Consider the following 72,089-nt stretch of genomic DNA (forward strand, 5'->3'; position numbering starts at 1 on the left):
TGGTTGTACCTACGGTACGGCTATCTGTATCGCTGAGGCACGCAAGCCTCCCCACCAACGGCAAGGTCCATGGTTCATGGGGGAGGGGGGGGGGGGGGTCACAATAATTACATTACGTAAATAAATTGTTTTACGTAGTGCCATAGCATGGAGTCCTGAATACTGAAGAATAGTTCTGCATATTCTTTTCTGTTATCACTTCACTATGATGTTCTCCATCGGAGTAGGATTCTGACCTAGGTATTAAGTTCCTGTCATTCCCTTCTCTGTCGTATCTTCCTGGGGGGGGGGGGGAGGGGAGATATGTTTGATACATTCCTTTTTGAAGAAAATCATGTAAATACACACAAGCGACGGTCATAACTGTACCCTTTTGTGGATCAGCAGCATTTTTTTTCTCAAAACTCTGCAAACAGAGCGTTCCACGCCAAACGTATTTTCAGTAACCCTTCTTACTCTACGCAAGGGGTCGTGCTGTAGGGATTTTCTCTGCCTCGTGATGGCTTGGTGTTGTGTGCCGTCCTTAAGTTAGTTAGGTTTAAGTAGTTCTAAGTTCTAGGGGACTGATGACCATAGATGTTAAGTCCCATAGTGCTCAGAGCCATTTGAACCATCTACGCAAGGTATAATTATAAACACGTTGCCAACTATTTTTTTGATGCGGACCTGCAAATGGCCGAACGACATTTTCTTCCACCCCAAAGGCTTCGCCTCATACTAAAACATATGGCACAGGCCTGTTCCTACCAGAAAGTGCAACCGATGGTAATATTTGTAGAGTTTTGTTTTCAAACAAAGTGTAAAATGTGGTGTCATTAACTACACCATTATCGTAAATGGGCCCTTGTGTGCCAACAGCAGCATACATTATTTTACAATTAGCATCAGCAATTGGCAGCAAAACAATGCTGAAGGGCTGTTTGTAATTAAAATAAAATGTTTCACTATTGGGTGGTGCCAAAATGACAATGTGCCTCCCATCTATAGCTCCCAAACACCTTGAGAAATTTTATTTTTCTTCATAGCCATTGGCAGTTTCCAGCCATTCATTTTCATTCGCAGGAAGCTAGAAAGAAAATAGTTGTTTTAATTTCATTTACAATTGGACCCTCCCAACAAAAGCTTTCAAATACATTAAGATATCTCGAATATAATGTATAGCTCACTTCGCCTATATTTCTTAAAGCTCGACGAAGCCCCGCACCCAGAAGGAGAAAATATTTTTATTTGGAGGACCACGTGGTGCATGACCTTACTTTCGATATGTCTCCACAAGAAGTTGAGGAAAGCGAAACAACTCCTCCTAACGGCGAAGAGCACAAAGAATTTGCAGTTGCAAGTGGCACTGCATGTGCGAGTTCAAGCAAATGTGGTAATTTAAATAGTCAGAAAACAAGTGGAGCAAGACAGTAGGCAATGTTTTATAAAAACATTAAAGGAAGTGGGAGAGAATTTAGCAAACAGGCAATCGACCCAGTTTTACCCATGTAGGTGAAATAGTTGTCAGCAAATTAAGATATTCGTTTGGTCAAGTTCGAAAATGTAATTTATGATTATTTGTGAAAGGTAAATAATTCGACTATTGTACTGAAGGAAAGTAATGTATAAGAATGAATAACATAAAATACAAATTAATATTGTCAGATATGTTCTTTATTACTGGCTGAAACAAGCCAATTACTCCACAGCACTAAGGAGTATCTCATTTTTAGCAAATTTTGGGAAATTTATTTCCTTTGCAGAGCTTGTGAATTATAATTAGAAAATTATGTTACTTTTCTCCTCATCGATAATGTTAACAGCTTTGCAGAAAAGAAAAGATAATTGTTGTAGCTGAAAAATTGCTTTTATCATCAGATATTTCAGTTTCATGCAAACAATATTGATCATATACATGCAAATCAAGATGAAATTTAATGATGGTTTTAGAGTTCTCAATTAGTGAAAGTATTTTTGGTTATATACCAAAAGAAAATGTAATAGCTCAGACTATAAAATATCAAAAAGAACAGTAAGTGCTCATTGTCGGTATAAACAATAAAAATTACAAAACAGATTTTTTTTTCTCAAATAATATTCTATACCTCTGCTCTGCGCAAAAATGAGGACGAAATTATAGGGCAAGGTATATCTGGTAGCGTCACAACAATGAGTAAGAATAGTTTAAAGAACTTCATAGTATATTGTATTGTTACTATATTATATGTCCTTACAACTATGGAATTGTACTAACTTCCATCCTACCTTCACTTCTTGGGCTAAAATTTGTACAGTGGCCTTACGTATTGAGCTTTTTGATATCTTATGCAAGTACATTAAAGTTGGAAAGGAATCCCACTGCCAATGGATCCTCTAGTGGAATCGCTTCCTGAATGTTTAGTAGTAATAGTAGCAGCTTTCTTCAAACTTATATCTCTTTTTACATGCCAAAGTATTTACAAGTTTAGACCAATTTAAAACAAGGTAATTCGTAGACACATGTATTCACAGACTTCTAGTAAGGGACAATTATTCGATTTACTCCTGGTATACAATACAATTTTTTTAACAAATAACTTATTAAATAATGTAATGCCACACTGTTCACTCTTATCTCGATATCAGTCACTGCACACACTATACGCACATTGTTTCATAACGCTTCACTCACTACACACACACACACACACACACACACAAACACACACACACACACACATACACACACACACTGGTGATCTCTGGGCCATTTTCTGTACCGCAACTTCCCATTTGCTACCCTGAAAAACTGAGTCAGCATCCCTCCATAATGAGTGAGATGTTGAGCTCAGAAAGTGGAAGAGTTGTTAGTATTGTGTTTTGCATGGTTTGGGGGTAAGTATTTCTAGAAAGGAAAAAAGAAGGAAACAACTGTAAAGTGAAGGTGTTTATTTTTCTTGGTAAATGTAAGTTGAGTCTATCTCTTGTTGCATGGTCATGGACAGAGCTGTTTGTGCAGTAATTACAAATGTTGTTTTTGATATGTACAATTGGCTGGTGAATGTACTGATATGGGACGGTTCAAATCCCCGGTGATTTGAACAGATGTTTACAATGAGCTCGACTAGTATTTTTGGGTATTTTTCTTTTGGCTCTTTTTTGGAGTTTGATAACTGTGTTCATATTTCGTGCCTTTGTTCCCCAAAACAGAATGTCGTAGCTAATAATTGAGTGTACATACGAGTAATATGTAACTAAAAGACACTGCATGTTACACACTGATGATAAAATTCTAAGGGCATAACATGCTGATGACATTCTGTTTGCAAGTACCTTTGTGTGTTCACACCACTTCAACTGAGAATCAATATTTATTCCTAGAAATTTTGCATTCTATAGGGGTGCCACCTACATTTTAATTTAACACTGCCTTTTTTAAACGAATTTTGCACTATCAAGAAAACTTGAATACAATTTTTTGTGTTTATGTCACGCAAAATTTCGGGTTATGTCACGATTATCGGGACTTCAACTAAGTAACAAGTTATTTCAGGAACAAGCTCTTCTGGGACGCTAATATTCAGTTGTGTGACAAGAACGGACACTACAGCAAGCATACAAAACAAGGAAAACTTAAATTTAACACTATTTCCTCTTAAATAAGTTCTTTTGGCGGACGAAGAAAATATCTTTAATCTCAATTGGCGGCCATATTTGTGTTTTCTCTGAACATAAGGGAAGCCACAAGAAATAGCAAACTACCGAAATCCTCCATGCTCATGCCCACGTCATTTTTTAAATGAGCACCATTCCCGACCGTTGATTCTCGAACGAGCACTGATTTAGCTCAATGTGCAGCCCATTTGCGAAGGAGTTCTCGTCGCCACCATCTCCGCTTCTGACTTTCTTTCCTTTCTTCACCTAAAAGGGCAGACGCACTAGCACATAAAAGTATGAAGTCTTTCACATAGGTCTGGGAAGCCATCGCCAATTCCAGACAGTGTAAACGTATCTTTATATCTACAAATCCTCTCTACTGATTACCCTATCTGTAAGTATTGGGACAGGGGGGACCCAAGTGCAGTCTGCGTTGTTGCCAGCTGTATCCAATTTTGCAGCGATGACATCATTCAAGATGGTGGCGTGTAGACTTGGCAACAGTGCATGACGTCATCCAAGATGGTTGCTGTAATGTTATCCAAGACGGCGGATTTTGGTGGGAAAGTGCCACACCTCCCTCCCCCAGAAAAATGGCGTGAAGTTCAAATTCCAACAGGATAAAGCATCACACCACCGTTATCTCGACTAAGCTAAGAAAATCACGAGAAGATAGGACACTTGGGCTACCCACAATAACCTATGAACTGGTGCCAAGGGTGAATTTGTGTGGTAAACAAAGGTCACTTGGCGTTTCGCTACCAACCTAAGAAAATTGCCGGAAAGAAAGCACACTTGTACTAACCTCAGTCACCCGACTGCCACCTCGAAGAACATAATGGCGTGTAGTTCAAATTCCAATACGATAATACATCACACCACTGTTATCTCTACTAAGCTAAGAAAATAGTGGGAAGATAGCCCACTTGGGCTACTTCCAGTAACCTAAGCCACCCGACCACCACTTCCTCCTATGAACTCGCACCAAGTTTGAATTTTGGCGGTAAACAAAGGTCACCTGGCGTTTCGCTACCAACCTAAGAAAATTGCGTTAAAGGAAGTACACTTGTACTAACCTCAGTCACCTGACTGCCACCTCCTCCAGAAAAGAAGTTCAAAATCCAACAGGATAATGCATCACACCACACTTATCTCTACTATGCTAAGAAAATCGTGCAAACATAGCTCACTTGCCCTACCTCCACTAACCTAAGTCACCTGACCGCCACTTCCTCCTATGAACTGGTGCCGAGTTTGAATTTTGGCGGTAAACAAAGGTCACTTGGGGTTTCACTACCAACCTAAGAAAACTGCCGGAAAGAAAGCACACTTGTACTAACCTCAATCACCCGACCGCCACCTCCCCCAGAAAAACGGCAGGAATTTCAAATTCCAACATAATAATGCATCACACCACCGTTCTCTCTACTAAGCCAATAAATAGTGGGAAGATAGAACTAATGATTGCCGCACGGGATTAGCCGAGCGGTCTAGGGCGCTGCAGTCATGGACTGTGCGGCTGATCCCGGTGTAGTTCGAGGCCTCCCTCGGGCATGGGTGTGTGTGTTTGTCCTTAGGATAATTTAGATTAGATAGTGTGTAAGCTTACGGACTGATGACGTTAGCAGTTAAGTCTCATAAGATTTCACACACATTTGAACATTTTGAACTAATGATTTGTATGAAGAGAGTGCGAGAACGTTGAAAAACTTGCTTGACGCGTATACGCTGCAGCTTACGTAGTGTTTGTAGGCCAATTTGAGCTAGCATATTGAGGTACGAAGTTGAGACGAACAGTTTGATATGGGACACTTGTGGTCTATCAAGTCGGGAAACTACCTCAAATTGGCCTACAAAAATTGCTTACGGAATCAGGTGTGGCTTGCCGAATGTTTTATACCATCCAGCACTGTTACAGGACCTCCACTATAATAAAACATTTAATTACTCACTGAAGAAGAGGAGGAATTTTGCAACCATTGTAGGGCATCTACAAAATACTAATTATTCCTCTACATCTCAACAGTAAGTACCGAAGTCATTGCTAAAACAAACAAAAGCAAATTCATGGATTACTGTGGGCATAGTGTGTTGGCGTTATTCTGTTGTAAACACACGCACGGTACAGTTACCCCATTTAATGTGTTGGCTTCCCCACAGGGGTACCCACCCCCTACCTCCACCAACACCGGAGGTGGCTGCGGTGCCGACATTGATGTTGAATCTAATACAGGAAGATTCACTTTGGTAGATCAATACCCAACATCATCCAAGAATTATTGCACAGATGGGTCCACCTAGACTTTATGGGTCCACCCAGACTTTGGGTAGGTAGCTTATAAAAGCACATTAAGGGATTTGCTCGTCTGTCAGAGACCCATACTGGGTTGCATTAATACATGTGGAATATCATTATCGTGCACACTATCTTAAATGTATGACCTACAACCAAACTGCCCAGCCGACTGCTATAAGTGGAAAACGTCACATGAAAGGCTTACGGTCCTCAGCTACTGTTTCTTAACGGTTACTGAGAGGCCTCTGGACATTGCTATAGCTTGGAGAGAGGTATTTATTGATCATTAATTCGACTGACATGCAGATCGTAGTTTCCCTCGATTTTCTCAACACGCGTAGGATGGTTTCCAACGGGTACATAGAGTCAATGAAATGGCTCTCCCCCGGGGCTGGTGGGAGATGTGTTGGATGACCGAAGTATGGTCATTCTCTCAGGGCTGTCTGCTGACTCATGGTGTCTGCGTCAGCGACCATGCCCTTAGTCAGGAACGCAAACAGTGGCACAGCATTTCGTCATGAACATGGTGGTGATTTTACTGTTGTCAGTTATGTGCAGCCAGTTTTTGCCAGCAGTCATTGTGATTGCGTTGTTCGCAATTTGAATCCACGTGATAGTAGGCTAACTGTAACTAAGTCCTTGAAGAATTGGTCTATCGCCACAGGATGCGTGAACTCTGCACCTGTCTGAGATCGTATTTTAAGAGTTTATTTTTGCTGCACAGCAGCCAGTGCACGGCAGTGCAGTGGTTCGGATGGTAGAGATGTGTATATATTGCAAGAGTTACATGTCGTTTTATTCTGCCTGGGAGTCCTGTCAAAACTCGGTCACAGTCAGTCTTCTTGCTGGATTGTATTTACGTGTCTTAAAACATCGCCACAAACCAATAATATCACAGGTATTTTCCATAATATCGTTTTCTGGTAGCTCAGGAGTAATCTTTCAGCTTTCCACCATTACAACACATACACATGCGATGTCACTCATTATTAATGCACAGATAAGTTTTTGTAGCAATATTTAAAAACAGTACTACAATGTGCTAGCTGTGCAGCGTGTGTCTTTGGAATTCTATGGATCAGTCGAAATTATGTCAATATGCTAGTCATGCTGGGATTTTCCTGTAGTTAGTAGACGACACGTTTTAGTAATGTCACATGTCTTCTGGGAGTGCTGTCCGGCTGAAAAAACGGGTCGCCCTCGCATAAGCGCAAGTTTCAATAGCGTGATGGTTATCTAGAGAGAGGAGGTTAGTGCTTTGACCTTAAACTGTTAGCAACGCTTATCTGCAAAGGCGTCAGAGAGTTACGACTAGTTTACTGAGATGGAAATTTCCGTCCCTAAATACCAGATTTTCCTATCAGTACAAAATTGTTAAGGCTTTCGTGGCCAGTTGTTGACAAACTGCCTATTTGCATCTGTCTCGGGTTCTTCGGCTGACGTTCATCTGATGATTTTACTGACGTTTCGCCAGCACGAGTGGCTGGCATTGTCAAAGCTTCACCCTCCATTGCCGGTGGTGCACTGGAGGCGAGCTCGCGGCCGCAGACTATATGTACCTGGCGCGCCAACGTCCGAGGGCTTCACCGAGCTCATTTCCGGTGCGGCTCTCCTCTTGCTACCTGCGACGGTCGTTCGCTGCAGTACGGGAAGCCAGGATCCGTTTACCTTAAGGCTTTCCTCTTTCTTGTTGAAGCCCTGCTTCTCTAAACAAGCGGGTGTGATAGTGCTTCTCTACAGCCAGAACTTCCGTGTCGGAGAATTTTATGACATGGTCGGCCTCACCCAGCGCGTGCTCTGCCACGGCCGGTTTCTCCACCTGCCCCAACCTGCAATGTCACTTATGTTCTTTGATTCTGGTGTTGATTGATAGTCCAGTCATTCCGACGTAAACTTTTGAGGTGCTTTATTACCATGGGCGGAGATTCCACCTCCCCGTTGCAAAGATAGGGGTAAATTAAAACCACACCGATGAAATGTCGCCCATGCTACAGTGGAACGTGAATGGGTTCAGTACTCATGTGGAGGAACTGAAACTCCTTATACAGCCACTCCCCTTGTGCTTGTGTTTACAAGAAACACAGTTTAAAGATGCGGTCGTCCCTGTGCTACAGGGCTATGCGCCACACAGCAAGGATGACCTATCGGGGGAGGTGTCGCACTGTTTGTTAAAAATGCACACCACTCCTTTGCTCTACCCCTGGATTTTGACCTGAAAGCAATTGCAGTTGAAATTCACGTCCATCAGAGGATTACAATTTGCTTGCTGTACTTACTTCCGCTAGATGCAGTAGCCTCTCATGCTCTCACACGCCTTCTGGAACAACTCCCCTGACCATATCTTCTTCTGGGACACATCAATGCCCATCATATCTTGTGGGTTGGGTCGGGTCGGGTTTTGAGGAACCTCATGACGTGTCACGAGCTGTTTATAATCAACACAGGTACTCCACTCATTTCTGTAGTACTAACTAGGTCATTCTCAGCCAACGACTCCTCTTTCTGCTCTCCCGCCCCCGCAGACTCTGTTCAGTTGGAGGTCACTGACGACCTCCATTCCAGAGACCACCTCCTACTCTGCATTCAGCTACTGAAGAGAGCAGGGCTAACTGGACGCTGTTCAGACAGCTAGCTGTGTTCGAATATCGCGAAAAAGTCCAGCGATGGGTGGACCACATGACACGAGTGTCAAAGTCCTCAACTCATCTGAGGAGGCGACCTGTACCCTGGTGGACATATGAGTGCCATTCAACAATCCGGGACAGGCGTGAATGTATCTGACATTTTAAATGCTGACTTATAGCAGACAACCTCAGGACTTTATGAGTCACGAGGGCCAAGGCTCAACGCCTTGAGAGTAAGAAAAGCTCATGGCATGCGTTCCTGGATTCACATTTATGGAATACACACATGTAAAGATAAGAGGACAAACAGATTAAGCTGACACGTATGATAACATGTTGAAAATTACGGTACATATGTGAATCAATTTATTTAAATCAATATTTAGTACAAAACAACGAATCATAAGAACATGGAAAAACCCAGCAAAACTTACAGAACTGTTTCATGGTAATATAATTATTATTTCTTATTTTTTCCTTTATTTGGCAAGGAGCCAATTTTAGTTTGTAGAAGAAGACATTTTAAATCACCAGAAGATAACTTGTCATCTATCTGAAGACGGATATCACTTGTTATACAAACGTGGCACTATTCTTTTAGTTACGGCAAAGGGGAAAAATACAAGACAAAAAAGAAAATTTCTGTTTCACAACCATCCAGGAGAAGACTATTCTGTGAACAAAGGCAGGGTATTGTTTGAAATTTAACAGCTCCTGTCTCTACCATTACAAATACCAACATCCTTTGTTTATATCCAAGACTAATGTAACTTTCAAAAAGAATGATGAATATTTGAGAACTAACCAGCCAGATGGGAACCCAGTTCTAAGCAAAGAAGGCAAAGCAGAAAGGTGGAAGCAGTATATAGAGGGTCTATACAAGGGCGATGCACTTGAGGACAATATTATGGAAATGGAAGAGGATGTAGATGAAGATGAAATGGGAGATACGATACTGCGAGAAGAGTTTGACAGAGCACTGAAAGACCTCAGTCGAAACAAGGCCCCCGGAGTTGACAACATTCCATTGGAACTACTGACGGCCTTGGGAGAGCCAGTCCTGACAAAACTCTACCATCTGGTGAGCAAGATGTATGAAACAGGCGAAATACCGTCAGACTTCAAGAAGAATATCAAATTCTAAAGGCGGCAGGGGTAAAATACAGGGAGGGAAAGGCTATTTACAATTTGTATAGAAACCAGATGGCAGTTATAAGAGTCGAGGGGCATGAAAGGGAAGCAGTGGTTGGGAAGGGAGTAAGACAGGGTTGTAGCCTCTCCCCGATGCTATTCAATCTGTATATTGATCAAGCAGTAAAGGAAACAAAAGAAGAATTCGGAGTAGGTATTAAAATCCATGGAGAAGAAATAAAAACGTTGAGGTTTGCCAATGACATTGTAATTCTGTCAGAGACAGCAAAGGACTTGGAAGAGCAGTTGAACGGAATGGATGGTGTCTTGAAGGGAGGATATAAGATGAACATCAACAAAAGCAAAACGAGGATAATGGAATGTAGTCGAATTAAGTCGGGTGATGTTGAGGGTATTAGATTAGGAAATGAGACACTTAAAGTAGTAAAGGAGTTTTGCTATTTGGGGAGCAAAATAACTGATGATGGTCGAAGTAGAGAGGACATAAAATGTAGACTGGCAATGGCAAGGAAAGCGTTTCTGAAGAAGAGAAATTTGTTAACATCGAGTATAGATTTAAGTGCCAGGAAGTCATTTCTGAAAGTATTTGTATGGAGTGTAGCCATGTATGGAAGTGAAACATGGACGGTAAATAGTTTGGACAAGAAGAGAATAGAAGCTTTCGAAATGTGGTGCTACAGAAGAATGCTGAACATTAGATGGGTAGATCACATAACTAACGAGGAGATATTGAATAGGATTGGGGAGAAGAGAAGTTTGTGGCACAACTTGACCAGAAGAAGGGATCGGTTGGAAGGACATGTTCTGAGACATCAAGGGATCACCAATTTAGTATTGGAGGGTAGCGTGGAGGGTAAAAATCGTAGGGGGACACCAAGAGATGAATACACTAAGCAGATTCAGAAGGATGTAGGTTGCAGTAGGTACTGGGAGATGAAGAAGCTTGCACAGGATAGAGTAGCATGGAGAGCTGCATCAAACCAGTCTCAGGACTGAAGACCACAACAACAACAACAACAACCAGCCAATTGTGGTTTAGTGCATTGGTGTAAGAAATATTAAAGATTGTAAAAGGCTATTTCATAAGATCTATGTTTTTCCATCTGCGTACAAGTGATCAATTTATCCTGTGATTCAGTGATGGAAATGGAACAATTTACTACAAGGGAAGAAATTCTTCACTTGGATACAGTGCAAAAAATAATTTTGGCGAAGAAGGCTTTGAAACCGATGACCCCACTTGTTGGACGATGTCGACCGTCGGATGTCATTATTCGATCAGGTTTTCGGCTTAGGGAACCACACGTGACGAACTGTTTTCCCCTCGCCTGTCTGTCGTTTCTGCTCTGTTTGGTTACTTCAGACCATGGCGTCATATTGCAGCTTGTAACTCCGGCGTATCTACCACCCAGACCAACAAAGATGGGTTCAAGGTTAATCTAGACGTCCAGCTGTTCAAACCGGAGGAAATGACGGTAAAGGTGGTGGGCGAGAGCACGGTGGTAGAGGCAAAACATGAAGAGCGTCAAGATGAGCACGGTTACATATCGCGCCACATGCAGCGTCACTATTTGCTGCCGAAGGACGTAGTGACTTAACAGGTGCAAACGCAACTGGCATCGGACGGTGTCCTCACAATCACGGCACCAAAGAAGGCAGAGGACGGTGAGCGAGCTGTACAAGTTGTGCAGTTACCAACCAGCAACAGCAGGGTGGAGAGGAAATGGAGCAGTGAATAATCCATTGCTTATTTACAACCGAAGTTTTGTATTGATTGATTATTTATTTGTATTGTCATTGTTCGTTCGTACAAGAAATTCAACACTTCATATTTCTGCTTTCTATCATGAAAGCCTGCGTTTGATGATTTTTGAATCACTTTCATTTTCTGTAAGTGTAAAACAATGTTTCATACACAGCTGTTTGAAGAATGCATTTTTTGTACTGTTGTAGTGATGCATAATTCTTACATTGTAAGACTGGTAGTATTTGTATTGATGTTCAATAAACACTTTGTACGGAAGAAGCGAGCGAGATAATAACTACGAAACAGTCGCGAGTGGTGTTCGAAGGCAAGATTTAACATTGCGGGTTGCATAAAACGACAGCGGAGGGGCTGCTCGATCACCCTTTATAGATGCTGTACAAGTATAGAAAGGGGAAACGTTGTCAGTAAACATCTCTAACAGTTCCTGACCGCTTTACTTTAGATTTTTGAACGCCAGTCTAGTAGACTTCAGTCAAATATACGCTACATATTTTTTTAAGAACAATGTACACATCTTCTATTAATATTGACTCACAGAAAGAAAATACTGCGCTTTGCTTTGAGAATGTGAGGTTTGCTGTGGTGAGTTTTAATTACGAGGCAGGGCATTTAAACCATGACATAAATTGTTTATCTCATATATACTCATGCTCATAAATTAAGGATAATGCTGATACATGGTGAAACAACCCCCTGGTGGGCGGTTTGTGGGTTTAAACCACCTCGGGGTATGACCGTGCGGTGCATTTGGCCTGCGGTCGTCGCACGGTGGCGCTGGCAGCAGTCCACATACGTAGACGTGTGTTGGTGCCTGTCAGAGTACCGCGCAGCGAGTAAGTGTGCAGACGTTTTCAGACGTGCTAATGGTGACTGTGTGTTGAAAATGCCTCAAAGAACACATATTGATGACGTTATGAGGGGTAGAATACTAGGGCCCTTCGTGTGCCACAAAGTGTAATCTCAAGATTATGGCAATGATTCCAGCAGACAGGAAACGTGTCCAGGCGATAAAACAGCACAAGAAGACCGATATCTCACCATCAGTGCCCGCAGACGGCCACGGAGTTTTGCAGGTAGCCTTGCTCGAGACCTTACCGCAGCCACCGGAACAGTTGTCTCCAGACACACCGTCTACAGACGACTGAACAGACATGGTTTATTCGCCCAGATACCTGCAAGGTGCATTCCACTGACCCCTGCTCACAGGAGAGCCTGTAAAGCCTGGTGTCAAGGACACAGTACATGGTCGTTGGAACTGTGGTCTCAGGTTATGTTCACGGACGAGGCCAGGTATAGTCTGAACAGTGATCCTTTCCGGGTTTTCATCTGGCATGAACCAGGAAGCAGGTACCAACCCCTTAATGTTCTTGAAAGGGAAAAGGGAGGTCGAGATTTGATGGTGTGGGTGGGATTATGACTGGTGCACGTACACCCCTGCATTTCTTTGACAGAGGAACTGTAGCAGGACAGGTGTATCGGGACGTCATTTTGCACCAGTATGTCCTCCTTTTCAGGAGTGCAGTGGGTCCCACCTCCTGATGGATGATAACGCACAGCCCCATCAGGCTATCGTGGAAGAGCACCTTGAAACAGCAGATATCAGGCGAATAGAGTGGCCTGCCTGTTCTTCAGACCTAAACCCCCTCGAGCACGTCTGGGATGCTCGCGGTCGACGTATCGCTGCACGTCTTCAAACCTCTAGGACACTTCAGGAGCTCTGACAGGCACTGGTGCAGTGCAAGAATGGGACGCACGGTTATCGACAGTTATAATTCCAAGACACTGAGCTTTCAAGAACTTTCAAGTTTTTTTCTCGTGCGTGATGCGGATTCTGACGAATTGTTTCTCCCGTACTGTAAGAAATTATTAGGATTAAGTGCATATGCACGTGATAGATCTCGTATTGGATCGTGCAGCTGTTACCTAGCTGGAGTAGAGATAGGTTTGGCATGGTTGTATTAAAGTGGAGAGCATGTAGTTGTTTGCGTGGACACTAGAGCTTGAACTTTTATCCTCTTTCGCATTCCGGATATTCGTGAAAAAATTATCAGCAACATGTTTGTTATACCTGCTGCACTGAGTGTTAGCAGTGTGGTTTCCCAGTACAGTTGTCGGACCTGAGAATATTTGCTAATGTTAGAAGCAGTGCCGACTATTTCAAATTTCAGACTGATTTACTTAAAAGGATTTTTTTCCTAATTAGAACAATGGGTAGGTCAGGAGTAAAGTTATGAAAGCAGGTCATGAATCGTATCTTCACAGCTCACTCCGTAATAGCATTGCTCGTGAAACACAAGCTTATGACTTCGAGTCCTGGTCTGACTTACCACAGTTTGGATCTGCTAGAAACTTATTTTAACCTTGCCACACGAACAATGCGAGGTTGATGGACCCTACACTTTTTTTTTTTTTTTCCAGGAGTGGCAGTGCTAAGGACAAAAGTACCGACAAAGGTTTCCTGAACTGATGAGTGGTTTGAAACGTCCCGTAATTGGGCACGCCACACACCTCGGCAAGAGCGTACTGATTCACGCGTCAAAGCACTGTGTGTCATACATCGCGATGGTAGACAAGGAACGTCTCAACTGCAGCACGTTTTTGTTCATTTCTAACGAAGCGTGTTGCTGTACATTCGGAAGTTTAAAGAAGGCTGTAGCACGGTTTTCAGTGTTGTCACTTAACAAAAAGCTGCAAAACTTTGCTCAAATCTGTCGCAATTTCAGACCGATGCCCTTGCACTCTGTTAAAGCTGCAGTACTGTTCCAGCGTTCCAGTACGCTTTTAACAGCATCTCAGGTTCTTAATGGGAAATGAGCGTTGGCGCGGGGCGACGTCACGGCGTGCACGCAGGGTGTGTGTGTGTGTGGCCATGCCGTAGCAGCGAGAGCGGCCGGGAGGTGCGGGGCAGGCCGCCAGCAGACCCGGAAACAAAAGAGGACCGCCGGGGCTCTCGCCCGGGAGCGTAGCTGCGCTGCGCTGCGCTGCTCTCTGGAGTTCCGGAGGCGGCAGTTGCTGCGGCGTGCGCCAGGTGGCGGGCCCGTCGGCTGCCCGAGTACTTCAAACTCGGGGAGCTGCGAACAGCAGCGTAAGGCAGCGAGCGCAACCGGATCTGCGATTTTTCCGAACTGGAGAAAAAACTTGGTCGTGGAACCCCGTCCCCTCGAGCATTTCAGATACAGGATTAAAATAAATGAACCTCAAAATCATATACTGGTTGAGGTGAAAGTCTCGCTTCTGCTAACGATATTGCAGTAATTTCTGAGGACAACACGGACCAAAAGGTAACGACAGAAGTACTCCCTGAAATCGCAGATGAAACCGCATATGAGAAAGGAAATACATTGAACATAAACACAACAGAGAAAAATATATACAAATACAAGAAGGTAACATCAAAAGAGTTAGTAAGTTAAGTACTTGGGAGAATGGATACTATCAAATGGGTTGGATAACACCACAAGTAGGGGAAGATCGAAGAAAATGGAATTACTATACAAGCTCACCCAAAACCGATATAATAAAAGATCAGTATCATTCCAACACTACACAATAATAATTAAACCGAGAGCACTTTGAGGATCTGAATGCCTAACACGGAACAAAAGAAGTGAACAAGAGCAACTGGATAAGAAAAAAAAAAAAGAAAATACTGAGAAAAATTTTAGGGCCACAAAATGACAAATATAATTATTGGACGAAGAGGAAAAATGAAGATCTGCACAGAAACATCACAGACGGGAAAGAGGCGATTAAAGTTTTACTGTCGTATTTACAGAATTAATGACAATAGATTAACGAAGAACATTTTTTTTTATCATTTTCAAGTTAGAAAACTCTGCGGAATGGCCGGAAAAGACAAGAAACGACTTGAGAGAACTTAACGTCGCAGAAGACACCTTACACAACAGGAAAAGATTTAGGTTACTGGTCAGTACTGCAAAATTTCCTGTCCAACAACGGAATTCACAGCCTAGGATGGTGATTTAAAACGAACAGAGGCAGGCTATCGGCCGACGCATGAAGAAGTTCTGGAAAGATAAAAAAAAAAGATTGTACCTTTATCTTTGATTCTAAGTGATCTATAATTAGTCAAATCCCATAATTAACACACACACACACACACACACACATATATATATATATATATATATATATATATATATATATATATATATATACTGGCTGGGACTTTTATGCTGCGGAGAGTAAGAACCCATCACCAGATCCGCACTCTTTATTGAAAAGGAAGAGAAGGAAACGTAGTAGGTAAATACGGAAGGGGGGCAATAAATAAAAGAGGAAGCCGCCTGGAAGAATTTCGCACAGAGCATAACTTAATCATAGCTCACACTTGGTTCGAGAATCATAAAAGAAAATTGTATACATGGAAGAAGCCTAGAGATACTGATAGGTTTCAGATAGATCATATAATGGTAAGACAGAGATTTAAGAACTAGGATTTAAATTGTAAGACATATCCAGGGGCAGATGTGGACTCTGACCACAATCTATTGGTTATGAACTGTAGATTAAAACTGAAGAAACTGCAAAAAGGTGGAAATCTAAGGAGATGGGATCTGGAGTTTGTACAAAGTTTCAGGGAGAGCATAGGGGAACAGCTGACAAGAATGTGGGAAAGAAATACAGTAGAAGAAGAATGGGTAGCTGTGATGGATGAAGTACTGAAAACAGCAGAGGATGAAGTAGGTAGAAACACGAGGGCTAGTAGAATCCTTGCATGACAGAAGAAATTTTGAATTTAACTGATGAAAGAAGAAAATATAAAAATGCAGTAAATGAAGCGGACAAAAAGGAATACAAACGTCTCAAAAATGAGATCGACAGGAAGTGCAAAATGGCTAAGCAGGGATGGCTAGAGGACAAATGTAAGGATGTAGAGGCTTATCTCATGAGGGGTAAGATAGATACTGCCTACAGGAAAATTAAAGAGACCTTTGGAGAAAAGAGAACCACTTGTATGAATATCAAGAGTTCACATGGAAACTCAGTTCTAAGAATAGAAGGAAAAGCAGATAGGTGGAAGGTGTATATAGAGGGTCTATACAAGGGCGATGTACTTGAGGACAATATTATGGAAATGGAAGAGGATGTAGATGAAGATGAAATGGGAGATACGATACTGCGTGAAGAGTTTGACAGAGCACTGAAAGACCTACGTCGAAAGAAGGCCCTGGGAGTAGACAACATTCCATTAGAACTGCTGATAGCCTTGGGAAAGGCATTCCAGACAAAACTCTACCATCTGGTGAGCAAAATGTATGGACAGGCGAAACACCCTCAGACTTCAAGAAGAATATAATAATTCCAATCCCAAAGAAAACAGGTGTTGACAGATGTGAAAATTACCGAACTATCAGTTTAATAAGTCACGGCTGCAAAATACTAACGCGAATTCTTTACAGACGAATGGAAAAACTGGTAGAAGCCGACCTCGGGGAAGATCAGTTGGATTCCGTAGAAATGTCAGAGCACGTGAGTGCAATACTGACCCTACGACTCATCTTAGAAGCTAGATTAAGGAAAGCCAAACCTACGTTTATAGCAATTGTAGACTTAGAGAAAGCTTTTGACAATGTTGACTGGAACACTCTCTTTCAAATTCTGAAGGTGGCAGCGGTGAAATACAGGGAGCGAAAGGCTATTTACAATTTGTACAGAAACCAGATGGCAATTATAAGAGTCAAGGGGCATGAAAGGGAAGCAGTGGTTGGGAAGGGACTGAGACAGGGTTGTAGTCTGTCCCCGAATGTTATTCAATCTGTATATTGAGCAAGCAGTAAAGAAAACAATAGAAAAAGACGGAGTAGGCATTAAAATCCAGGTAGGAGAAATAAAAACTTTGAGGTTCGCCGATGACATTGTAATTCTGTCAGAGACAGAAAAGGACTTGGAAGTGCAGTTGAACGGAATGGACAATGTCTTGAAAGGAGGGTATAAGATGAACATTAACAAAAGCAAAAGAGGATAATGGAATGTAGCCGAATTAAATCGCGTGTTGCTGAGGGAATTAAATTAGGAAATGAAACACTTAAAGTAGTAAAGGATTTTTGCTATTTGGGGAGCAAAATAACTAATGATGGTCGAATTAGAGAGGATATAAAATGTAGACTGGCAATGGCAAGGAAAGCGTTTCTGAAGAAGAGAAATTTGTTAACATCGAGAATAGATTTAAGTGTCAGGAAGTCGTTTCTGAAAGTATTTGTATGGAGTGTAGCCATGTATGGAAGTGAAACATGAACGATAAATAGTTTGGACAAGAAGAGAATAGAAGCTGTCGAAATGTGGTGCTACAGAAGAATGATGAAGATTAGATGGGTAGATCACATAACTAATGAGGAGGTATTGAATAGGATTGGGGAGGAGTTTGTTGCACAACTTGACTAGAAGAAGGGATCGGTTTGTAGGACACGTTCTGAGGCATCAAGGGATCACCAATTTAGTAAAGGAGTTCAGCGTGGAGGGTAAAAATCGTAGAGGGAGGCCTAGAGATGTATACACTAAGGAGATTACGTACTGGGAGATGAAGCAGCTTGCACAGGATAGAATAGCGTGGAGAGCTGCATCAAACCAGTCTCAGGACTGAAGAACACAACAACAACAACATTACATATTAGCTAATAACTTCCTCTTTAGTGCGACATAAAATTAAATATAGGAAGCATACAAACAACAGACAAGAAAACAATATTTAGGCCCCAGCTTCTTTTTGTCTCTAATCTTGTTACAGTTTTATACAGCGTGCTTTTCCTTCTGTGAAACTATCTATCAGTTCATCAGAGTTCGTCCTCATAGGCAGTATTATTTTCAATGGCTAGGATCGCAAGGTCAGATAGACATTCCTGCAGTTTTTAGGACTTGAATTGGCGACACGCTGTGAGACCGTTTTAAGCAGGTGAATGGTGTCCCTCTGGGCAGTATTTTGTGAGTTACCCTTCTTTCCATAAGAAAGAGGAGTGCTATACAATGTTCGTTATTTGTGGACAATTTTGCTCTTTTCTGTTCTTGCTCCAGTGTTGTATCAGCGACTCGTCAGTTACAACTTACTTTTTTTCCTGGTAAGTGTAGGTGTGTAAACTTTAGTCTCGTCGCATTATTAATTTACCTTCCATGTGAGGACGACCATTCTACACTTTGGAGACTCAGTGAGGTTTCTGGGGCTCATTTTTGAGTCAAAGCTATCGTGTTTATCACACCGGAGATACCTGAAGGCCTCAGCCCTGCAGGCACTGAACATCACTGAGTGCCTCTGCCACGGGACTCGGGGGGCAGACTGGGCACCTCGCTGTTGAGGTACAGGGACATGGCGTAGATGGGAAAACGACTGGCTGGAAGTCAGATCTGCCGAGATATCTGTTACCCTCGAATGCAGATTTAACTGTGACAGCGTTTGTGCTTAAGGGGAGACATAAGGCCGTTTTTATTCCTTTTCTCCCAATGCTGTTTCAACCTTTGAACAGGTACACTTTACAAAAGAACTGTAAGTGTTGAAAGAGGGAAATTTTTACTGAATGTATATAACACGTATGCCAGCATTAACGAGTAAAATGAACAGAATACCTCTAATGGATTTGAAGAAACATTTTTTACTGTTTCACTAATAAAATTTCACATTTTTAATACATTAATTATTATAAAAATATTTCTGTTGGGTTATCAATTTCCTTGTGGTAACTTTTTATCATCCTGAGTACAAACTGACCGAGTTTTATATTTCTAACCAAGTTAGTTCAGAAAATGATGATATCTGAAAGTGAAGTCAAAAAATGTTGTTTTGAGAAAAATCAATTTTAATTTAGTTTTGCAATCTTAGTATAGTTATTGATGAGAATTATTTACCACTAATATTTTACTGCACTATACTCAGCATCATCTGAATCATACTGATCTTTTCTTCTATTGGTCCCTCTTCTTTTCTGTCTAGCTTCTTTTGTGAATGTTAAATTAGTAATTTCCGATTTGCAGATTCTCTCTTTATCTATTTTCACCAAGGATTTTGCAATATTTAGACAGATTTTATGTCCAATATTTCAAAAATATCCAGTTTTCTTGTTACACGGTCACTGAAGTATAAAATAGCATCATAAAACATAAAATAGCACCATAACGACCAAATTTTTGCGTTGTAATCTGAACACATACAGCTTCTGGTAACCAGCTCCAAGTGACAGAGTTCACACTTTCATTTACATTTTGCGTTTTCCCATTGAGACATCTCTTCAACAAAGTACCTTTACAAAGACTTCTGAATATATATTTAATTTCATTCATTATTGCTGCAAGTAAAGAATGTTTGTGGTGACATGTTGCACTTCTCCTGTACTTGCATCAATTGTCAGGATCATTTACGCAAAGACAGTGCTGAGGATTTTCATTTATGAAAAGATTATGGAAACAGATAGCCCATTCAGCTCTTTTCATATTTTCTACATTTTTTCTTACGACCAAGCCACAATAATTCTGTAATCTGTCTGTTTCAACATTTTTCACGCGGCCTTTACCATCTACCTCCTTACCATCTTCCAGTACTATTTTCTACTCTTCCTTTAATAATCCTCTCAACCTGAACGCCATTCTCTTCCGAACATGCCCAATGCATTCTAATTCAGAAATTGTGACATTAGGACCATAGGGTTGTTCTGCACATATCCGGTCATACATCCCTAAATACTGTGTGTGTCTGAGATCCCTGTTTACCCCTGAACGATTAAAACTATTCGGAACTCCTGCTACTTCCATCCCGCCACTAGGACCAACTTAATTCATCTGACGGTTATGTTGATCCTCTTACTCAGTTTACCTGCGTTAAATTTTAAAGTATTTGCTGAGAATCTGTACATCAATTACATTTCCTATATCAAATGACGTGGCTGTCACGACAACATTTAGTGAAGTGTGCCCATTTTTCGGCCAGCTGCCATCAAAACATGCATTAATATCATCCCTTTCACTGTTATCATTTTCCTTGAGTGCTTCTTCAGCTGCTTCCTTCATAGAGATGTAACAAACATCAGCAATAGCGGTTCCAATAATTTTGTTGCAAGTCAAAAATTTTGCAGGTGGATTGCGAATGTAAACTAACCCACATAAGAGTTCGCCTGCCTCGATCCCTTTACCAATAGATCTGAGACCATAAACTACCGTTGTGTTATTCTCACACAAATTATTATATTTGCCATTTCTGATGTCATTGTTGTAGGAACTGCACCGCATTTTGTACAAATCAGCGTCAGGTTTAAGACAGTACTTTTGCGAAGCCACTGATTCTTTCCCAAGGATACGTCACCACCACATATTTTGCACACAGTATTTTTGGATATGAAATCCCAAATCATGCTAAGGTTCATCAAAATATTTCCAAACGCGTATTCATCTCCACAAACTGACTGACTCCTAGAAGATACTGCAGTTTCTTTCTTGAGGTGCCGATTATCATTCTTGATTAGTCCGACCCACTAACCTCATTTACCTTTACGTATGTATTTCCTCTGAATTTTAATTTATACAAGAATTGGTTTATTCGCGACATTTTTATGAAAACGTGTGAAACCAGAGAAAACGTAAATCGACACACTTCACTCGCATCGAACTTCACAAAGTACAACCAACAGCTCTCGAAAAGAATAACAAACAGTATCGTAGCGATGAGTATCGATAGCAGATACAGGATAGTAAACCTAGACACGAAAAACAGTGGAAGCAGGAAGTAATGTACAAGGAATAAATGGAACCTGTGCATTATCTCTGCATGGTGCAAAAAAGAAGGCGCGGCATTTAAATGCCAGATCGCAGACAGTGTCAGGAAACGCATCATTACTCACGAAAAAATTGTCGTATTTATATGAAACAAAAACTGTTTTACGCAGGAAATAGCGGGTATTTCAATTACGCGTAAATCTAACACTTGATTTCTTCAACCCGTTTGCCTTCCGTCTCCCCTTAAGGTACGAGTCTGGAGTGTAGCTCTGTGTAAAAGCAGAACGTGGACGACAAACAATCCATACAAGAAGAGAATACTGAGTAAAAGTGAGGAGAAATTAAAACTGCCCCACAACTTGACTTAATGAAATGATCGGTTGATAGGGGACATCAACGATCAGCATTGATTTAGTATTGGATGGAAGTCTGGGGAGGTGAATATTCTAGAGGGACACCATTAGAGTAACGCAGGTTGCAATAGTTACTCGGAGCACAAGAGCCTTACACAGGAGTGTGGAGGACTGTATCAAACCAGTCTTCGGAGTGAAGACCACGACAACAACTGTATCTGATGACTTCCGACCAATACTGCAAACAATCTTGCCAGCCCGCTCGGTTAGTTTTGCGGTCTAACGCACGGCTTCCCGAATTGGTAAGGAGCGCCTCGTTTCCGGCACGAATCCGCCCGGCGGACTTCTGTCGGGGTCCGGTGAGCCGGCCAGTCTGTGGCGAAGGCGAAGGCGGGCTGGTTCTCCTTATTCCGCCTCAGCTACACTACGTCGGCGATTGCTGCGCAAACAAGGTCTCCACGTACGCCGACTCTACCACGCAAACGTAGGGGTTACACTCGTCTGGTGGGTCCACCTGGGGCCGAACCGCAAAAGAGTGGTTCGGTGTGGGGCGGCGGAGGGATGAAGTGGACTGCGGTAGTCGTCGTGGGGTTGTGGACCACTGCGGCTGCGCCGGGGATGGAACCTCTCCGTCGTTTCTAGGCCCACAGTTAATACACAATACAAATACAATACAACTGATCGTGTCGCCTGTTTGTGCACAGTGCGTGACATTTACTAACGTACAGTGTCTGCTGCCTATCCCTGTGGCGACAGTGCATCATTTCCAGGTCTTACAGCATTTCGCTACAGTGAAACTTGTGGCAAATCAAAACTATGCGCTGGGCCGTGAGTTTGGCGAAGTTTGGAAGGCAGGAGATGAAATACTCGCGGAGATAAAGCCGTTGGGGCTAGTCGTGCATCATGCCTGGGTATCTCGTTCTGTGATATCATTGCCTGCGAAAGGCAAGTTTCTAGGTTCGAGTCCCGCACCAGCATCAGTTTTAATCCTGTCAGGAAGACAGAGAAAGCTCCGTACATCATGGGCAAACAGTGCGAGCTGATATTCACAATAACTGTCATTACTTAATCCCTGTTTCTTTTATAGATTTTCGTTGTCCAGAAACATCACAATACTGGAATAATGAAATAAGCTTCCAGATTCTACAACGGACAGACATCAACTATTTGATACTGTCACTATTTGCATTTTCCCGCCAACACTTCTAGAAGATGGGAACGACATTTGCTTTTTAGCTATCGCTTGCTAGCACCAGTTGTTCAAGCTACATATGGTAAACCGCTGCTGAAAGGGACATTATTCTCGATAATTGTAGTAGAATCTCTGAGTTATCTAAGTATGCCGAAAGTACACAGACCAGAGGTCCTCCTGACATTTACTGCAGGTGCTACAGGGTCTTCCACCCTTGCACTGCTGTGAATGGAATGCAGGGCCGATGACTACCGAGCTGCCTTATATGTGAGAAACGGGAAATCAATTCTGTAGTGGAATTTGCGGAATAAGTATGTGGAAGAGGGTGTAGACATGTGGGTATATCCTTGCTCCACAAAATCAAAAATGACACGGTGGTGCCTGAAATAACCGTCTGGGCTTAAAAAAAAAAACGAATACTCTGCGAATTAATTGAAAATATAACATCCTCAATTTCGCTTTTTTAATTTTCTAAAGGAAACAATTAACTACTGACTTAACACTACATTAGACATTCTTCCAGCAACATTTTAGACACTCCAGAATGAGATATTCACTCTGCAGCGGAGTGTGCGCTGATATGAAACTTCCTGGCAGATTAAAACTGTGTGCCGGACCGAGACTCCAACTCGGGAACTTTGCCTTTCCCGGGCAAGTGCTCTACCATCTGAGCTACCCAAGCACGACTCACGCCCCGTCCTCACAGCTTTACTTCTGCCAGTACCTCGTCTCCTACCTTCCAAACTTTACAGAAGCTCTCCTGCGAAACTTGCAGAACTAGCACTCCTGAAAGAAATGATATTGCGGAAACATGGATTAGCCACAGCGGTCCGGCACGCAGTTTTAATCTGCCAGGAAGTTTCATTATAGACACTGCAGCTAATAGTAATAACTTCCTAAGCGACTTTATAAGTGCAATAGCTCTGGCACGAATATGTGTAAGCCATTGCAAGATAAATACAAAGCAATAACTGATTGACTCATTTCATTATTCTCTTGTTTCTCCACGACAATAGCAGGCTGTCGATTTTGGGACTGCATTATTGCTTGCCTTCACTGAGCTTCTCCCACATTCTCTGTGGGTTACATGAAAAAAATTTTCGCAAGCCTCATCAGTAAAAGGTTTTACTCCACCTATCGTCCATCTCCCATCTTTCAGCAAATGTTAGAAATTAAAATTTTCCTGGCTTTATACACTAGTGTCCACAACTTAAGAAGGAAAGTAAGTTTGATTTGTTGTGTCACTGCCGTATGACATAGCTCGATGAAACTCAGACCATATGTAAAAAGAAGTGCTAGAGTTTAGTACAGAAGGGAACTGAGAGAAATGCACAATGGGGCAAACAATAATGACACTTTTATTCAATCAAAGTGAATAATTGCACTGAAGCCACTGCATTTCGCGATGATGGGCTGGACATTACAAAAGGCGGGACACGGTTGTTAGCTGGTTGTGTGACTGCCACGGGCGGCAGCGCAGGCTCTGCAACGCGCCTACCACGCCGGCCACAAGGTCAGTGAGGAGTTGTTGGGGCGGGGCGATCCATCACTCCACCTGCGCCGTTGACGACTGCTAGGTGGTCGCTGGTACACGTGGACGACCGCTCAACACATCCCACGTATGCCCGATACCATTTAACTCGGGGGAACAGTGAGGCCAGTCCATTCGCCAGATATTCTCTCCTTCCAGGAGCTCCTCAAGCTGCGCAGCTGAATGCGGCTGTGCGTGGTTAGCCATACCAGAGGGTGTAGCGCGTTCAGAGATTTGAAAATCAGTACGTCCATCTACATTGTACTTTCCCACACCGTAACACCTCAACCTGTTGGACAACGTCCCTGAGTGCATTACGCGTTCCCACCTCTCCCCATATAATTGTGCGCCCAGCAGTGTCCAGCATGATCCTTTTTGTAGTCCAGCTGTTACGGTTTATTTATTTAATCGTATGGCGATTTTATACAATATACAGTTGATATAAGGGAAATGATTTTATACAATATACATATGATATAAGACAAGATTAAGCCTTAAAGTCCGTGTTTTTCAACCAAGCTGGGTGTGAGAGTGTACAAGTCATCGGGAATTCCAGGGTACGAATGAAGTGGACAGCGTTGGACTAAATGTTCAATTGTCTGCTCTTCTTGATTAAATTGACACATTGGCGAACTGATCCAGCCCCATTTGTATCTGAAGAGGCTACAACAACCATGTCCAGTTCTTAATCTTTTGAGGCGGCACCAAAGTTTCCTCAGTAGGTCAAAACCTTTTGGCTTCTTTGTGGGTTCAAGGTGATGGGCTCTTGTTCCCAATGTTTTTGTTGACCATTCGTGCTTCCAGCTATCACTTAGATCAAAACCATCCGCGATGAGTTGTCCTGCAGTAATACTTGCTGGTCTTCTTGATCGCAGTCGTTGCTGTGGCGCATGATGATGTGGGGAGCCGTAATTTTGCATTAGCTCAGCGACCTCCAAATTTTTGAACACGGTACAGACATCTGTCAACGTCACTGTGACACGGTACTGCTTCCCCGTATGCATCTTTTCAGGGGTGCATTTCGCCCTGACTACATTTTCAGGAATGACGATGCATGACCGCAACGAACAGCTCATGTGGAGGAGCGCATGGAACGAGTGGATATTCCGAGAATGGACTGGCCTGTCCGCTCCCCCGCCTTAAATCCCGTCGATCACGACTGGGATCCACTGGGGACAGGTACTGCATGAAACGACGACTACCAAACAGCTGTCAGCCGAGCTCATTCAGGAATGGAACGTCCAACCTGGACAACGCCTTACGAACCTTGTCGTCAACATCGGAGCACGTTGCAGAGCACGCAAGGAAGTTTGTGTTGGTACACACCCTATGAAGAACTGCGTCCCACTTTTTGCAGTGTCCAGAGGTGTTTATTTAAGGGTGATTATTGTCTTCGATGTAATTATTGTCACTGCATTACGTTCTACACTATACTGCTGCTATTCTTTCCACATATCGCTCAAGTTTCATCGAGCTTTGTTATTTGGCAGTGACACATCGTGCTGATGCTACTTTCGGCTTTAAGGTTTGAAAACCAGTGTACTGGAAACTGATATTTCATCAGGGAGTAAACAATTGTATGTAACAGGACACTTAAAATCTGCAATGTCTGCTGGAAATGCCAAGGACCAGGCAGACATCACCCAGGTCAACACACGTATTCAGAGACTATATTGTTGTAAATATCGCATGGTTTGTTTGTTTCAGTCAGTTCCCTTATTGTAGACTAGCCCGATGTCTTGCCTCTACCAAGTAACAGGAAAGTACTAGAGGAGGTAATCAATAATTGAAAACTATTATGGCAGCGCGATGCGGTCGTTGCAGGAACACACAAAACAGCAAATTAAAAGCTTAACTTTTTTTTTTTTGCCTTTAACGAAGCCTTCTCTCACACTGGCAAGTCACCAGTAGAGTGGCTGTTGTGCACGGTGACATAACACGGACTGTGAGCACAGGGAGGGAGCTGTCGACTGTCTCCCGTCCACGTGGTTCTCTTATTTCGAGAGAATGGTGCTGAGAGTCTCGAGATGAAACAATGTGAACAATATTAGTAATAATAATAATATTGATTGATTGGCGACTCCATGTTGTCTTGTGCACTACGACCAGGTAACAGGTATACTTGAAAAAAGAGACAGCATTGGTCGTATATTTTTACTATCGCAAAATCGATTTTCTGTCACTGAGTGACCATCTTCAGTGCTATATTGTATAACTTAAATTAGGATGCACTGTTGTCACTAAGCTTTACGGCAATCACATAGTCTATGTGATTGCCGTAAAGCTTAGTGACAACAGTGCATCCTAATTTAAGTTATACAATATAGCACTGAAGATGGTCACTCAGTGACAGAAAATCGATTTTGCGATAGTAAAAATATACGACCAATGCTGTCTCTTTTTTCAAGAATAATACTGATGGTCAGTTACACAGATCTGCATGAATTATGCCCTTTTACATAACTCAATGCTGGATGCTTAGGATCTGTGCGTCTAGTGACAAAATACTGAAAGCAGCACAGTGAACTTATTTGTCGTATTTACTGTTATAATAATAATAATAATAATAATAATAATGCTAACAGAGATATGCAATCTAAATAAACGTTTTACGTTGAAGGGTCAGCTAGCAAGTAAATAAGAGAGAAGTGCAAGTGAACATTGGTGCACCTCACATTTCGGAATTCTCTGTGCTGTATGGGAACTGAAAACAAACCAGAGATTAAAATTAAACTTTGTTTGCTCTCTCAATGAGCGAAAACATTGCACAGCGCTTATCTAGTGGCACGGTGCTCGGATAAAATACGGATTATCTGTTGCCACTCAGGAGTGTATGTAAACACGGATGCACAGCACTTTTGCTCGAAAAACTGTTTTCGAGAAGGGGCTGCGCAGTACTTCGCCTCTGAGCAGCCCTTAGCCTGGTGCACAGCATTTGTTTTCCCTAGATATTAAGATCACTTTTTCCCATAATATAACACTTGCAGCAACAAATCGCGAAAGAGCGGGGACGTATAATTTTACTATGGCATAATTACTCTGTTCTTGCATAAAGTCGTTCTGTTAAAAGACGGCGAGACGAAACGCAGTAGCTTTTTGAGCGGTGACTACATCACTGCCGGCCGGCCGGTGTGGGCGAACGGTTCTGGGAGCTGCAGTCCGGAAACGCGCGACCGCTACGGTCGCAGGTTCGAATCCTGCCTCGGGGATGGATGTGTGTGATGTCCTTAGGTTCACAAACTATAGTGGCAGATGTTACAAGAGAGGCGTTGTGCATCACGCAGATGTTTACTACTGAATTTTCGAGTGAGCATTTTCCGGGAAGAGTCGGGCACTATACAACTTCCTCTCACATACATCTCACGAACTGACTTCAACGAGAAAATCTGAGAAATTAGAAGTAATAAAGAGGTTTACCGACAATCATTCCACCCAAGCACCATGAATGACTGGGAAATCAGCTAGTGCTACCAGAAGTATTCTCCGCCCCTTACCGTTACGTCGGTTGCAGATTATGACGTAGAGGTAGATGTTAATGATTTCTAGGGGGCTGATGACCTCAGAAGTTAAGTCCCATAGTGCTGAGAGCCATTTGAACCATTTTTCCATCACTGCCGTCAGTCACAGACGCATGACGTCAGTCACCACAAGTGGTCAGTATTGGAACAAGGGCGGCATGAGTACAAAGTACCGTTATCCAAGATGGCGACGATGACGTCAATCGACACGGCAACGATAACGTCAATCAAGATCGCAGATTTTGGCGGGAAAGTGTCACGCCCCCCTCCCCCTCCCCCCATAAAATTGGCGCGAAGTTCAAATTCCAGCAGGATAATGCACCACACCCCAGCAAAGAAAATGGCGGGAAAAAAGTACTTGTCTTTATTATTTAACCAATTTCAAGCAGGTGTGTTCTCCACTGGGTCTGGACTCCAACTGGCTTAGTTCATATCGTCGGCACCAGAAGAAACCACCGCGATGTCAGGTGATGATGCAAGTAGCGTTATTCGAGATGGCCGTATCCAGTGTCTTCACCACGACCTCCAGAGCCAAAGTGGCTTAGTTCATATCGATGACACCAGAGGAAGCTCTCCTGACATCAGATCATGACGCAAGCACCGGTATTCAAGTTGACGGCACCCAGTGTATTCACCACGAGCTCCAGAGCCCAACTGACTTAGATCATATCATGGCCACCAGAGGGCGCATCCGTGAAGTCGGCTGATGACACCAGATCGTCTGCTCTCTCTCTCATGCGCGTTACAACTGGACACGCGCCGTGTCAGCGACCGCTTGCATCACAGCCTCAAGCCCGCACCTTTTAACTCGCGCTGGGCGTAGTCTTCTGTAAATACGCTAACGAATTTAAGTGAATGCAAGTGACACCAACATCGCACATCTAACCTATCAATTACCTAAGTACTTAATTCCATTTCAAATTTAATCATATTCAATATTCAATATTCAATGATCAAATTAGGAGTTCCACATTTTTCCCATTATCAGCACAGTGTTCATTCATAACCTAGCACCCTACACCCCTAGAATGCTGCACTCCAATTGGCTACTGCATTAGTCACATTACTCGACTTCATAGAACCCAGGAATCAGTTTTCATCAGTGCCAAACCCACCTTGACTTCGCATCAAATAGTTAGTCTCCACCATGATCCTCAACCCAGCAAGTGCCCCCTTACCGACCCATGTTGGCGGGCTCACGTGTACTGACGTGCACCAGCGAGCAGTAACGTGCAGTAACCTGTACTAACGTGCACAGTGCATGACATCATCCAAGATGGCGGGAAAACAGATCTGAACACAAGTCTTTATCTTGCAGGTGGTGTCTCCACTACGATGTTTACTGTCCAACTGGCATTGTACACATTACTGCCGTCAGATCGTACTGTCATCCCTCCTATGACCTAATCCCAGATGGTGGTCTGTAGGGGAGAGAATTATGCTACAATTACTCAGGCTGCGCTAGCCTATTTACTTTTGAACATTTTATTTAGAGATCGAATATATTTATCACACTGAGGCAAAACACTCTCCATATTATACTTGCGCTCACAATACACAGTCTGCAGACACGCAAAAAACTCCTAATTTACGCAAATTATTTAATTACAGACATTCACACTCTTCCTAAATAATTCAGCACAGTTATGTCTAGACAAGCTCAGTACTTGTAAACTCTCCAAATAACTCGTAGCACTGCCTACACACCTGCTCGCAAAATAATTCAATCAATGCCCGCAAGCACCCTCCACCAACTCCAGTCCGGTAGAGCACACAGGCAGCCCCAACGAAGTGGCGCATCCGTCAGCTGTCAAACCACGTACAGGCCCCTGCCTGGGTCCCGCAAGCGGCGACATCTCATTCGTACTTCATTTCTGAGAAATTCCTATCCAAATACGTGTTCACCTAGACACACATGCTGACGTGATCGGACGGGAGCGCAGCCGCGAGCTGCCCCCGAACGCAGGCGGAAGTTGCGTCTAGACAGTTTCACTTATAACCACGTCACAGAAGTCCAAAGCGCAGCCCCATACTCTAGACACCTAAGGCCAGCATTGTCGTTACCGCGGATGGCAGAATAGCGCAGCCCGTTTCCATCCAATGGAACATATGTGACGTGTTCAGCTGTGCGTACCCGCCACAGCATGCCTCACGCCACGTCTCCCGGCGAAACGCCTGCATCCCGGCTCACCATGTAACAACATTCCCAATGTTATTCTTACGTCACATGGCTTTGTAAAAAGAAAAAAAAAATAATAGCCAACTCCACCTCTCTGGAATTGTATATTCTCCCAGAAATAGTTAACTCTAGCTTTCTATATGTCCCAACTTGTATGCAAGGAAATTCCTACTCTAACAGAACCTCCTTACGAAAATAACATGGAATGCACTCATCCCAGCGCTCCTAACGTCTTTCCACTACAGATTTCAACATACGCAAACGTTTACTCCGCTATGTACAGACCCCTATATCCCAGCAGAAATCGAGCATTCTGATTTGCTCTTATCGAATTTACACACCGAATTACTTATGCCGCCGGTATCGAAACACCACCCACGTATTCGTTCTGGTGCTTTCAGCCATTATATTACACAGATCGCTAAATTGCGTTCACATTTAGACCCGCAAAATTGTCTCCACATTATCAAATACATACCAGACTCACAAGCCAGGAACATATTTACCAATGTAACTACAATTAAATATTACTATTGCTGCTACAGTCTGACAACAATCTCTCCTCTTGATGACTGTATTTATAGCGAATATAATTACTTAAAATTTCTTATTCATACACTCGTCATTATCAATCTGCTCAAGCTATATGTGCATCATGATAGGACACAGTCATTCTCTCTAGTCATGCCATAACATAAACCATACTAACTTTACAATGCAATATATAGACATTTTATACAATGTAATCCACACTAACTTTACAATACAATGTATACACATATTAGACAAACAGTGCAGATATCTCTTATATCTGTACAGCACCCGAAAAAATTATCATAGACCTACACTCACACCCACTATATGTTATGACGCTCCCCAGTCCTAGCGAAGCACCATCAGCCTTTTCTTTCTTTCTACAGATGCAGCATTCAGATGTAACAAACTACTTTACATTGAACAGCGCTTCGCACTGACAACTAAACCTCGCAAAGTGACACACATATCGTCAAATACGTAAACACACCTACTCATTTACACTCTCCTTCCACTGCGGCCAGGAGCTTGAATGTTAGTGAGTGAAACCGATCTCCAAGTCAGCAATATATCACCACATACCGTATCGATCTAGTAAACATGCAATTCATATCCTACGCCTTACAAAATTACCCATTTTACATCTGAATCGAAGCCACTCTCAGAACTGATGTACAAAGAGACACTCGGTTCCCCCTCAGTAAAAACATGCTGCTCTTTCATGTCCAGACCCGCCTGCTTGCATGCGTTTCTACAGATATCTCCAGACATTGGGATTACACGAAAATACCTATTTTCACAATAATATTATATGGTTTTCACTGTAATTCTCGATATCAAGCACACAGCAGTAGCCTACCGACCGCTAGCGCATCATAATTCCAAAGATATACACTGGAAATTATTTCCTTACAAACCCGAAACTTCACCAACGTGCAGCATTTTGTAAACCAGTAAATCACCCATATAATTCACGAGCCAACTAACGTCTTTCCCACACATCACAATCGATCTTACCTCAACTAAATAAATGAGCCAAATGTGCAGAAGCAATCAACCCAACAATTTACACGGGAGGCACAACACTCCACTGCAAATACACAATCTTCTCAAATTTCCACTTGATCACGAAAGCTGCCCAACACATGCTAAGTATTAGTTCGCCATTCAGTCGTGTAGAGGACTGCAAAGTTAACTCTTGTACACTACGTGGGATAGAATAACACTCTAACAGGCCTCTACGTCCGGAAGAATGCTGCCATTAACGGCGAACGTGATTCAATACCACCACAGACTTTGCTTACACCAAACATTCTAGAAAACTGGCCACATATATCTTCTATCATTATACTTACAATTAAATGTTATGATCGCGGTCTCAATTGAATGGCATTTGGCAATGAGCAAACTGTCCCAAACACAGTCCCACTGAGCACTGTTGCTCTGAAAATGGAAATACATGTACCTTCCTTACGACTGGACATACTCTTCCCTTTGCCATCACAGTACTCCAAGTCAAATCCATACCCACCTTACGACTGGACATGGCTTCGTAAAGAAAAAAAAAAAGAAAAAGAAAGCCAACTCGAATTCTATGGGAATCGTATATTCTCCCGGAATTTACACAAAAAAATTTACAGAATTTACACAAAAACAAACCTCATGCTCAAATTCGAACATATATTCGAACGCATCCAGCACTAATACTATGTATAATACTTCATAAATAACTGTTTACCTACGATAATAAATAATACTGACCAAAAATCAACGATCTGTGTGCATGTCTCTTACGTTCTTCCTGCGATTCCTACCACCCTGTCATAGACGTAATCGACCAGATGTTAAAGAAAAAACACGATCGCAACAACTACTGCATGTTACTGTCACAAGCGGTCTTTCTTCTACAGGTGCGCACAAGTATCCATGTTAAATGCTATAAACTCTTTACAAAACGAGGTACGACGTTACCTCCGAATGAGGCCGTGTTTTCCTGACAAATATTGTGACGGTGGTCGTACGAATACGTATTATCAGCCAACGATGCAACCTCGTCAAAAAATCAATGAACTTTGAAGGTAATTCTGCTAAGGAACGTGGTATGTAAGAGGTACGACGTTACCTCTGAATGAGGCCGTGTTTTCCTGACAAATACTGTGAAGTCGAAGTAGATACTCCGTGCGAATTGGTATGGGTGGAGGTTATACTTAAGAGCCGAACTAAGTTAATAATTGGATCCTTCTACCGACCTCCAGACTCCGATGATATAGTTGCTGAACAGTTCAGAGAAAATTTGAGTCTCGTAACAAATAAATACCCCACTCATACGGTTATAGTTGGTGGGGACTTCAACCTTCCCTCGATATGTTGGCAAAACTACTTGTTCAAAACCGGTGGTAGGCAGAAAACATCTTCCGAGATTGTCCTAAATGCTTTCTCCGAAAATTATTTCGAGCAGTTAGTCCACGAACCCACGCGAATTGTAAATGGTTGCGAAAACACACTTGACCTCTTAGCCACAAACAATCCAGAGCTGATAGAGAGCATCATGACTGATACAGGGATTAGTGATCACAAGGTCGTTGTAGCGAGGCTCAATACCGTTTCTTCCAAATCCACCAGAAACAAACGCAAAATAATTTTATTTAAAAAAGCGGATAAAGTGTCACTAGAAGCCTTCCTAAGAGACAATCTCCATTCCTTCCGAACTGACTATGCAAATGTAGACGAGATGTGGCTCAAATTCAAAGATATAGTAGCAACAGCAATTGAAAGATTCATACCTCATAAATCGGTAAGAGATGGAACTGATCCCCCGTGCTACACAAAACAGGTCCGAACGCTGTTGCAGAGGCAACGGAAAAAGCATGCTAAGTTCAGAAGAACGCGAAATCCCGAAGATTGGCTAAAATTTACAGACGCGCGAAATTTGGCACGGACTTCAATGCGAGATGCCTTTAATAGGTTCCACAACGAAACATTGCCTCGAAATTTGGTAGAAAATCCGAAGAAATTCTGGTCGTATGTGAAGTACACAAGCGGCAAGACGCAGTCAATACCTTCGCTGCGCAGTGCCGATAGTACTGTTACCGACGACTGTGCCGCTAAAGCGAAGTTATTGAACGCAGTTTTCCGAAATTCCTTCACCAGGGAAGACGAATGGGATATTCCAGAATTTGAAACACGAACAGCTGCTAGCATGAGTTTCTTAGAAGTAGATACCTTAGGGGTTGCGAAACAACTCAAATCGCTTGATACGGGCAAGTCTTCAGGTCCAGATTGAATACCGATTAGGTTCCTTTCAGATTACGCTGATACAATAGCTCCCTACTTAGCAATCATATACAACCGCTCGCTCACCGATAGATCTGTACCTACAGATTGGAAAATTGCGCAGGTCGCACCAGTGTTCAAGAAGGGTATTAGGAGTAATCCATCGAACTACAGACCTATATCATTGACGTCGGTTTGCAGTAGGGTTTTGGAGCATATACTCTATTCAAACATTATGAATCACCTCGAAGGGAACGATCTATTGATACGTAATCAGCATGGTTTCAGAAAACATCGTTCTTGTGCAACGCAGTTAGCTCTTTATTCGCACGAAGCAATGGCCGCTATCGACAGGGGATCTCAAGTTGATTCCGTATTTCTAGATTTCCGGAAAGCTTTTGACACCGTTCCTTACAAGCAACTTCTAATCAAGCTGTGGGGCCTATGGGGTATCGTCTCAGTTGTGCGACTGGATTCGTGATTTCCTGTCAGGAAGGTCGCACTTCGTAGTAATAGACGGCAAATCATCGAGTAAAACTGAAGTGATATCAGGTGTTCCCCAGGGAAGCGTCCTGGGACCTCTGCTGTTCCTGATCTATATAAATGACCTGGGTGACAATTTGAGCAGTTCTCTTAGGTTGTTCGCAGATGATGCTGTAATTTACCGTCTAGTAAGGTCATTCGAAGACCAGTATCAGTTGCAAAGCGATTTAGGAAAGATTGCTGTATGGTGTGGCAGGTGGCAGTTGACGCTAAATAACGAAAAGTGTGAGGTGATCCACATGAGTTCCAAAAGAAATCCGTTGGAATTCAATTACTCGATAAATAGTACAATTCTCAAGGCTGTCAATTCAACTAAGTACCTGGGTGTTAAAATTACGAACAACTTCAGTTGGAAGACCACATAGATAATATTGTGGGGAAGGCGAGCCAAAGATTGCGTTTCATTGGCAGGACACTTAGAAGATGCAACAAGTCCACTAAAGAGACAGCTTACACAACACTCGTTCGTCCTCTGTTAGAATATTGCTGCGCGGTGTGGGATCCTTACCAGGTGGGATTGACGGAGGACATCGAAAGGGTGCAAAAAAGGGCAGCTCGTTTTGTATTATCACGTAATAGGGGAGAGAGCGTGTCAGATATGATACGCAAGTTGGGATGGAAGTCATTAAAGCAAAGACGTTTTTCGTCGCGGCGAGATCTATTTACGAAATTTCAGTCACCAACATTCTCTTCCGAATGCGAAAATATTTTGTTGAGCCCAACCTACATAGGTAGGAATGATCATCAAAATAAAATAAGAGAAATCAGAGCTCGAACAGAAAGGTTAGGTGTTCGTTTTTCCCGCGTGCTGTTCGGGAGTGGAATGGTAGAGAGATAGTATGATTGTGGTTCGATGAACCCTCCGCCAAGCACTTAAATGTGAATTGCAGAGTGGTCATGTAGATGTAGATGTAGAGGTATTTGCAAATCCCTCACATCGCCCCAACTAGAAATTTCTTTAGTATTTGCAAGAAGTTCTGCCTCGAGACCATATCACAGGTTCCACGATATATCCACCGAGTTATAGGCGATTGTTCATTGAGAAGGAGCACAAACGGTAGTAGTAGTAGTGGATGATGTGCCGATTGAGGTCCTAAGGAGAAAACTGTACACTAGCTTCCCAGATCTCTAGTGTTACGCTATAAATTACAACCTGGTTTTAGACACATCCTAAACAACTTGCAGTCCCAAACATTTCTACAGCTTTCCACAAGTGTTCGTTCCAGTTTAAGTCGGAACTGAGCAGAAGTTGGAGAAAGACATATACACCATTTTTGCAACCCGTGCAGAAACAGAACGACGTGAGTTACTGCAACAGAATCGTGTTTTGAGCATTCGGAGAAAATCCACCTCATGTGGTACGTCCATAAACTAGATACAAGTACTACAGATACCTGTCTATTCAAATCAATCAGCCCAACATGATGTCATCGTTATTCTCTACCCTCCCAACATAGAAAAATTACGCACTATAAAAGCTCATACGATTTACAAGTCATCTACGCATCGATGCGGATGCAATGACGAATATCTGTAGCGGACTTCCAGTGCGGAGAAACAGGTTGCACAATACTTCCCCAGAATAGCGCAGAGTGCAGCCATCCAAGCATTCCTAATGGCGTTCGCATTCTCTCACCTCAAACTGCTACTGCTACTGCAGATGCCTATGTGGACACGATCCTATTAAATATATGCAGGCAATGCAGAGACCACTTTCCACATCTACATCTACATCCACACTCCGCAAGCCACCTGACGGTGTGTGGCGGAGGGTACCCTGAGTACCTCTATCGGTTCTCCCTTCTATTCCAGTCTCGTATTGTTCGTGGAAAGAAGGATTGTCGGTATGCTTCTGTGTAGGCTCTAATCGCTCTGATTTTATCCTCATGGTCTCTTCGCGAGATATACGTAGGAGGGAGCAATATACTGCTTGACTCTTCGGTGAAGGCATGTTCCCGAAACTTTAACAAAAGCACGTACCGAGCTACTGAGCGTCTCTCCTGCAAAGTCTTCCACTGGAGTTTATCTATCATCTCCTTAACGCTTTCGCGATTACTAAATGATCCTGTAACGAAGCGCTCTGCTCTCCGTTGGATCTTCTCTATCTCTTCTATCAACCCTATCTGGTACGGATCCCACACTGCTGAGCAGTATTCAAGCAGTGGGCGAACAAGCGTACTGTAACCTACTTCCTTTGTTTTCGGATTGCATTTCCTTAGGATTCTTCCAATGAATCTGCTTTACTGACGATCAACTTTATATGATCATTCCATTTTAAATCACTCCTAATGCGCACTCCCAGATAATTTATGGAATTAACTGCTTCCAGTTACTGACCTGCTATATTGTAGCTAAATGATAAGCGATCTATCTTTCTACGTATTCGCAACACATTACACCTGTCTACATTGAGATTGAATTGCCATTCCCTGCACCATGCGTCAATTCGCTGCAGATCCTCCTGCATTTCAGTACAATTTTCCACTGTTACAACCTCTCGATACAGCACAGCATCACCTATACTCTAGGGGAATGATCGTATGAGATGCTCCCTCTTGCCCTGTTTAGTTGTATCAAACACTGTTTTCTAACACGCATCTGTACAATGCCAAACATTTCTCTTTTTGTTCTGTCACGACTTCCAAGCCTGTGTCAGGTTCCAGACTGTCATTAAGATGCTGTGATCCATGGCCTCTCACAGAAGACTAGACATCGCACGGTGTAAATCATATTCTTATGGCCGATAGCGTAGCATTGGATGATTTTAAAAAGAAGAGAATTACTAGATAAGGAAATTAGAACAGTTTGACTGCGTTGTGGAGAGCTTCCAAACTACCGTCCAAAAGGGATTCACGACCTCTACATTGAAACTCATATATCACAGTGACGGAATAGATGACGGCTCCGTGTTCAATTTCTGGTGATTCCACATTTTGCACCCATGCACGCGATCACTGTTTCACTCGCCTTCCACCAGTATGTGTGGGTACTTCATATTGCAAGTGTCTGCGCCTGCCACGGCATCTTGACTTATTCGCCAGTATGTTGAGCAAGTCGGTCGTTGTGGTATTCTTATGATGCCCCCTGTCATATTGTTGCACAGTTTATTTTATTTTTGTGGCGCTGTTGGTCTTCCCCTTTTTTTAAAAAAAGAAAGAAAGAAAATAGGAGGGGGATAAATGCCGATAACGACTTGAAAGAGGAAAACTCAGTGTTTTTAAATGAAAAAAATCAAAGGTGCCATATAGGACTAGCTCCGAGTTTGTGTTATTCTTGTCTGAGTGCCAAGTGTAATTTGGGTCAACAAAGAGCGCGGATCAAATCTTGGTCAGACTACGGAAAATTTCAGTTTGCTTTTGATCCGCCTTCACCTCTCGAAGATATGTGGTATCGCTGGGAACGACATGTGATTTGGGATCTAAGTTAATTTTATAAGTCCCCTACCCCAGATGGATATCTGGGGTAGATGACGTACAGGTAGAAGTTGTGTACAACTGAAAAGCTTGCAGCAGGCCATTGCCTCACACAAAATTGTTACTGTTATACTGCCGACATTCAGTCGGCAATGAAAATTACTAAGAGGACACGCTAAGCACTAGGCTATTGGCCGTAGACACATCCATAACACAGAGCGACACTTTTCCTGTGAACTCCTTACAGTTTTCCGGCATAATGGTAATTTTTTTTATTGATTACTAAGATGTGACTATCTCCGTTGTGACGATGCGGAAACTCGACCATCTCCTAGGATTACATAGTATATCAGATACGACTCGATGAACGCCACAGTAAGAGGAAAACTCTTGGAAAAATACATCTACATCTACATGATTACTCTGCAATTCACATTTAAGTGCTTGGCAGAGGGTTCATCGAACCACAATCATACTATCACTCTACCATTCCACTCCCGAACAGCGCGCGGGAAGAAGGAACACCGAAACCTTTCTGTTCGAGCTCTGATTTCTCTTATTTTATTTTGATGATCATTCCTACCTATGTAGGTTGGGCTCAACAAAATATTTTCGCATTTGGAAGAGAAAGTTTCGTAAATAGATCTCGCCGCGACGAAAAACGTCTTTGCTTTAATAACTTGATGATTAAGGATTGCTTTACGTGAAGAAAGATTTATCTTGCTACAATATTATAGCTGAATCTGAAGTTTAAAACTCTTCCCTTTCAACATGTTTTCATAGGATAATCTTGAAATTCCAACACAGACAACTGCGACACGATAAGATGTCTTTCCCACTGCGTGTTTGTCCGGCCACCCACGATGGTGGTAAACGTTGCCAGACCAGTCTAATTCGGATCGCAAGTGCTGGAGCACCATTCAAATATATGTTATGCAGCCATATAGAGGCGACTCCTTTCGTATTACATTTTCTTACATCCTAATATCAGCGCAGCCAGCTTGCGCTAGCAACTCCTGATCTGCCTTATACTTCAATTTATGTTACCCGAAGTTATTTGTGATTCATTAGAAGAATAGCCCAAACCCACTTCGAGTAAGCTGAAGAAATGATACCTTTTTGTGCACTTAAGCCACTTGTCATCAGCCTGGGTTTCTCGAGGTGACTATAATTTCCGTGTCTGCACTGTAGATAACTGTGTTAGAACGGCCTAAATGCGACCAGAATCGTTCCACTACCCAGCAGCACACACGAGCCCATATTATTGTTGTGTCTGAGTATCTGTTCGTTGAAGATATCTGCTTTGACCACAAGGAGTACTACAGCAGTGATCTGACACAGAATCTAGAATGATCACGACAGCACTCGTCTGACGTGCCCTCAGCCGCTCAGCATTCAGTTGTTGGGCACGGGCTTGGCGACCAGGGGACTTCTGAGCTGGAGACTGGTAAGCGCCGCCAGTCCCCTATCACTTTAAGCTCTGGGCATGCTTCAGCAACCATCGTGCAGCGCTGCGGTGGGACCTTGTGTGTCACAGGGAATGGGGACGTTGGTGTGATGGCCCGAGCCGCGGGGATGGTGAAAACCTCTATAAGACAAACCGTCTGTGTTAACCTTGATGCGCTCGCGCTAGAAATAGTCACGGGAGCGCTCGCGCGGCCGGTCAGAGTTTTCATCAATCTCTTGAGATTTTTCGTTTTTAAAGGTCATATTCCCATAGAATATCGACATAGGATATCTCACACAAAATTGCAAACACATTTTTAATCAAAATTATTTATTTAACAATAAAATATACGATGGAATACAAAAAGGAAGCCCAATACCCAAATGAAATATAAGAACATTTTTTTAATTGTAATGTTTTGGGACTATATAATGTAATACTCAAGACTAGAATTATTCACTGTCTTAACTCGTCACAAGAAAAGATAATTTTGCTTTGAAAAAAGAATTTTTGATTCAAAACGTCACAAACACTTCTGTGAGATGAAAAATGCTGATCAGTCTGCATCCATTTCATTTTCGTTTTGACGCTGACAACAATTATTGCACGTAACTGTCGTGGTTGAATGTCGTAGACAGACGTTTCTTCTACATTCATCGCTTTCTCGCTTTGTTTTTATATTCTTTTTTGAGACACACAAATAACATATTCCCTCCTTGTACGGGTTGATACAGCTGGATAAACTACGTTACTCTCTCTGTATTTTTCCAAAAATACTAACAAATCTTTTGGTAAATGCTTCAATTTAGCTCTTTCTTTCAGGTTTTCGCTCATCGCTTGCAAAGACAACGCATGTAAGAGTTGTCTTCTCGTTTTTTCTTTAATATTACCTGTGTTGAATTGAAAAATGCGTTACAAATTTATTCCTGCCAAGTAAGCGGAAAAATATACATGCAGGCCACCTTTGTGTTCTTCTTCATGTTGACATTCTGGAGCACATGAGGTCTACAGTATCAACTTCACCTTTGGTTGAATTATAGTCTGTGCTCTGTACAGGTTTTTTGGTATCTTCATCAATGATGTCGGTATCGAGCATTGTGGAGAGCACTACTACAGCTTTCCTTTTTTTTTTTTTTTGTAATCTAGAAATCAAAGTTTGGTCATCTTGACAACCGAACATGTAGTCTCCTGCCACTGCATTTCCATTTACTGTCACAAATTCTGGGGGAATTTCTTTTTTATTTTTTCCCATTGTACCTAAGAAGGTGAGGCCTTTGCTAAGGAGGTATTCAGCCAACGGGTAACTTGAAAAATAATTATCAGTAGTCACATTTCTATTTGTTCCTTCTATGCATTCAACCAATCTAGCGACCAAGTCGTATGGTTTGTTGGAGGGTACGTTTAGGGCCTGGCACCTGTTTTCCGCAGTACACTTCTAAATTATATGTATAAAAAGTGCGTGCATCACACAATGCATACATTTTAACCCGGTATTTGGTTGGTTTTTGAGACATGTACTGGATGAATGAACATCGTCCTCTAAACGCAACCAACATCTCATCAACAGTGACAAATTTCCCTAAACCGAATGATTTTTGGCTGTTAGCAATGAAAGAAGACAAAATTTTCTCGTATAGGAGCAAGTTTGTCCGTTGCTTGACGTTCCAATCTCGTGTTTAGGTCATCAAATCTTATAGCTCGTAGCAAAAATCTAAATCTATTTAGGCTGAAATTGGCTCGCAAAATTTTCAGACCTGTTCCATTGCTATTGAAATATTCAGAGAAATTTGCACGGTTTCCTCTTTTGACCGCAATCAAAAACAGAGCACCAAACAATGCTAGCATTTCAGCCGTTGTTGTCGGCTTATAATCCCTTTCACGTACTTCAGAGTTACTGCTTCCTTCTGCCAGTGCTTGACGTGCAAATTTTTTCCTTTCAATATAAATATTCGTGTACCTTACGATCCCTTCTACCATTTCTGGAGTTATTATACACTGAAAACTTTCCAGTCGAGTTTCACATTGTCTGGCTTGTCCTCTAGGATCTGGTAGAGTTTTGATTAATTTTTTTTTTACTTTGAATTTGTGCTGGTAATATTGGCACTACTAGTCCAAATAGTTTCCATGTCCTTACCTATGTAAAATCTGATGTCATTTGTTGGTAGCTCCTGTTGGTATATGTCATTTTCTCCCCCGTTTTCCAAATCAATTTCCGACTCACTTTGATGTATATCATCTTCAATCCCTTCTTGTTCATAATCTGGGTCATCGGAAACGTCATCTTCTAGTGATTCCTCATGGCCTTTCCCCTCTGCTTCCTCTCTCTCCAATGTATGTCATCAGACGTAAGGTTTCGTCGTTCCCTTTAAAAAATAAAAATAATTGTTACTTTTGCCAACAGACATTTCTTAGAATGACGAAGTGCTAAAGTAGAAAGAAAAACATAATTTGTGAATGGCAAAATTTATAGAAAGTAATGCACATTCACTAGAGAATTGGAAGAGTCTATAAAATTGAGGAATTATAGGGGAATTACAAAAAGAAATACTTACATTCCGAAGCAGACGAGTAGAACAAAGTCTCGTAAGCGCTCGCAAGGCGGTAACTGACCGCCGAACGTGTTCGGACCTATTTGAACTTGTCCTGAGAGGCAGAGAGGTGTGACTTGGACGAACTTTGAGCAGCATCTGTCGGAAAAAGGTGCAACTAGAGAATACATGTCCCTCCCACCGCCTCGTTACCTCTGTGGAGCAAGTATGGCGCGAAATTGCAAAAAGGCGGTCACTTCAGCGCCCGTGCGAGCGCGTGAAGGTCAAGGTGCACTGTAAGACGATGAGATGCATGGTTGTTGAGGTGAAACAGTGAGCAGCGGGCAACCTCTGGGGAACCCGCCACATCTTGTTCTATAAGGCTTACCTACGCAGGCACGGCTCTATCTGTGGGGACTTTTATTCCCCCAGATGCTCGTGGGACAGAAATGTAACAGTCGAAGTTTGCTCTTTGTCCTCCCAGCAGAACGTGTGGGCCACAGGTAAGTACGAACACCGAATAAAATAGGAGGGCTCATGTGGCCAGTCCTCCAGACTCAGGTCTTACACAGAGATCTTCATTCGTTGGCAACAGAATGTTGCTGGTGGTCAGAACGTGTTTTTGATCGTTAAATGTAATGAGGTCAGTTTTGAGTAGGTATCGCCTTATTACATTCACAAAGGATTAGAGGGAATCCATGTACACTAAAATCAGTCAAGCAATTCCGTAATGGAACACTACTGGTTGAAATTGCTAGATCCCAAACAGCGACAACCCTCCAGTAAGGTAAATGCCATGGCGGACGTGCCATGCAAACGGAGCTCCAAAACACCTTGAATTACGGCAAAGGTGTTGTCTCATGTAGGGATATGGTCGAATTTCCCATGAAAGAAATGAAAGATGTGTGCTCAAGAAGGGATCGCTGAGGTGCAGAATATAATGAAAAGATGTAAGGAGTGTGTCATAACTCTTCATTATATAAAACAAAAAAATCCAACAACGCCATTCTTTGCATTGTGTAAGCACTCAGATATCGATAGTAACAATCTGAGGGCGAAACATGGGAGGGCGATTCTAAGCATTGTTGTGAGACGAGGTCTGTCTGCAAGAGCGAAAGAGTAGTGTCGGTCGAGAGCTCGAAGACAGAAGACGTGTCATGCTGCCGTCACGTCGGTGATGGCACCACACTCAAGGCCTGATTTCATCTACATAGCCAGGAGAGATTTAGATGGCTTAATTACGCTTGAAGATGGAACTCAAGGTAAAATTCGCAAGCATGGCGCAAAAGCAATTGCAGGGTTAGGCTAGAGAAAGTTAGTCTGAGTTTGCAATAATCCCATGTTTTGCTTGTCAGTTAAAGAACCCTCCTTATCCTCCAACTAATAATAATTATTCTCCACATCTCATTGATATATAACTGATGTGGTTAGTAAATGTTAATGTGACTTTGAAACTGAAATAATTTGTTAATCTGGGTCTCAGCTATTATTGACACATATGTCATTGTCATTGTCATTATTAATACTTGTTCATGATGATTCCGAAGCTTTAAATAGAATTAATTAAAGAAATCCCTTCTAAAAAGTTATTTAGTAGTGAACAGGACCCAAACAAACACCTTTTTATTAAATTCATTATTAGTAACAATAAGTTTTAGCCGCTGCTGCTGCATGCTGCTGCGCATTGCTGCAAACCACATGGAAAAAGGCAGCCATCTAAAGAGGTGAGTTGTAAACTTCGGGCCAAAACAGAGACACTAACACACCACAACATGTCATGTATTCTAGTCCAGTAAATTCCGTTGCACAAGTCAGATTCAGTATCACTTATAAATTCTTATTCAAAACTGCAGTCAGATAGCTTATCCAAATATTAGTTTTAATATTAGTTAGACCGTGTAACGATCCGTTGAGGCCTTAAATGACAGTGAAACTGACACTCATACAACACGCACACAGCCTTATGCAGGTGAGATTCTGTTTACTGATAGCTCAGGTTGCTTATCGAGTCCAGTTTCACAGACGAACATAGGCAATATTGGCTGTAGCTACGTTATTTGTTGCATATCCGTTACATAGTTACATATGGCAAACTGTTCCTAGACGACACCATTGGACATTATAAAAACACAGTCAGAACAACATTACGCACACAATGGCTACAGCTGCGCTGCCTTGTTATTAATTATGATCTTTGTTTTTCAGCAATAATAGTGTATTATTGTCTGTCTACGTTAATTATAAGTGTTGTGCGTGACATATTTCACTACTCATTGTCGAGGACTGTGAGGGTTACGAACATAATTTTTTTTCCCGTATGACAAGACTGATGCTAAACGGCAGGCTGAAGGTTAGTAGAAATCATAATCTCTGTTTTGTAAGTGATTCCGTAACGAGACAGATTCGTTGGTGAGACATTATTTTCTGTCTACTTTTCTTACGATGGCTCACCACAGGAGATCGCCTAGTCGCATTAGGGACCTAAGGGAACTTCCAAATGCAGACAACACTAACGTCGAGATCTTCTCTCCAGAACATTCCCAACCTTCAGAGAGAAACGGAAAATGTTCACACAGATATGGAGACACGAGATTCTAATGCCTCATTACAAGGGTCAAACAATGTAACGGATGACCTCAGCGGTAATGCAGAAAACATTACCGATTTAACAAATAGTGAAGTATCACAACACAGTGACAAATCACAACAAATCTATTCAGATACAGTAAATTCAGGTTCCGTAAGTCGTTCTGAGGTACAAGCAGCATGCCAGACGGCTTCTCATACCAGCAATGTTCAATTTGTTACGAATGACTCATTGCAAACTCTGTTAGAAACCATGTTTAACAGGTTCCAACAAGACACTCAAATGTCCCAACAAATCATGCTTACAAAATCCCAACAGGACACACAAAAAATGATAGAAGGCTTGAGAACTCAAACCACGACGTCGCAAACAGAAAATAGAACAATTATGAATGAACTGACCAAAAGTGCACTCTTCAGAAACTAAAATTAACACCGTTGAGACTGTGCAAACTTAACAAACACAACGAATCTCAAGGATTGAGACAGGTTTCCGAAAGAACAAACAGGGTGTGTTAACTGGCGTGGAAGCAGCAATACCCAGCAATTTGATCACGGATCTCAAACAGCACTGCGATCAGAATGCCTGTAAATTTACAGAAATTGGCGCCAAAACAGACTCGTAGAAGAAACAGTTCATTCTATTGTAGGGCAGTTAGGCACAAATTCTCAGAAAACTGACGACCTAACGACAAAAGTTACATGTTTGTCCAGCAATGTAGACGCAAGCTCTGACCTCACTGCCCCTGTACGCTTCTCCCAAACGAAAGAGTATGTAAAAATGAAACGCGAAAGTAAAAGATAGGTTAAATTCTTTAGAACGAAAAATTCTGAACGATGAAAAAATACCAGCTCCTACTGAAGCGCAGCAGTTGGATTGCGTTACCGGTCAGATACCCATGTATCATATAGGCGACAATATTAGACGACAGCCTCATTCAGAACGCATTTGTACTAGTGTCCATCAACCTGAATATTACAATAGGCAACAACCAGAACAATCGATGAGATTCTGTCCCCACGATTTTGAACCAAGAAGAGAGGATATGATTGATTACAAACACTTTCTTCAGGTCGCAAATTTAAAACAGTTCGTAATGCTAGTAAAGACCTGGCTTGATCAATTTCATTATTCTTTATCCCCCCCTGAACGGTCCATTTCAAAAAGTTGGAATTCGTGTGATCTTATTTGGAAAATGAGCTGATTTCTAGAATGCGTTCAACAGTGCAGCAATGCCGATCATTGGCAGAATTTCAGCACGCCTTTTTGACGGCATACTGGTCTCTCACAACGCAGTCACGCGTAAAAACCAACATATTAAACTAGAAACCGTTCGAAAGATCGGAATTTACCACTCCAACTTTGTATTTTGAGGACATGACTATTAGCAATCAGTGTTTGGACAATCCGCACAATCCAGCAGAATTTATCGGTATTTGCATAACAAAACTGCCCAATTACATAAAACATGTCATTGTAGCTAGTAGATGCAAAGACGATATTGACGAGTTCACAGGTCTTTTGCAGTCACAATTTTTAGCCACCGACCTGCTCAATACGCCACGCGGAATATATGTCTTTTCTCGTCAAAAAATTCACTTAAAAGTTTCGAAATTTCTACACGCCCATTGGAATAATTATGCCGTCATTTTACCACACTTTTGATGTATGAAACACTGCTAGATCCGGCAACTTACAGTTTCCATCGGAACTACTACTACACACGTCCGAACTGTTTCATGGCTAGCTTCCCACTCCTCTTTAGCAAACTCTAAGTCTTCTCTACTAGCCGAGAAACTCGTGCGAGGAATATTGCTTTACCATTGTTCAGTTAACTCAATAGCCAATAGCAAAACAACATTCTCCCGCGTCAATCCGCGCTTTTCATCAATAACCTATCGCAAAATAGTAAACCTAACAACTGCACTTTTTACCGACTTAATTATCTAATACGCTGACGTTTTGCTTATGCATAAAGTTATTTACCATTGTTATTTATACCTGAATTAACGTTCCCTTTACCATAAACTTACTTTACAAATCTGTTGTTGTTGTTGTTGTTGTTGTGGTCTTCAGTCCTGAGACTGGTTTGATGCAGCTCTCCATGCTACTCTATCCTGTGCAAGCTTCTTCATCTCCCAGTACCTACTGCAACCTACATCCTTCGGAATCTGCTTAGTGTATTCATCTCTTGGTCTCTATATACTCCTTCCACCTTTTTGCTTTCCCTTCTTTGCTTAGAACTTGGTTTCCATCTGAGCTCTTGATGTTCTGGTTCTCTTATCTCCAAAGGTCTCTTTAATTTTCCTGTAGGCAGTATCTATCTTACCCCTAGTGAGATAAGCCTCTACATCCTTACATTTGTCCTCTAGCCATCCCTGCTTAGCCGTTTTGCACTTCCTGTCGATCTCATTTTTGAGACGTTTGTATTCCTTTTTGCCTGCTTCATTTACTGCATTTTTATATTTTCTCCTTTCATCAATTAAATTCAATATTTCTTCTGTTACCCAAGGATTTCTACTAGCCCTCGTCTTTTTACCTACTTGATCCTCTGCTGCCTTCACTACTTCATCCCTCAAAGCTACCCATTCCTCTTCTACTGTATTTCTTTCCCCCATTCCTGCCAATTGTTCCCTTATGCTCTCCCTGAAACTCTGTACAACCTCTGGTTCTTTCAGTTTATCCAGGTGCCATCTCCTTAAATTCCCACCTTTTTGCAGTTTCTTCAGTTTTAATCTACAGGTCATAACCAATAGATTGTGGTCAGAGTCCACATCTGCCCCTGGAAATGTCTTACAATTTAAAAGGTGGTTCCTAAATCTCTGTCTTACCATTATATAATCTATATGATACCTTTTAGTATCTCCAGGGTTCTTCCATGTATACAACCTTCTATCATGATTCTTAAACCAAGTGTTAGCTATGATTAAGTTGTGCTCTGTGCAAAATTCTACCAGGCGGCTTCCTCTTTCATTTCTTAGCCCCAATCCATATTCACCTACTACGTTTCCTTCTCTCCCTTTTCCTACACTCGAATTCCAGTCACCCATGACTATTAAATTTTCGTCTCCCTTCACAATCTGAATAATTTCTTTTATTTCATCATACATTTCTTCAATTTCTTCGTCATCTGCAGAGCTAGTTGGCATATAAACTTGTACTACTGTAGTAGGTGTGGGCTTCGTATCTATCTTGGCCACAATAATGCGTTCACTATGCTGTTTGTAGTAGCTTTCACGCATTCCTATTTTCCTATTCATTATTGAACCTACTCCTGCATTACCCCTATTTGACTTTGTGTTTATAACCCTGTAGTCACCTGACCAGAAGTCTTGTTCCTCCTGCCACCGAACTTCACTAATTCCCACTATATCTAACTTTAATCTATCCATTTCCCTTTTTAAATTTTCTAACCTACCTGCCCGATTAAGGGATCTGACATTCCACGCTCCGATCCGTAGAACGCCAGTTTTCTTTCTCCTGATAACGACATCCTCTTGAGTAGTCCCCGCCCGGAGATCCGAATGGGGGACTATTTTACCTCCGGAATATTTTACCCAAGAGGACGCCATCATCATTTAATCATACAGTAAAGCTGCATGCCCTCGGGAAAAATTACGGCCGTAGTTTCCCCTTGCTTTCAGCCGTTCGCAGTACCAGCACAGCAAGGCCGTTTTGGTTATTGTTACAAGGCCAGATCAGTCAATCATCCAGACTGTTGCCCTTGGAACTACTGAAAAGGCTGCTGCCCCTCTTCAGGAACCACATGTTTGTCTGGCCTCTCAACAGATACCCGTCCGTTGTGGTTGTACCTACGGTACGGCTATCTGTATCGCTGAGGCACGCAAGCCTCCCCACCAACGGCAAGGTCCATGGTTCATGGGGGGGTTTTCAAATCTATTCTACAAAAATCCCCTTTGTCCATATCCATATTTCTTCGAAATGTTCCCACACTAAGTCCTACTACACAACTCGTTAAACAATTATCTTCATATTAACCTTAAACAACACTCAAGCATCATTCATACTGCCATACTGCTAAAACACATTTATAACATTTTACATACACAAAAAGTCATAATAACACTTTATGAAAAAAACTAGAACAGTTTATGAAAAAGATTCTATTACTTTAGTGCACTCTAGTGGGCACAATCGAAACTAAAATCACAGTCCCCCCTATCCAATATTGTTCTCTATCGGCTGATACATAAACTACGTGCGCATCGAGTCTCGCGTCACCATCTGTCACTATCCAGCTCTGAGACACATCTACCACTTAACCGCCTCCAAGGCAGAATCGTTATACGGCGCTACGCCTCAAAGTACTTCCATAAACTTCGCGCAACATGCTATTTTAATAATATGGCGAAGAGAAAAATGTCTTAAGCAAATATAAGCTTTACCAAAAAGCAACGCCCCATTGTTTTCTATTATCCCTATAAAACTGAGGCATTTAGCTGCAGTTGCTTTATTACGACCTCTTGTAAGTTCAGAAAATGGGTATGATTACATTTTTGTAGCAGTTGAATTGACATCAAAATACATTTCTCCCACTCCCTTGAGAAAAGCTAGCGCAAGGACAGTTGCTGCATCTTTCTTAAAAAATTTCCTGAAAGAAGTAGGCCACGTTGACAAGGTTATATACGGTAATGCCTCCCAGTTCCATTCACATACTTGAAAATAAAACCTGTTTTTATTTCCCTGTACTGGCCAGCATCTAATCCAGCGGAAGCCAGTATGAAAGAGATCAATAAATTGTGCACACTGTACTGTCACAGAACATGGGACACACATATATTAAGATATTTCAGGGCATAATAAACGAGTTACCACATGACTCCACATCATTGCCTTCCATCCTATTCCTCAAAAATGAACAGCCACCAGATAGGATCATGGAAATAGTACCCTTCCCAGCAACAAGGAAGTTAATGCACAGAGAAGTTGGAAATCTTGCACTCCACAAAATGAGAGAGGTGCCAGAGCGAAGAATTAAATATCTGTCTAAAAGGACCAGAGTAATAAAATTTGCCGTTAATCGGAAGGTATTGGTTAAGAGCCACCTTCTCTCCAATAGAGGTAAGAGTTTTAGTAAGAAATGTTTCCTCATGTGCAACGGCCTACATCGAATTCGTCGCATTGTGCACGACAAATCGGTGTTATTGGAATCTTCATGTACTCACAAGAGTAAGCATCTACATCATATTTTACACATAAAGCTGTTTATTGAATAAGCTGTGTGTTTTCAAGTGTATTCATGTATATTTTTTGTAGTGTGGGTTAATTTTAAGATGTATTTTCTTCATTATGTTAACAACAAGTGTCCACTCGAGGTAACAAAATCCGACGTGATAATAAGCTTTCGAAAGGCAGCGAGACGAGAGTGGAGCCTTTCCTTTTTTTTCCGTTAACTTGGCGCAACTGGCCACAAGGCAGCTCACGGCCAAGGCCATTAGCAGGAGTTCGTCGCCCAGTTTAGGACGCTGTTAACAAGTTCACTTTGTGTGTGTGTGTGTAAGTCCAGTCGATGGGTTGTAAATACGTCACAGCCTTCGCTGAAGTGTTCCTTTTAAGAGAGAAGCAGATTTAGTGCCTTGTGGAAGAAAGTGGTCGCTGTTGTCTCCACGGAAACTATTCCTCTGTCCTTACACTTTTAAATAATAAACAATACTCATTGTTATATCATTAGCTTCATAAAACAATAAAGCGCCTACTAAGTGATGAAATGATTATTCTCATAGATTACTATGAGATATGTTACGTATAGAAACTTCCACTTGCTAAAGCATAATGTTAGTTTTCAGAAGACTCCAAAAGTTGATGCATAATACCAGTTATCAACTGTATGAGCTGCCAAAAGGAACAGATGCGGAAAGAACGACTACAACAAGATGACACCAGTCCAAGAGCAGGATTAGTATTAAATAATATAAGAGGATTCAAAGGAATTATTTCATATTCAAGTAAATAAATGAAGGTAAGATGCGTTGAGGGTCCACTGTAGAAGCCTCCATACTAAATATTTTGTAATAAGGTCTGTGGAAGACACTTGGATTGTTATATTATTAATAAATCGTAATTGTTATGACTATTCTAGGTTAAGCAAACTTTTCTAAGAAATCAAGGGAATCTCACGGTTCAGGACACAGCTCGAAAAATAAGGCAGAAATGGTAACAATTCAAATTATGGAGGAAGGTAAAACCAAAATCGTGGAACAAGGTAACGTTCAGGTTTTAGTTTTTTCACTGCCATAAGCACACGTAGATTAAGTAACACAGAGCTGTAGAATTTATAAAGCATATACACTCCTGGAAATTGAAATAAGAACACCGTGAATTCATTGTCCCAGGAAGGGGAAACTTTATTGACACATTCCTGGGGTCAGATACATCACATGATCACACTGACAGAACCACAGGCACATAGACACAGGCAACAGAGCATGCACAATGCCGGCACTAGTACAGTGTATATCCACCTTTCGCAGCAATGCAGGCTGCTATTCTCCCATGGAGACGATCGTAGAGATGCTGGATGTAGTCCTGTGGAACGGCTTGCCATGCCATTTCCACCTGGCGCCTCAGTTGGACCAGCGTTCGTGCTGGACGTGCAGACCGCGTGAGACGACGCTTCATCCAGTCCCAAACATGCTCAATGGGGGACAGATCCGGAGATCTTGCTGGCCAGGGTAGTTGACTTACACCTTCTAGAGCACGTTGGGTGGCACGGGATACATGCGGACGTGCATTGTCCTGTTGGAACAGCAAGTTCCCTTGCCGGTCTAGGAATGGTAGAACGATGGGTTCGATGACGGTTTGGATGTACCGTGCACTATTCAGTGTCCCCTCGACGATCACCAGTGGTGTACGGCCAGTGTAGGAGATCGCTCCCCACACCATGATGCCGGGTGTTGGCCCTGTGTGCCTCGGTCGTATGCAGTCCTGATTGTGGCGCTCACCTGCACGGCGCCAAACACGCATACGACCATCATTGGCACCAAGGCAGAAGCGACTCTCATCGCTGAAGACGACACGTCTCCATTCGTCCCTCCATTCACGCCTGTCGCGACACCACTGGAGGCGGGCTGCACGATGTTGGGGCGTGAGCGGAAGTTGGCCTAACGGTGTGCGGGACCGTAGCCCAGCTTCATGGAGACGGTTGCGAATGGTCCTCGCCGATATCCCAGGAGCAACAGTGTCCCTAATTTGCTGGGAAGTGGCGGTGCGGTCCCCTACGGCACTGCGTAGGATCCTACGGTCTTGGCGTGCATCCGTGCGTCGCTGCGGTCCGATCCCAGGTCGACGGGCACGTGCACCTTCCGCCGACCACTGGCGACAACATCGATGTACTGTGGAGACCTCACGCCCCACGTGTTGAGCAATTCGGCGGTACGTCCACCCGGCCTCCCGCATGCCCACTATACGCCCTCGCTCAAAGTCCGTCAACTGCACGCTGTTCACGTTCATGTTCACGTCCACGCTGTCGCGGCATGCTACCAGTGTTAAAGACTGCGATGGAGCTCCGTATGCCACGGCAAACTGGCTGACACTGACGGCGGCGGTGCACAAATGCTGCGCAGCTAGCGCCATTCGACGGCCAACACCGCGGTTCCTGGTGTGTCCGCTGTGCCGTGCGTGTGATCATTGCTTGTACAGCCCTCTCGCAGTGTCCGGAGCAAGTATGGTGGGTCTGACACACCGGTGTCAATGTGTTCTTTTTTCCATTTCCAGGAGTGTATGTATGCCACTAATGAACTGTTTTCAGATAATAATACAAATTAAACAAGAAAGGAAAGGACGAGAGATGGAAGTAAATCATACTAAAATGAAAGCAAGCGAACCCTAAAGGGTTAATTAAAAGTACAAAAAAATATTTCATGTACTAATAATCTTTTTGCAGGTATCAGAGGAAACTGAAATTGGCAGCCAATACAGAATGAAGAAAACTTATTACTTATTAGCTTATACACTAACAAATTTCTTCCTTTAGAAACGACAATCTCGGCAATAAACGTGCCAGCACCCTCTGCAATGTAAACCACCAATGTGTAAATAAGAATTTTATGTAACATTTATATTACTCTTAGTACAAGAATTAATCAATTTTTTTTCAGGTGAAAAGACAAGAGAGCACAAATGTTGAACAGTATTCCATAGTGAATACAACAATGTAAATGTTAACTATACCAATCGCCTTTACTACAATCCATATCCTGTAGAAAGATGGATCCAGTTTATGTGCAGTATAGATCCCTGTGTGTTTTGTGGTAGTTATGGTGATGGTAGGATAGTACCTCCATTCCCCAACAAAAGTGCACCCCTTCTGTCATACAAACAATGGATTTTTAATTGGATTTTTAATCAGTATGCGCCAAATAATGCCTGTGCAGACCAATAAAATTTTTAGCATTCTTGCATATAACTCCCTCAAACAGCATACCCTATGTACATTTGCTATGCAATATAATATTTTTGTGTCATTTTGTGTATGACGCTGCAATATGCAAAGTATTTCTTAGGCAATATAAATTTTTTGTGTATTTTTAAATATAACACTGTGCAATGCAGCACACTTACTTTGATATTTATATTATAAGCAAATACTGCCTGTGCAGAATTACATAATACTCGTTATATTTTATATGTTTACCTTAGTAAGTTTCATATGCAGATACCTTAATTAGCAATGAAACAATTGTCATAATGCCTCACATATGAGTTTTGTGTACAATAATTTCAGATTCATGTTTGTGTCTCATTTGAAACAATTTACAATTTTTCATTCATATAAACCACATGTGCAGTTACTTACTTGACTATCTTCACTTACGTTTACAGGAATATGTAAAAATCTTTGTAAAGTTGTTATGATAAGTATTTTCTGTCTGTAGAGTACCAAGTATCTGAACTTTGCTTTCGAGACTCACAGACAGTTCTGTCCCAGTGAAGGTCGCTGACAATACAAGCCGCCGTGGTACCAAAAATACAGTTTCTCCAAGTAAAGATGTCAGTGAGATAGACACTGTACACACCGCTGCACGATTCTACTTCACTCTATGTTTCTACGTTGAGGTGTTAGTGATATAGACACTAAACACACCTCCACACACCGTTTACGACCTTGCTTCTCCTCTCGTATTTCTACAAGTGTGTAAAGTGCAAAACAATACAAAACTCCCTGTGCAGTGAACATCCCCTTTTTACAAAACAATAACACTCTACATGTTTTTCTTGTTATATTTCTAAACTTTGCAGTTTGAAATTTTTTATCTATTAAAAAGCTTATCTTATTTTAAAAGGCTCACAAAACGGTGCAATATAAGTGAGCCAATACTGAACAATCCTTCTAACATTAATAAAAGTTCTACATCTCTATGAATTTTGTTTAAATATTTGAATTAATAATTTTTAGCTCCTTTTGTCCTATTTGTACATAAGTCCCATTCAAACTCTTAAAGAAGCGACAGGGAGGCTATGTAAGGAGTGTGACAGAGTTCTCCATTATATAAAACAATATATCGAACTTAACGCTATTCTTTGGATTGCGTAAGCAGTCAGATATCTGAGGGCGAACCATGGAAGGGCAATTCTAAGCATTGTTGTGAGACAAGGTGTGTCTGTGAGAGTGGAAGGGTAATGTCTGTCGAGAGCTTGGGGACAGAAGACGTGTCACGCTTTCCTCACGTTGGTGATGGCAGATCTTACCACACTCAAGTTCTGATTTCATCTACATGGCCAGGAGAGATTTAGATTTAATTTACCCTCGATATATTGGCGAAAATACATGTATAATTCCGGAGGTACACATAAAATTTCATCCGAAACTGTGCCAAACGCATTCTCTGAAAATTATTTTGTGCATTTAGTTTATGAGCCCAAGCGAATAGTAAACAGTTGTGAAAACACACTTGACCTCTTAGCAACAATTAATCCTGTGTTAATAATGAGAATCAAAACTGATACAGGGATTAGTGAACACAGGCCTGTCGTAGCGAGATTGAATATCGTACCCCCCAAATCCACCGAAAATAAACGAAAAATATACCTATTCAAAAAAGGAGATAAAAATTAACTTGACGCCTTCCTGAGAGACAATCTCCACTCCTTCCTAATTAATAATATGAGTGTAGACCAGGTGTGGCTTGAATTCAAAGAAATAGCATCGGCAGTAATAGAGAGATTTATACCAAATAAATTAACAAAGGGCGAAGCCGATTCTCCTTGGTACACAAAACAGGTCAGAACACTGTTCCAGAGACAACGAAACAAACATGCCAAACTTAAACAGACGCAAAATGCCCATACTGACGATCTTTTACAGAAGCTCGAAATTTAGTGCAGACTCCAATGAGACATGGTTATAACAGGTTCCACAACTAAATCTTGTCTCGAAATGTGGCAGAAACTCCAAAGAGATCCTCATCGTATGTGAAGTATGTTATCGGCAAAAAACAATCAATATCTTCTTTGCGCGATAGCAATAGAGATCCTATCGAAGACAGTGCTGCCAAAGCAGAGTTAGTAAACACAGCCTTCTGAAATGCCTTCATAAAATAAGACAGGGTAAATATTCCAGAATTCGAATCAAGAACAGCTGCCAACATGAGTAACGTAGAAGGAAATGTCCTCTGAGTAGTGAAGCAACTTAAATCACTTAATAAAAGCAACTCTTCTGGTCCAGACTGTATACCAACTAGGTTCCTTTCAGAGTATGCTGATGCATTAGCTCCATACTTAACAATCATCTACAACCACTCACTCGACTGAAGACCCGTACGCAAAGAGTGGAAAGTTGCATAGGTCACACCAATATTCAAAAAAGGTAGTAGGAGTAATCCACTAAATTACAGGCCCATATCACTCACGTCGATATGCATCAGGATTCTGGAACACATATTGTGTTCGAACATAATGAATTACCTCTAAGAAAACGGTCTATTGACACACAGTCAACATGGGTCAATAAAACATCATTCTTGTAAAACACAACTAGCTCTTTATTCGAATGAAGCATTGAGAGCTATTGACAAGGGATTTCAGATCGATTCCGTATTTCTGGATTTCCAGAAGGCTTTTGACACTGTACCACACAAGCGGCTTGTAGTGAAATTGAGTGCTTATGGAATATTGCCTCAGTTATGTGACTGGATTTGTGACTTCCTGTCAGAATGGTCACAGTACGAAGTAATTGACAGAAAGTCATCGAGTAAACCTGAAGTTATTTCTGGCGTTCTCCAAGGTAGTGTTATAGGCCCTTTGCTGTTAGTTATCTATATAAATGATTTGAGAGAAAATCTGAGCAGCCGTCTTCCGTTGTTTACAGATGATGCTGTCGTTTGTCAACTAACAAAGTCATTAAAAGATCAAAACAAATTGCAAAACGATTTAGAAAAGATATCTGAATGGTACGAAAATTGGCAGTTGACCATAAATAACGAAAAGTGTGAGGTCATCCACATGAGTGCTAAAAGGAATTCGCTAAACTTCGGTTACACGAAAAACCAGTCAAATCAAAGGGCCATAAATTCAACTAAATACCTAGGAATTACATTTAAGAACAACTTAAAATGGAAGGAACACATAGAAAATGTTGTGGGGAAGGCTAACCAAAGACTGCGTTCTATTGGCAGTACAAAATCACACGTTTTTCATATCAGGTGCACTTTCCTGCCACCTACTGCCAGGTGCTCGGTATCAGCGACCTCAGCAGTCATTAGACGTCAGTCCCGCAGGCTTTGTATAAGCAACAACTTTGTATAAGCAACACTATGTGATCAAAAGTATCCGGACACCCCCAAAATCACACGTTTTTCATATCAGGTGCACTTTCCTGCCACCTGCTGCCAGGTGCTCGGTATCAGCGACCTCAGCAGTCATTGTACATCGTGAGGCGGCAGAATGGGGCGCTCTGTGGAACTCACGGACTTCGAACGTGGTCAGGTAATTGGGTGTCACTTGTGTCATAAGTCTGCAAGCGAGATTTCCACACTCCTAAACATCGCTACGGCCACTGTTTCAGACGTGATGGTGAAGTGGAAACGTGAAGGGACCCGTACAGCCCAAAAGCGTACAGGCTGACCTCGACTGTTGACTGACAGATACCGCCGACAGTTGAAGAGGGGCGTAATGTGTAATAGGCAGACATCTATCCGGACCATCACACGTCCAAACTGCATCAGGATCCACTGCAAGTACTGTGACAGTTAGGTGGGAGGTGAGAGAACTTGGATTTCATGGTCGAGCGGCTGCTCATAAGCCACACATCACGACGGTAAACGCCAAACGACTCCTCGCTTGGTGTAAGGAACGTAAACATTGGACGATTGAGAGCGCTGGATAAACGTTGTGTGGAAAGACGAATTGCGGTACACAATGTGGCGATCCCATGGCAGAGTGTGGGTATGGCAAATGCCTGGTGAACGTAATCTGCCAGCGTGCGTAGTGCCAACAGTAAAATTCGGAGGCTTTGGTGTTACAGTGTGGTCTTGTTTCTCGTGGAGGGCGCTTGCACCCCCTGTTGTTTTGCGTGGTGCTATCACAGCACAGGCCTACACTGTTCTTTTAAGCATCACCTCGTTTCCCACTGGTGAAGAGCAGTTCGGGGATGGTGACTGCATCTTTGAGTAATTCATAATTCGCGGCCTGTAACGGAGTGCTTACACAACAATAACATCCCTGTAACGGACTGGCCTGCACAGAGTCCTGACCTGAATGCTATACAACACCTCTGGGATGTTTTGGAACGTCGACTTCGTGCCAGGCCTCACTGACCGACACCGACACCTCTCCTCAGTGCAGCATTCCGTGAAGAATGGGCTGCCATTCTACAAGAAATCTTCCAGCACCTGGCTGAACGTACGTGTGCGACAGTGGAAGCAGTTGTCAAGGCTAAGAGTGGGCCAAAACCATATTGAATTCCAGCATTAGCGATGGAGGGTGCCACGAACTCGTAAGTCATTTTCAGTCAGGTGTCAGGATACTTTCGATCACATAGTGTACGTCGCACCCATAAGAATCCTTCCAGGAGTGCTAGTCCCGTAAGTTACATAGGAAAACTTCTGTGCAGTTCTGAACATAGCAGATGAGGTACTGGTGGGAGCAAAGCCGTGAAGAGGGGTCGTGAGTCGCGTTCCGATAGCTCAGTTGCTGGTGCACTTGCCTGTAGAAGGCAACGGTCCAGGGTTCGAGGCCGGCCTTGTACACAGTTTTAATCTGCCACGAAGTTTCATATCAGCACACATTCTGCTGCAGAATGAAAATTCATTCACCACGAATATTTATTCTTGTTGTGGTTTTAGGAAACACTCCCTGCCATTTATTAAAACCACTAGCTGAGAAACTGGCACTATCCAGGCTTGTGGTATTCCAATCCTCTACTGCTCTATCTCCTCCTTCGCCCTTTTCCTCTCCATCTTCTCCACCCACACTCTCTGCTCAGTTCAGCTGCAGAGACTGTTAAAAATATGCGCCGGGGTAGCTAGAAGGTAATTTGATACAAAATGTGAAGAACACATAAGAGCATGGTAATACGATATATTCAACACTTGCAGGCCGTTCAAAAAATGGTTCAAATGGCTCTAAGCACTATGGGAATTAACATATGTGGTCATCAGTACCCTAGAACTTAGAACTACTTAAACCTAACTAACCTAAGGACATCACACACATCCATGCCCTTGGCGGGCTTCGAACCTGCGACGGTAGCGGTCATGAGGTTCCAGACCGAAGAGCCTAGAACCGTACGGCCATACCGTTGCAGGCCGTCTTAAACAGGAATACCACGGACGATGCAGTATTGAAAAAGATATGAATATCGTAAGAATCCCCCCTTTCAAGGAAAACTTCCATACACAAAGGGCATTAACACAAAATAAACAGTTGCTCAATAATCAAATAAATACTGGAAACCAGAGACTACATAAAGTATCTGAAGAAATCACATAAAAAAGCGTCTTTTTCACCCTTCAACCTCTCTTACTCAAATCTCACCCCCAATTTCATTGCACTTCTTGCCACTCACCTTTTTTCCACCAACTCACTCCCCAGCTGAGTATTATGCACTTACTGACCACTCTACTTTGCTTCTTCCCTCCCTCCCCCCCTTCATCCGCTCATCACAAAAATTGAAACTCCCTTGTCTCTCTTATACAGGATATAAATACACAGTAACACAATTCAGTAGAGCAAAACACGTATAAGAAACAACATATAGAGAAAAAATATAGATGACAGAAAAACTAATGGCCTTGTTGGCAACAGTACAAAACACAATGAAGCGTGGTGCACGAAATTACGTTTCGTTAAACGTCAAAAATGCATAGTTCTGCAAAGCACCCTCAAATTGTATCACAATTACCAGTGCCTAACGCAGAAAGGAACCAAACACATGGTAGCAGACGGAATATCCTTCTGTAGTCGATAAACCACGGAGAAATTACCGTAAGTAAAAACCAACAATTTGTTAACTCGCGAGGTGCCGGGGCTAGCAGTGTATTTAACACTAAATTCTTCTAGAATATACATATGTAAATGATGCTCTAAGCCCACCTATTCTAACTCCGACTTTTGCTGTCGCACATGGATTAAAAAGAAAAGCGAACTGACTGTAACCGACCCTGCAGTGGAGTAGAAAAGAGTTTGGCACCTACAATATTTTTATTTGATAAATAAGTTAAATAAAGGAAAGTTTCATTAACGTAGTGAGACATGATAGGGTTGCTCTACCGATTAACAGAATGAAAGTTCTGTCCAAAATAACAATATGATTTATTATGACTAAACTCAAAATAATAAACAAAACACATGAAACATTTACAATACATCAAATTGGCTCAAATTGGATACTCAAATAAATGCTGTGAAGGTGAAGTTGTCCCTAAACTAGATTGTGACATTTATGACGAAGTGGTATGTGGAGTCAATTCCTTGCAACTCAAATCTTAAGAGAAACACACATCCAACCCAACATTAATTGCTGCTGCAATAGTGAGAACTCAGATAATGTACACCCAAGACTGAACAAAGCTAGAAAAGACGAACAGGCGCGCTCTGCTGAGCTCTGATTATCACCAAGGAAAATTGCCTGCTCTGCCAGTGCTGAGGACGTACATTACCAAGCTGTCCTCTTAACTGCAAGGACACGATCTGGCGTACCGGAGGCGATGGCTGGTTGCTTCGACGTCCCGTCGCGGTGATGTTAATGTCGCGAGTATATCCCGAAACAAATTATCCCGGTCTGGTTGTTCCAGACTAAAGACTTCCTAGCAGTACAAATGCGCCTCTGAGGGAGACGAAGAAGGCTCGCCACACAATCACTGACGGTACAGTGATTGATTTTAACAAGCGAAGTCACACAGTAACTCCGATACACTCAACTTTAGCCAAAACTGCTCATGACAGACAACACAGGCCGCTTGTACGCAGAACGCTCAATTGCCAACTGTACTCGGAAAGTTACGTTGAAGTCGAAACTTCAGCAACTTAGTCAAACAGTTACAATTAAATAAAAGTATATTAGACAGCCAACAGAAGGCAGACTGTCCAGAGCAGCGAGAGCTTGTAACCTACTCCGACCGAAAGGCGAGAGCTGACTCTCTCAAGAGCAACCGTACAAACCGAACACAGAACATTCCCGCCCCCACGACAGTGGCCGTGGTTAAACGTTCCAATCAGCAACTCGAAAACCGGCGAAAAATTCCAGTCTATTGCTGAAGCACTACCATTCCACCAATGGAGATTCTTGGCGCCAATTTTTGCGCCGATTTTGCTACGTCACGGAGCTATGCCCTGAGCAAGCCAATCACAGTTACGATTTTGCAGAAAACGCGGGGATTTGCCCGGCTAGACTGCCTGAGAACACAAATCATTCCCACGCCTCGCTGGTAGCCCGCCAGAAACGGTTTTCACTAAGTTTCTGCGAAGTAACGGAATCTCTAGCCCAGCCGCCCCTTCCGGCGCATCTGGGCGTGTCGCTCCCGCTCATATGACAATGTCGGCTTCTGGAAAGCATCCACTCGACTCCCTCACACACGTCGGCTTAACCCTTTCAAGCTCAGCGGAAGTCGCTTGTCACCGGACCACCTGGGTGACGAGAGACGCTTTGTGGGAAGTCCGCGTGTGAAGGAATAGTAACTTTTCACCGCATGCAATTAAAGAGGAAAATCGAATTGCTCAGATACCAATATGAGAGGGGGCTTCTGCTACCTCTCAAACTAACAGTTTTTCTATCTAGAAAACAAATCAAATAAAAATATTTTTAATTACAGACGACTGACAAGGTTTTTCTTCAACAAAGAGAAAAGTGTCTGGTGAGAAAAACACACATTTCCTTGTAGTTGTAACGGCGAAACAAAAACGTCGTCAGAAACTGTGAAACAGCTAGGGATAGTATGTCCACAGAGGATGCTTTGTAAATAAAAATTAAATGCGTCTGGTGTAAAATTCTCTTAACTGCTGTAAGCTTAAGACGGAGAAACCAATAATAAGTGATTTTAAAGGCTGCTGGCCACGCATCGTTAGCCCGGCTCCTCTGCGATTAGCTGCCGGCTATCCTGGCACCTCTCCAGTACAGCCTGCTGTGTTCTCAGAGCACACAACACTCTCCACAAGTCAAACACACACTGCCTGCACGAAAGTTTATGCTTTATTTTTTCATATTTTTTATTGTTTTGAATATTTCGTTTCCTTCTTCCCACTTTTAAAAATTTTTTAGTATTTCTTTTAATTTTCCTGTAGTTATAGTCATTTTATTCATATGAACTCACACTACAACAGGAAAGCTTGGAGAATCCCTTCCAACTAGGTGTTCAAAAATTTTTGGGATTTCTGAGCTGATTTAAGCTGCTCAAAAAATAACTAAAAGTTTTTTATTTTACCCAAAATTCGCCATTTTTAAAAGTAGGAAACAGATTTAAAAAAAAAATGCTGTACTTTCCCCAGTTCGCAGCTGACTTATTCAGAGCAGTTCCTAACAACACTTTCGATTACCATCGGCTGAAAAAATCTCAGCTTGTGGCTGCTGTTGATTAGCTGTCGAAATCGGCAGGGGTTGCGAAAAATTCAATAAACGGCTGTTAATGATTATTTTATTACACTTACTTACAACCTTACTATAGCACAAGCTGGCCGATTCGCGCAATAATTAATAAACCACTGAAAAGCCAACGTCTTGCTTTTACCTCTTATCTTTAATTTTTTGTTACTGTTTATTTAAAATATGCAATAATAAAAACTGAAAATTAAGAAACCACCGCTAGAAAAACTCAGGTGAATTATTTTGGCACGAAATGCCGCGAAGACCCATACAAATTAAGTATAAGTATGATTCGCTGAAAGAAGCAGAACTGCGAAACAATGTATATACGACAAAATACTATCAACTGTTCAATGCTGTACAAAAATTAACGCACTTACGATTGTTTTGTCCGAAAATAAATTTTCTACGAGATAGATTAGTGCTTTTTGTAAATAAACGAGGTCTAACTTTAATTCGAAGAAGTGTGAACCCAAATCGATCCCCTCCCTGGCCATACCAAGGGAGGAACACCAGGTTAAGGATGGCAGGGATCTTATTTGCCCCGCTACCTGGTGCGTACAAGAGCTGTTGCGGAAACTTTCATGTCAATGAAGCCTCAGTTTTTTATGGAACACTTGGAGGACAAGTTTGATGAGGTGGAGGTTTTGTCCAGAATGCGACCATAAATATGGTCCAAGGTATTATATTCCACAGCGATCTCCTTTTGCAGTCTGAGTGGCGAGGTGTTCATTTCGTCCGGCGCATCTGCTGGGGCCGAGGGATAATCAAGTTGCCACCCGTGCCTTCATATTGGGCTTCGAGGGTGACACATTACCCGATAAAGTCAAACTGATGGTGTACCGCTGTGATGTAAAGCCGTATATCCCTCACCTGATGCAGTGCTTTAAGTACTGGATGTTTGGGCATATGTCTTCCCCCTGTAATTCCAGCATCATCTGTCAAGATTGAGGACATCCTTCAAATCCCAATACTCCATGTGCCTCGCCTCCCATCTGTGTCAACTGCAGAGAGCACCATTCCCCTTGCTCGCCCAACTGCAGGTTTCTACACAAGAAAGGGAAATCATGGAATACAAGACCCTGGAGCGACTGACCTACACTGGGGCTAAGAGGGAATTTTAACTGATACATCCTGTGCATATGACACCCACTTAAGCCGACGCTGTGACATAGGTTCTAGCCCCATCAGTTCTGCCATTTACTATTGGCTCTCAGTGCTGTAAGACTTCACCTGCACCCTTGATGGTGTGGGGCATTTCTATCCCCATTGCTCAGGCGCCACCTACTTTAAGAGCAACGCCCCCAACCATTGGAGACATCAGTCTTCTTCGGCTCCTCTCACTAGGAAGAGGTCCCTTGGGTCACTCCCTTTCCCGATTCCTACCAGCTGCAAAGCAGACACCTGCCAGTTGCTGAAGCAACCACAGGTAGCTGGTCATAGGGTTTCACGATTCTTCTCCGTGCCTGAGACTGTATCAGTGAAACACTCTCAGCCAGACAAACCTAAGGGTAGCTGCAGAAACCTAAAAAGAAAAAGACCCCGAAGAACCAATGCATTGCAGTGGCACCCACATCTCCTCTACCTACAAGTTCTGTATCTAAGGATGAGGTGGAGATTCTAGCGTCTCTTGAGGACCTAGATCTCACTGGACTCTCAGACACAATGGATATTAACTGCACAGGCACTCAGTCGGTGGCAGCAGGTGATCCTGAGGCGAAAACTGCCTCCTTGAGCATTTCATGCCTTCCCAGCCTCACAATAACGTCATCCTCGAGTGGAATTGCTGCTGTTTTTTCAACAACTGGGCTGAGCTATGACAACTGTTAAGCCTTACATCTGCTTTCTGCATTGCCCTCTACGAAATCTGGTTCCCTGCCCTCCACGGCTATAGGGGATATTGCAAGAAGCGTAGCGAATATAACTGAGTGTCAGGTGGAGTTTGTCCTGAACTCGGTATGTAGTAAGCCTGTGCCCCTTCACACTTGTCTTGAAGCTGTGGCTGTCAGGATAACTACGACGCACGAAATCACTGTCTGAAACGTGTATCTTCCTCCAGATGGTGCCATACACGTGAATATATTGGCTGAACTGACGCTTCAAGTCCCTTATCCTTTCCTACTTTTGGGAGATTGTAACACCCCTAACACCTTGTGGGGTGGCACCAAACTTACTGGTCGAGGTAAAAACGTCGAAAATTTACTGCCTCAACTCGACCTCTGCCTCTTAAATACTGGAGCCCCCACACACTTCAATGTGGCCCATCGTACTTACTCGGCCATTGATTTATCCCTCTCGTGCAAATCTTCCACTAGAGAGCCCACAATGACTTGTGTGGTAGCGACCACTTTCCCATCTTCCTGTCACTACCTGAGCATCAATCCCCCAGACGCCTACCAAAATGGGCTTTAAACAAGGCAGACTGGGAAGCTTTAATCTGTGCTGTCACCACTGAACATCCGCCACATTGTGCCATCGACTTAGTGATTGAGTGGGTCACTAGAACGATCGCTTCTGCAGCGGAAAACGCGATCCCCTGTTCCTTAGGGTTCCCTGGCGAAAGTCAGTACCTTGGTGGTCGCCGGAAATCGCTGAGGCAACTAAAGAGCTTTGGCGAGTTCTACAGCGACATAAACGGCACTCTTCTGTGGCATACCTAATACCTTTCAAAAGGCTCCATGCCCGTATTCGTCGGCTTATAAATAGATGCAACTGGAGTGTTGGGAGAGGTACGTCTCGACCTCTGGTTGCCATACGCCGCCTTCACAGGTATGGATGAAGATCAGAAGTGTCTTTGAGTACCAGACCCTGACAGTTGTCCCTGGTCTTAATATTAGTGGAGTGTTATCTACCAATGCCGAGGACTTTACTGAGCACTATGCTCGATCCTCTGCATCAGAGAATTACCCCACAGCTTTTTGCACCCTCAATCAGCATATGGAAGGGAAACTCCTCTGATTCAATGACCGTCACAATGATCCCTATAACGCTCCATTTACTGAGTGGGGAGCTCATCAGCGCCCTTTCACATTGCCCTGACACAACTCCTGGGCCAGATCGGATCCAAAGTCAGATGAATAAACATCTCTCGTTGAACTACCAGTGACATCTCATCACGTTCAACTGGATCTGGTGTGATAGCGTATTCCTGTCGCAATGTTGGGAGTGCTCAAACCCGGTAAAACCCTACTTCATGTGGATATCTACCAGCCCAGCAGCCTCACCAGCATTCTTTGTAAGCTGTTAGAACGTGTGGTAAGTTGGCAGTTGTGTTAGTTCCTGGAGTCACATGGCCTACTGGCTCCATGCCAGAGTAGTTTCCACCAGAGTCGCTCTACCACTGAAAATCTCATGTTCCTCCACTCTGCCATCCCAATGGCCTTTTCCAGACATAAACACCTTGTTGCCGCCATTTTGGATTGAGGAAATCCTATGAAACAACCTGGCGACTCCATATCCTTGCTACATTATATTCATGGGGTCTCTGAGGCCCCCCTCCAGATTTTTATCGGAAACATCCTGTCTCTCCGAAATTTCTGTGTCCATGTTGGTACCCCCCCCCCCCCCCTCCATATTTCCCCCTGTATCCGGGGAATGGAGCCTGCAGGGCTTCGTATTGAGGGTCTCTATATTTGAAGTGGCCATTGATGGTCTAGCAGCAGCTGTAAAACTGTCTGTCTCACCTCCTCTGTATGCAGACGACTCCTGCATTTCCTATTGCTCCTCCAGTACTGATGAGCGGCGCCTACAGGGAGCCATCCAAAAGGCGCATTCATGGGCTCTAGCCCACAGCTTCCACTTTTCAGCCACAAAGTCGTGTGTCAAGCACATATGTCGGCGCCATACCATTCATCTGGAAGCAGAACTTTACCTGATTGAAGATACACTCACGGTAGTGGAGACATATCGATTCTTGGCTTCCTCATCTTTGTCACCTCAAGTGGAAGTGCTGGCAGCACCTCAATGCCCTCCTCGGCCTGAGCAAGACCAACTGGGGTGCAGAGCGCTCTACGCTGCTGCAGCTCTGTAGAAGCCTTGTTCAGTCCCGCCTTACGGTTCAGTGCCGCCGTCATCCTCGAGGCCACTCGACCCAGTGCACCACTGTGGAGTTCGACCAGCGACGGGAGCTTTTAGGACCAGCGTACTGGTGGAGGACGGAACTTCTCCATTGCAGATAAGACATGCACAACTGCTCGCCAGTTACATTGCACACATTCATAGCTCTCCTGAGCATCCGAATTACTGTCTACTTTTTCCCAACAACTGCGGTTCATATCCAGCATCGGCAGCCAAGCTCAGGGCTTGCGATTGCTGTTCGTGTCCGATCCCTTCTGTCTGAACTGAAGTCCTTCCCTTTACCACTTTTACTCGAGGTCCATTCATGTACACCTCCACACTGTAAACCTAGGCTGAAGCTTCGTCTGGACCTTCCGCATGGCCCTGAGGACTCGGTTAACCCTGTAGCTCTTTTCTGTCACTTCCTCCCGATTCTTGACATATCCATATGCTGTGAAGTGGTTTACACCTTCGGCTCGATGCCTGATGGTCACGTTGAATTCGCGTATGTTCACAGAGGACATATTGAACAGCATGTCTTGCCAGATGGGTGCCATGTTTTCACTGCAGAGCTGGTGGACCTATGTCTTGCTCGTGAGCACGTGCATTCATGCCCTGGTGAGTCGGTTCTTCTGTGTAGTGAGTCCTTGAGCAGCCTCCAAGCTAACGACCAGTGCTACCCTCGCCATACTTTGGTAGCGACCATCCAGGAGTTGGAACGATCCAGTCGTTCAGTGCTGTTTACCTGTACCTGAGGACTTGTTGCCATCCCATTCAATGAACTTGCTGACAGGTTGGCCAAACAGGCTAAACGAAAAACGTTTCTGGAGATCGGCATCCATGTAACTGCATGAGTTCATTATTACGCCACAAGGTTTTTCGGCCTTGGGAGACGGAATGGCATGACCTCAGTACGCTCAAGTAACTGTGTGACATTAAGAAGACTGTGAATGTGAGGAAGTCTCTGTGGTTCTCTGCTGGCTCCGCACTGGCCACGCTTGCGTGACCCGCGGCCACCTCCTGCGCCGTGATGACCCACCTCAGTGTCGGGGCGGCGCCCAGGTCACAGTGGCCCATTTTCTGTTGCGCAGTCCTACTTTGGCTGCCCTGCAACATCATCTTCGGTTAGCGGACACTTTACTATTAATTTTAGCTGACAGATTATTTAATTTTTACGTTTTATACGTGAGGATGAGTTTTATCATTCTATCTAAGTTTTAGCCTATGTCCTTTGTCCCCCTGTGTCCTCTACCCTAGGGCTTTTAGGCTGGAGGTTTCAATGTGTTGCAGAGTGGCTGGCTTATCCTTTTTATTCTTGTGATCAGCCAGCCATGGTCATCTACTCTCTTGTTTTAATCTCTTCTACCTGTTTCCTGCGTCTCTCTGTGGTTTTCTTGTCCTACTTTGTCCATTGTAATGTTTGTTGGCCTTCTGTCATTCTTGTGGTTTTTCCTTTCTCCCAGTTTTATGTTGTAAGTCTCGTTTGTTTTATTCTCACCCTTGTGGAATTGTTTTAATAGGAACAAGGATTCCATGACCTAGCAGTTTGGTCCCTTCCTCCTGTTTTAACCAACCAACCATCCAACCAATAAGCCAAGTACATTTTTCAGCTGCGTACATGTGATCGGTATCCTGAAGATCACTTACAGGAGCGAATATTGATGACACAGTCTGGAGATAACAGAACACAGCCGTTGGAATTAGTGCCCTGCTTAGACATGTGAGTGCAATGGAACACACAGTCGCAGTACTCTGATAAAATTCTCTTAAACATCGATTTAAAACCAGAGTAAAAGTCTTATTACACACTGGAAGATGTAAAATAATCCTGGGTCTCCACACTAACCAGGGCAGCGAACGACTCCATCACCGACGAGACACAGGAATACCGTCTGCACCGAGAGCCGCTCAGTTCCACCTCACACAAAATACCAAATGACTTCGTTGCTCGTGGCCTATTTACAGACAGTCTTTCCATTGCTGGGTGCGAAACAATACGGAATGCTGGTGATTGTAGCATGGGCATTGGGCTTCACACGTGATGCATCATGAGAAACCGCCGCCGGATGATAAGTGGAGGTTCACCAGCCTCAGCACAGAGGCTACGAATCAGCCTCGTCCTATATGCTCCTGTCGCCAACACAATCCACTCACGATGGACAGCATCAGTTATCATCAGATAAGGTGGTCGTGCTAAGACATAAACTGTGCAACGTTAGTCAAGATGGGATCACACAAACGCTCCTTGTAAACCTGAAGCAGACATGCTCGGTCTGCTCCGCATGACCTGTGGCTGAGGCATTTTAAATCAGTCAATGCCTTTAAACCTTTGGCCTCAACAGTCTTGAGATGTGATAACCATGTGAGAAGTTTCATCGAAAGTGAGACCCAAAAACTTAACTGAACATTTAAAATTACGAACAGTGTATCTCATTGTAAGAAGACGTAGATTAAAAGGGCGACAAGAACGATTAAAATTAGCACGAACATATTTCTCTGAGGATAGTTTAAAGCCTGTACCATCTGTCCACTCTTCCAATCGTCGTATGAAAGGTGCAGCTGACGAATGGATATTACGAGATTGGAGGAAGAGCAGTAGATGGCAATGTCGTCCACATTCGATGAACATCTAACTAGAGACTTAATTGTGGATGTTATACCATTGGTTGCAATAGCAAACAAAGCCACGCTTAAAACATATCCTTCAGGCAACCCATTTCCTTTCTCGGTCACTGGGAAAGGGCATCACAGACACGATATCAAAAAAATCGTCTGGAAAAGAAGAACCGTATGAAAATTGGTAATCATTCCCTGAAGCCCCATTGGTGAAGCTGTCCCAGGATATGATACCTACAAGCAGTGTCGTGACCCTCACAAGATCGAATAAAACACCTATGAGGTGCTGTATGCATAGGAAGGGTTGTTGGATTTATGCCTCCAGCAGGATGTTGCTGTCGAGGGTTGAATGATGCCTCTGAAATTCACACTGGGAAGGACTAAGTATGTCCCACGATTCTATGACCAAGATCAGTTAACAGTTGACCATGTGTTCTAGAGACTTCCTTATGCAACTCGTTAAGGCCACACTATGATAACCACTGGACAACGTGCAGTCTTCCCTTGGTTCCCGTTTTTTTTTTTTTGGTCATCAGTCTACTGACTGGTTTGATGCGGCCCGCCACGAATTCCTTTCCTGTGCTAACCTCTTCATCTCAGAGTAGCACTTGCAACTGCAACCTACGTCCTCAATTATTTGCTTGACGTATTCCAATCTCTGTCTTCCTCTACAGTTTTTGCCCTCTACAACTCCCTCTAGTACCATGGAAGTCAATCCCTCATGTCTTAGCAGATGTCCTATCATCCTGTCCCTTCTCCTTATCAGTGTTTTCCACATATTCCTTTCCTCTCCGATTCTGCGTAGAACCTCCTCATTCCTTACCTCATCAGTCCACCTAATTTTCAACATTCGTCTATAGCACCACATCTCAAATGCTTCGATTCTCTTCTGTTCCGGTTTTCCCACAGTCCATGTTTCACTACCATACAATGCTGTACTCCAGACGTACATCCTCAGAAATTTCTTCCTCAAATTAAGGCCGATATTTGATATTAGTAGACTTCTCTTGGCCAGAAATGCCTTTTTTGCCATAGCGAGTCTGCTTTTGATGTCCTCTTTGCTCCGACCGTCATAGGTTATTTTACTGCCTAGGTAACAGAGTTCCTTAACTTCATTGACTTCGTGACCATCAATCCTGATGTTAAATTTCTCGCTGTTCTCATTTCTACTACTTCTCATTACCTTCGTCTTTCTCCGATTTACTCTCAAACCATACTGCGTACTCATTAGACTGTTCATTCCGTTCAGCAGATCATTTAATTCTTCTTCACTTTCACTCAGGATAGCAATGTCATCAGCGAATAGTATCATTGATTTCCTTTCACCTTGTATTTTAATTCCACTCCTGAACCTTTCTTTTATTTCCATTATTGCTTCCTCGATGTACAGATTGAAGAGTAGGGGCGAAAGGCCTTGTCTTACACCCTTCTTAATACGAGCACTTCGTTCTTGATCGTCCACTCTTATTATTCCCTCTTGGTTGTTGTACATATTGTATATGACCCGTCTCTCCCTATAGCTTACCCCTACTTTTTTCAGAATCTCGAACAGCTTGCACCATTTTATATTGTCGAACGCTTTTTCCAGGTCGACAAATCCTACGAAAGTGTCTTGATTTTTCTTTAGCCTTGCTTCCATTATTAGCCGTAACGTCAGAATTGCCTCTCTCGTCCCTTTTCCTAAAGCCAAACTGATCGTCACCTAGCGCATTCTCTATTTTCTTTTCCATTCTTCTGTATATTATTCTTGTAAGCAGCTTCGATGCATGAGCTGTTAAGCTGATTGTGCGATAATTCTCGCACTTGTCAACTCTTGCCGTCTTCGGAACTGTGTGGATGATGCTTTTCCGAAAGTCAGATGGTATATCGCCAGACTCATATATTCTACACACCAACGTGAATAGTCGTTTTGTTGCCACTTCCCCCAATGATTTTAGAAATTCTGATTGAATGTTATCTATCCCTTCTGCCTTATTTGACCGTAAGTCCTCCAAAGCTCTTTTAAATTCCGATTCTAATACTGGATCCCCTATCTCTTCTAAATCGACTCCTGTTTCTTCTTCTATCACATCAGACAAATCTTCACCCTCATAGAGGCTTTCCACCTATCTGCTCTCTCCTCTGCATTTAACAGTGGAATTCCCGTTGCACTCTTAATGTTACCACCGTTGCTTTTAATGTCACCAAAGGTTGTTTTGACTTTCCTGCATGCTGAGTCTGTCCTTCCGACAATCATATCTTTTTCGATGTCTTCACATTTTTCCTGCAGCCATTTCGTCTTAGCTTCCCTGCACTTCCTATTTATTTCATTCCTCAGCGACTTGTATTTCTGTATTCCTGATTTTCCCGGAACATGTTTGTACTTCCTCCTTTCATCCATCAACTGAAGTATTTCTTCTGTTACCCATGGTTTCTTCGCAGCTACCTTCTTTGTACCTATGTTTTCCTTCCCAACTTCTGTGATGGCCCTTTTTAGAGATGTCCATTCCTCTTCAACTGTACTGCCTACTGCGCTATTCTTAATTGCTGTATCTATAGCGTTAGAGAACTTCAAACGTATCTCGTCATTCCTTAGTACTTCCGTATCCCATTTCTTTGCGTATTGATTCTTCCTGACTAATGTCTTGAACTTCAGCCTACTCTTCATCACTACTATATTGTGATCTGAGTCTATATCTGCTCCTGGGTACGCCTTACAATCCAGTATTTGATTTCGGAATCTCTGTCTGACCATGATGTAATCTAATTGAAATCTTCCCGTATCTCCTGGCCTTTTGCAAGTATACCTCCTCCTCTTGTGATTCTTGAACAGGGTATTCGCTATTACTAGCTGAAACTTGTTACAGAACTCAATTAGTCTTTCTCCTCTTTCATTCCTTGTCCCAAGCCCATATTCTCCTGTAACCTTTTCTTCTACTCCTTCCCCTACAACTGCATTCCAGTCGCCCATGACTATTAGATTTTCGTCTCCTTTTACATACTGCATTACCCTTTCAATATCCTCATACACTTTCTCTATCTGTTCATCTTCAGCTTGCGACGTCGGCATGTATACCTGAACTATCGTTGTCGGTGTTGGTCTGCTGTCGATTCTGATTAGAACAACCCTGTCACTGAACTGTTCATAGTAACACACCCTCTGCCCTACCTTCCTATTCATAACGAATCCTACACCTGTTATACCATTTTCTGCTGCTGTTGATATTACCCGATACTCATCTGACCAGAAATCCTTGTCTTCCTTCCACTTCACTTCACTGACCCCTACTATATCTAGATTGAGCCTTTGCATTTCCCTTTTCAGATTTTCTAGCTTCCCTACCACGTTCAAGCTTCTGACATTCCACGCCCCGACTCGTAGAACGTTATCCTTTCGTTGATTATTCAATCTTTTTCTCATGGTAACCTCCCCCTTGGCAGTCCCCTCCCAGAGATCCGAATGGGGGACTATTCCGGAATCTTTTGCCAATGGAAAGATCATCATGACACTTTCTTCAAATACAGGCCACATGTCCTGTGGATACACGTTACGTGTCTTTAATGCAGTGGTTTCCATTGCCTTCTGCATCCTCATGTCGTTGATCATTGCTGATTCTTCCGCCTTTAGGGGCAATTTCCCACCCCTAGGACAAGAGAGTGCCCTGAACCTCTATCCTCCGCCCTCTTTGACAAGGCCGTTGGCAGAATGAGGCTGACTTCTTACGCCGGAAGTCTTCGGCCGCCAATGCTGATTATTTATCAAAATTTAGGCAGTGGCGGGGATCGAACCCGGGACCGAAGACGTTTTTGATTATGAATCAAAGACGCTACCCCCTTTTATTTTTTTTTTTTTAATCTCATTTTGTTCGTTTTCGTTCGTTGAATATGCTCGGGGCGGACGTCGTAAGACATCCGTTTAAGTTCGTTGTTGATCGATTGGCTCAGTTTTTTTATTACAGAGGGCTGCTAACCATCTGACCGAACACGCTGAGCTACGGTGCCGGCTCCCCTAGACCACGGGTTAGTGTTGGTTCCCGTAGGGGCACTAAAATCATCTCCTTGCATGAGTCGCGGAATTTCCTGATAAACCACATTGCATTAAAGAGGGACAAGAATATTTCCTTTGCATTCTGATG

The sequence above is a fragment of the Schistocerca cancellata genome, chromosome 5, assembly GCF_023864275.1.
Source record: "Schistocerca cancellata isolate TAMUIC-IGC-003103 chromosome 5, iqSchCanc2.1, whole genome shotgun sequence".
Classification (NCBI taxonomy): domain Eukaryota; kingdom Metazoa; phylum Arthropoda; class Insecta; order Orthoptera; family Acrididae; genus Schistocerca; species Schistocerca cancellata.